Below are 72089 nucleotides of genomic sequence, written 5' to 3'. Positions count from 1 at the left end.
CAGGTATCCGGGCCCTGAGCCATGTGTGGGGAAGAAAAACTTTCGGTCCCCGGGAATAAAGGGACACAGTCGTGTGATGCGTAATTGCACTTTGGACGGGGCTTTCTGCACTCGCGCTCAGGCAGACACACGTCTTCACAATCGAAAATGTTAGCAATTGCAACCATGGAGGAAAAACGGAGAGGGTATCCTACGAGTTTCTTCATAGCTTGAAGTGAGACCAAATGATGCTTAACGTAGGAGAGATAGAGGCCCATTTTCCCTTGGGTTAAAGGGCCCTTTTGGCAGAGTTCTGAAAGTCGTTCGACTGATTACAGTTCACGCTGGCTCCCACCCTAAGTATTTACATCCTCATACTCTCTCTTTAAAAATTTTTTTAACGTTTATTCATTTTTGAGAGACAGAGACACAGTGTGAGTGGTGGAGGGGCAGAGAGAGGGAGGCGCAGAATCCGAAGCAGACTCTAGGCTCTGAGCTGTCAGCACAGAGCCTGATGTGGGGTTCGAACCCACAAACCGTGAGATCATGACCTGAGCCGAAGCCGGACGTTCCATCAACTGAGCCACTCAGGCGCCCCAACATGCCTCATACTCTTTACTCCTTTTTTAAAAAAATTTTTTAGTGTTTATTTATTTTGAGATAGTGAGAGAGGGAGCAAATGAGAATGAGCAGGGGAGGGGCAGAGAGAAAGGGAGACAGAGAATCCTAAGCAGGCTCCCGCTGTCAGTGTAGAGAGCCCGATGTGTGGCTTGAACTCACGAACCATGAGATCACAACCTGAGCTGAAATCAAGCATCAGGCGCTTAGCCAACTGAGCCACCCAGGCACCCCCTATTTACTCCTTTTAATGTTATTACCCAGTTGGAGTCTCGGGCCCCCAGTTTACGCAGCTAGTAAATGGAGTCAGGATTCAAATCCAGGCCTCCACCAAAAGCATTTTGCTGGGTCTGAGTGTGCACTAAAGAAAACGAGTTCTAAGCATCCCCAGACCATTGGTGGAACTTTGACATGTCTGCTGATCTTTGAATCATTTTTTTTCATCAGGAGGATCGTTAAGGGTAAAACCTAGAAGTCCATCTATCTGTAAGACACACACCTGGACAAAGGAAACTTCTGAGCCTTTTCATTTCCAGTGGCTTTTTACGTGGAGCCCAGATTTCCATGGCTTCCTTTGACACAGGTCACATGCATGCCAGTTCGGGTGGGTAGAATCAGGGCAGGTTATACTAAATCAGGGTTGGGTCGGTTAACATGGCCTTTTTCAGTAGAAGCAACAGCTTGGAAAGTGTGCTCCTTTGTGCCATGTTTTCTTTTCCCCATTTCCAACATTTGGATCATTTATTAAAGAAAGGAGTCCTTCTTTTCCTTGCTTTCTCTAGGACGTTATGTTCTGCAAAAATAGAAAACAGTGCAAAACCAAATGTTGATACCCAAAGCCACATCGCCCACAGGATACCCTAGAGGTTCTCTTGCACAGGTACTAAAGATCACACTTGCCTTGTATCTGCACACAGTGCATGAGAAAGAAATCCGCCATTTGAATTAATGGAAACACAGTGGCTTTGATTAATGGGTGATACAAAATTTGGTGAATAATTAATTATGTAAACACACAGTTTTACATGTGGTACCAATTCCAAACATTCAAAAGGACACCTACTGGAAAGGCTCTCCCTTTCACACCATCCGAAAGTCTACTCAATTCTCTTTGTTAGAGGTACACTAATGGGACCAATGTTCGTTTGTTCGTTCATTCGTTCCTTCCTTCCTTCCTTTCCTTCCTTCCTCAAATGTTATTAACCCAGTCTTCCTCTGAGTTATACTAAAATAATTGGGATTGAAATCATCATAGACTCCCCCCACCCCCCATCTAGGTGTGTTGAGGTTGTATGCTAACCTCTAGCAGAGGCATTTCACTTCTGTTAACATTAAGTATCTACTCTTTTTTGGGCTCTGTGTCAAAGCAGCCAACTCATGTTGCCGATCAGGTCAACCTAAACACCTGTCGGTTAGTTTAGAAAACTGGCTGATGGTCAAAAGTTCCAACTGGAAACTAGACAAGTTAATTAGGAAAAATAGATAAATAACAGTTACCCTGAAAAAGAAGAGCAGTGAGAGAGATAAGCCCCACCAGACATCAAAACATGGTAGAAACCGTCTGTGATGGAAATAGGTTGGCATTGATACATGAATAGGCAGACGAAAGGAGCAGGGTAGAAAAATCCAGAAAGTGATCCATTGGCATATAGAAACAGTATGTGAAAAAGGTGGCATTTCACATCGGTGGAGGAATGGCCAGTTTTGCGAGTGGTGTTGGGGGTGGTGAGTAGATAGCCATTGGGAAAAAACAAAATTGGATCCGTTCCTCATGCCATATGCCAAGGTAAATTCCAAGAAGGTAAAATATTTAAATATAAAAACTGAAGCTATAAAACTGTTAGGAAAAATATTGGCAAATCACGACCTAACTTTGGAACGAGTGAAATTTTTGAACTATTAAATCTAGATACAATAAGGGAAAAAACATGATGAATTTGGTTGAATTGACATTAAAAGAAAAATACAAAATGACTTTGTGTTTAAAAAAAAAAAAATCAAAGAACCAAAATGAAAGACTCCATGAGTGAGATAAAAACACAAGTGACAAACTAGGGGAAGAATTGGCAACTTCTGTCAAGGACAAATTTTATAGAAAGAGGCTAGAGAGACAAGCAGACAATTAACAGGAAAAGAAGTACAAGCCTCTCTTCATTGTATGAAAAAAGGCTCAACTGTATTTGAAATAAGATCAACGTAAACTGAAAGCCACATCCAGATACCACTTCTCATCGGTTAGATGCCAAAATCCAAAAGGCTGACAGCAGGCTCTATTGGCAAAGCTGTAGGGACAAAGTCAGTCCCATATGGTGCTGGTGGGAATGTGAAATGGTACCATCCCCGTGGCAGAGGCTTTGGCATCCTTCAGCAAAGTGAGGCACGCCTTTACCATATGCCCCAGCAATTCCATTTCTAGGAATCTCCAAAATGTCCTGGCAAAAATATGAAAAGACATAAGCACGAGGTTGCTCGCTGAAGCACTCTTTATTTATTTTTGTTTTTTTTCTTAAGTGTATTTATTTTGAGAGAGACAGAGACAGCACAGTGGGGGACGGGGAGAGAGAGAGAGACAGAGAGAGGGGGAATCCCAAGCAGGCTCCACACTGCCAGCGCAGAGCCCGATGCAAGACTCGAACTCACAGAGGCAGGAGATCACGACCTGCACCGAAACCAAGAGTTAGAAACTTAATTGACTGGGCCACCCAGGCAACCCCGAAGCGCTATTTATAAGAGCAAATGTCCATCAAAGAGAACCGATTGAATAAACTGTGGGACATCCACATAAGGGAGTACTGCACCACCATGAAAAGGAATGAGTGTGAAAAAAAAAATGAATATGTACATTATATATATTTATATATTTGGTTCTTTTCCAATTGGAAGCCAGATAAGTGTCTTAGGAAAAACAGATAAGTAACAATTGCCAAGACAATCCTGAAAAAGAAGAGGAATGAGGGGGTAAGCCCAACCAGACATCATAACATGGTAGAAACAGGTTTGGATTATAGAGACTTTCCACACACATGCTCACACACACACACATATCCACACTATTTTTAGGTTCCTTGTATTAAAAAAAAAAAAAAAAAAACAAAGAATAAACCATTTAAAAATGATTACTTTGGGGAGAGGGGAGGTCTAGTGCGGAGAGGACAGAGACGAAAGCTAGCCTCATTAAATATGTTTTATAGATTTGACTTTGGAACCACGCAAGTGTTTTACATCATCATGAAACTGAATTTCACAACAAAATTTTAAAAAAACAATCTCTAAAAGGTGAGAAGAGAATGAAACAAAATAAAACTAACTATGTATTGCGCTGACAGCATAAACAGAGAGGGACTCCTCCAGGCGATTTTAAATATGGTAATCTGACTGTGTGTCCCTGGTGAGTATACACTCTAAAGGCAAAAAGAACTGCCAAAAAGAAATCTTAAATTGTTTTCAGTAATCATGTTGTTGGTGCCAGTGCTTCTAGTATTGTTCTGAGACTGTTGCAGTCATGGTATGGCATAAAGCAAATGAATAATCATGTCAGTGTCGTTGAAAAATGGGATTTTGACGAGAGTGTAGATACAATTGTAAGACTGAGGAATTTAAGTAAAATCTTTTGATTTTGATTGTAAATTAGGCGTATGAAATCAAATAGATAGTTTTTTTTTTCAAGCTCTGTCCACTCAAAAGAACTAGAGCCAACCAGCCAACCAGCCAAACAAAAACCCAAAACCCAACGACCTAGAACCAATGACCAAACCAGCAGCAAAGACCGCACCTAGACCCCGATTTTCGTTTTGCTAAAAAGCTCTACCTGCCAAAGCTTCTTGGCAAAGTGGTTGATTCCTGGTTTGGGAGGAAATAAACAAGGCCAGCCCGGGGCAACTTGTCATGACTGAGAGTAAGGAAGCTATCAAAGACTAGAAGGGACATGTCAAAAGAACTCAGGAGCCAACCTGCAAAAACTCCCACAGGGCAAATATTTTAACGTCAAATAACGATGATAACTAATAGGATTGAGACCCATCAAATACGTTTGAATCCATGAGTTCAAAACGGTGCTAGAAAAATCACTGGAGAATTGGATTTGGAGACTACAAGGAAATCACTCATTATTTTGAAAACTGGCAGGTAGAGAATAAAGCATTTATCCTGTTTGTTATTATTATTATTACTTTTTATGTAAACGGTACCTCAGGAAACTAGAGTTGGTAAGAGGAAATGGCTCTTCATAGAAGTGTTACAGATAATGGAGGGGGTGGGTAACAAGTAATTAAGCCAGTGAGGAGAGAACCTCAGCTTCTGATGTTCCTTCCTGGGGACCTAGACCGTAGAAGGGAGGGCCTTTTGCAAACCGTAATGACTTAATGGGTCTGGGCAGTGGTCCTCCCTCAATGGCTGCAAGTGTCACAAAAAGAGAGACAACCCAACTGATGGAAGAACACACTGCTGATCCACGAAGGAGTCTTGCCAAAATCTGAACTTGACTCGAGAGACTAGGATAAAACCTGGAGACTCTAGATCCAACTACAATTAGAGGTACAGAGGCCAGACAGAGGAACATGTGAATTCCATGGGGACGCAGTCATCAAAGTGCAGAGCATAGGGGACTCCCTGGGACAAATGACCCAGTTTCTTCAACAAAACATCTCAAGGATATAAAACGGAGAAATAAGGGGGAACCAATAGATTTAAAAAGACTTTAGAGACTAATAACCCATCACATTGTAAGGACCTAATGAGAATACTTCTGCAAACAAATAATTTTAAAATGTCTAAGATCATTCAAAAAATATCAACACTGGGATATTGACTACATAACTAGGTGGTGATGAGTTATTACTATAGTTCTTTTTGGATGTGGTACCGTTATTGAGGTGTTTTTAAATGTCTTTATCTTTTACAGATATGTGGTGAAACATTTGTAGATGAATCGATATGATCTATTGCTTGAAAACAAATTGTGATTTGAGGAGAGATATATATGGGTTATAGGTAAAATAAGACTGGCTGTAAATTGATAATTTTTGAAGCTGGCAATGGTACTTCCTGTTCATTAAATTAGTCTCTCTCCTTTTAGAGACATCTGAAATTTCGGTAATAAAAATTTGAATCAAAGGTAGAGGATAAGAAAAGGATAAAATGGCCTTTCCCTCATCTCAGAATACCTTTCTCCAGGTATAATTCACAGTCCACACAGAAAATGAATCTGGACTTTCAAATTTCCCAAATGGACCGCTAACTTTAAATGTAACACCAAAAATATCCAGGGATCTTTGTTTCAGTTCACTTCAAGTTTATTGCCATCACAATAATTAAAAAAAAAAAAAAAAAAGGAGCCAAATAAAATGCAAGCTATCTGGGAAATGGTTTCAACACATTCTTAAAATTTCCTTTTCACAAAAGACTTGGAAATGTCAGTGCTAAAAAGAGGCAGCTTTAACCAACCACCACAAAACGATCTATCCCAGATAATTAGAACTCTTCCTTCTTCCCCTCTCTCTTTCCCATCTGTTTCTTTTTTTTGAAGTACTATCTTTTTTAAATTTACAAATCGCCATTGATAAGACTGTAATAATTGTCAGAATCAGAGTTTTGAGGCATGCATAAAATAGTAATGGATTTACCTGTTCCTTAGGTTGAACTCATTTAAAATTTTTTTTTTCAACGTTTATTTATTTTTGCGACAGAGAGAGACAGAGCATGAACGGGGGAGGGGCAGAGAGAGAGGGAGACACAGAATGGGAAACAGGCTCCAGGCTCTGAGCCATCAGCCCAGAGCCTGACGCGGGGCTCGAACTCACGGACCGCGAGATCGTGACCTGGCTGAAGTCGGACGCTTAACCGACTGCGCCACCCAGGCGCCCCTCATTTAAAAATTTTTTAAACGTTTTATTTATTTTTGAGAGAGAGAGGGAGATAGAAGGTGAGCGGGGGAGGAGCAGAGAGAGAGGGAGACACAGAATCTGAAGCAGGCTCCAGGCTCCGAGCTGTCGGCACAGAGCCCGACGCGGGGCTCAATCTCACCAGCCCCGAGATCACAACCTGAGCCGAAGTCGAAGTCGGACGCTTAATTGACTGAGCCACCCAGGTGCCCCGAGGTTGAACTCATTTTAAAATTAAGGTTCACGCGGAGATTCTATTCTAAGTAGAAGTGCATTATTCATGGCAAAATGCCTCGAACTTTGACTTTTGCAAGCTGGTTGTTTTGAAGTTTGAACACAGGGTCTGGTTGCTTTGAAGAGCAACCTCCAAATGGCATTGGGGGAGAGGGGGCCTCACTGAGGGGGGGGGGGAGATGGATTACAGCCCCACCTGCCGCGTCTGCAGGTGGACCCTTGAGTTCCCACGTGGACCACTGGCCACTTGCATTTGGGTGAGAGCCGTGATTAATTTTATGATTAATAATAATCACAATTTCTCTCAGGAAGGTGTCGTGATGACCAAAGAGTGAGAAGCGAACGTTGAGACTCGTCTACACGGTCCGTGTCTTTGTCATGACACCTCAGAAACTTGTGATGAATTGTGACCTGTGATCTGGTGACCTGTTTTGCATTTTAAAGATAACAGTTTGGGGGGCGCCTGGGTGGCTCGGTCGGTTGAGCGTCCAACTTCGGCTCAGGTCATGATCTCACGGCTTGTGAGTTCGAGCCCCGCGTCGGGCTCTGTGCTGACCGCTCAGAGCCTGCAGCCTGTTTCAGATTCTGTGTCTCCCTCTCTCTGCCCCTCCCCCGTTCATGCTCTCTCTCTCTCTCTGTCTCAAAAATAAATAAACGTTAAAAAAAAAAAAAGATAACAGTTTGGGAAACCAAGTAAACCACCGGGGCTGATACCAGCGATGGAGGGTTATTTGAGGGCGAGGCATCTCTGCAATTAATGAGCGAACCAAGATTTAGGAAGCATGAATCGTTTTTCAAAAACTGCACCAGGCGCCATGGGAAACGTCTCAAGTAGTCTGGCCTCTCAACACGGTCGGCACTTAGCGCGAGGAGTTCGACGGAACAGCACTCCGAAGTTTGTGTTCTAATTAAATGTGGCTGAGAGAAAAGGATCTGAGGTTTCAGACGAGTTGGTTTTCGTAATTTCTGGTCTCTAGGGGGACAGTTCAAGGGAGGATTCCTAGAAAAGGTTGTGCTTGAGCTGGGCTTTGAAGGTTGGGAGGACATAGGCAGTGGTGCATGTACACGCTCACACAGGGGCCCCTGCACGTGTTCAGTTGTCTGGGGGAGCGGGGATGAGTCTGGGGAGAGCATTTCTTTTTTTAAAAAAATGCTTATTTATTTATTTCGAAAGAGAGAGAGTGCAAGTGGTGGGGGCTGGGCCCGGGGGTGGGGGCAGAGAGAGTGAGAGAATCCCAAGCAGGCTCCGAGCTGCCAGCACAGAGCCCCACGCGGGGCTCGTTCCCACTCATGGCAAGACCATGACCTGAGCTGAAATCGAGAGTCAGATGCTTAACAGACCGAGCCCCCCAGGCCCCCGGGGAGAGCATTTCTGATGAGAGAAATGGCATACAGAGAAGGCCAGAAGGCAGGAAAGTAGGGCAGTGTCTGAAGAACAGGGACACATTTGTTTACACCTGACTTTCTCCATCCACCCTTTGGATTTTTGGATCACCGTCCTTGCCTCCCAGGCCTGCCTGTGTCTGCAACGTTTCTTCCAAAGACCGCATCAACTCTCTCTGTTGTAATGGAAAAATTCTTTCCCAAGGGCTGATGAGGATAAGTCTTTCAACTCCACTTCTACAGTGACAATGAAATGATCTGATTACAAGTGACCGAGGAACAGGATTTGTTTTCTGAGTCTCTTGGTCGTCGACTTCATTTTAGAGGAGATAGATCGTTTTAAGAAAATTCACTGCAAGAGCTACAAAACCTGCTGAATTCGTATTGAACGAACTTCGCTGCAAAATATTTATCTACTTGACAAAAGGGATGCCAGGTACCCTCGCAGTGTTTACAATGTACTTTCTTTTGCTACAGTTTGGCTTACGTCAAATTTCGAGGTCCAAGTGTGTGGTATGAGGCACGCTGTAATGCAACATGGAGAAGAACAATACGGGTTTGTCTCCATCAGTTAGTATTTATGTCAGGCACTTGCAAGGGAAGGGCTGGGCTCCTGGCTCGAACAGGTGGTCCTCACGTTTGGCGTCCAGGAGTCAACGTTCCAGATCCCTAAAATATTAGAACTTACGTTGGCGTGTGTTTTTATGAGAAAGACTCTTCCTGATGCTTAACATGTAGGTGGACAGAGGTACAGAGCGATAATTTTAAAGCAAGCATACGCAAATTCGGGTTGTGTGTTCACAAAGGTTGTTTTGGCTGGCTTACGTTCTGATTGGTAAGTGGCTGGGGTGTTAGACACTTGGAAAACCGCCTTGCTGGTGGCCTAGTTTAAGCTTCTTGTTCTCAGATTAAGAGCAAAGGGGATCCACTGAAGAATTTTAAGCAAGGGAGGGGCGTGATCAGGGGGACATCTTAGTGAGATGGCAGAATGGGTTGGCGAGGGGTAGGGCGACTAGTTGGGAGGCAACCAGTCTAGTACTCTAAGGACTCTACGGTTGTGAGACAAAAAGCCGGGACCGGGAGGCGTCACGGGCAACGTAGACAGACCTGGTGCTCTCAACTTGATGTCACATGTGGTGCAATTTTTTTTTCTTGTTGTTTGGTTTCCTGTGTTCTCTTGTGCCCTCTGGCTTTAGGGTTCGTCCAGCAGTGTGAGGAGGCCAACATTGTGGCTAAACAACACTTGCCCTAAAAAGATGGCTCATTTTCTGAGAATTTGAATAGAGAAAAATAAAAATCCATTGAATACTAAAATGTCCCTTGTTTGCTGAAAACAGAGACTGTAGAGCCCTTGAGTCGTGACTCCAACTCGGACACCTGTTTGCTCACTGTTGGTCTCCCTCACTCGGATGTGAGGGCAGAGACTGTCGATTGCCAGCCCAGGAACCGACTCTGACACGGGGGAGGAGCTCAATAAATCTTTCAAGCGTGCTCAACTCTGGACTTGCCCACGAACATCAATCATCCTTGTCCCGAAGCTGCCCTGGCCCGTGTTGTGGGAGCGATCCGCCGACTGGATGGCAGAGCTCAGCGTCTGTGCCCCAGGCCCCAAATAGTTCTGGAGAGCTCTCCTGTGTCAAAACAGCCGCCATTTTTTCCACGCGTTCCCCAGCCTATGGAAGAAGAGAAGAAGGGAAAATGAAAGGTAGGGGTGTGGTGCCCAAATGGCCACGGGCTTGACCACGAGCAAGAGGCTGTCGTGGCCCCTCAACACGGCCAGGAAGGACAGGAGAAGGGAAGGTGCCAGCGAGGAAAGAGGTGGTTGCGTTTTTGATCATGGGCCAGTTAACACTTTTCACTTCTGGTAGGGTTGGATTTTATCTTTATTTCATTTCGACTATTTTAATTAAAAAAACTTGTTAATGTTGTATTTGTTTTTGAGAGAGAGAGCGTGAGCGGGAGTCGGGGAAGTACAGAGAGAGAGGGGACCAGAAGATCTGAAGTGGGCTCTGTGCTGGCAGTACAGAGCCTGACACGGGGCTCGAACTCACTAACTGAAATCATGACCTGGGCCGAAGTGGGGCGCTCAACCGCCTGAGCCACCCAGGCGCCCCTGAATTTCTTTTCCTTGATTTTGGCAATGCGTTTGCACTGACCTTGAAAGCTGCTTCAGGACTCCTTTGTATCTTTGGGCGCATCTTAATGAAACCTTATCAGGGGAGTGGGTGGCTCAAGATAGACTCTCCAACAGGGTAAAATTCCACTCTGTGGTGGAACACTTGAAAACCAACTTCCGGCCCAACAGCAAGGGTTTTATCTGTTTTCATGGCAAGTGGGCTACCCTAGCTTTTTTTTTTTTTTTTTTTTAAATTTTTTTTTTTTTTTTTTAATTTGTTTTTGGGAGAGAGAGATAGAGTACGAGCAGGGGAGGAGAAGAGAGAGAGGGAGGAGACAGAATCCCAAGCAGGCTCCGTGCTGTCAGCCCAAAGCCCGATGTGGGCTTTCGAACCCACGAACCGTGAGATCATGACCCGAGCTGAAACCGAGAGTTGGACGCTTAACCGACTGAGCCACCCAGGCGTCCCTTCCTAGCTTTTCCAGCTTGTTCTTCTGTCACTAACCCACCACCCTACTCTGAATTAGGACACAAAGGCTGGTGGATGTGGGCCTTGGTGCTGAGCTGCATAGCTGAGACTCAGCTCACTGATGACGTCTGCTGGACCATTGCACCGGCTCCATCATGCAGTCGGGCTGAATGGCGGGACCGTCTGCTGTCCTGCTTCAAAACTGGTGCCCATATCCGCATTTTAGTCTAGACGGCTTTTAAACTGGGATCCCCCCAGCAGTCATGGGGTGGTATATCTGTTCTCTGTTTTTAAATTTTCTGAACCGATTCCGCAGCCATTTTGACAGAGGAAAATTATATGAAGGACTTATTTGTAACATCAGGATCCTCCTAGGCCTCACCAGCACGTGGCATCAGTTTAATCCACCAGGGTCTGACCTTTGGGACGTCCATGTGGCGGAGAGCATTGGGCAAGAGTGATCCAGTTACAGCCCAAGATATCTTGAGGGATGGAGATCCTGACTTGATGACAAGGGGTGACAAGCAATTGGACCCAAGGCGTGCTTTACATTGCGTTATCGGGGGGAAGGGTTACGTTTTGGTTAAAGCAACAACGACAACAAAAACTGCCCGTTTTCTTGGAACTCCTGTAGCACAGAGTGGAGAACAGCTGCTGGAATAAGAAGTCAAAGCTGGTCTTGACTTCGACAATGACTTGTGTTTTGTGTCTGGTGCCTAGGAGGCACTTAGTGGATTCTCGATGAGGGTTAAATTAAGAAAAGCCTTGGGCTAGGTACTTAATCTTTCTAGATTTCATTTTTGGTACCCATAAAAGAGTAAATGTGGATCACATGGTTTTGAACGTCCATCCCTTCTCCAACGGTCTGTGGCTCTGATTCTCTTTGTAGGAAGGCACACCGAGGAGAGAGAGAGAGATTTAATTAAGCAGAGTTAATTAAATCAGCATATCTTAAATGAGATCAGGCAGCTAAGGCATCCTTTTAATCAGTAACTTTATAAATGGTTAGTTGACGGGTGCCTGGGGAGTTTCAGAAACACCAAAATGACCATCAAGGATTCAGGGGTCACTGTGGTCAGAGGTTGGCTGTAGTGGTTTAGTCCAGTACGGGTGGTATAATTTCATAGTTGAGTACATGGGTCACACCGCCTGAGTCTGAGTCCTGGTTTTGCCACTTGCTAGCCTGGTCCTTGCACAAGTGTCTGCTCCTAGACTTCAGTTTATGTGACATGGTGGTAACAACACACCTTTCCTCATACCATCCCTGAAATGTCACTAAAACTCTTGGCACAGTGCCTGGCGTGGGGTAGAGGCCAAACACATACTTGGGGGACAGATAAAAGACATGTTCACTGTGTACCCAACGTTGTCCAGAAGACTTAGCCAAACAGTTCGAGCAACGGCATTCCGTGGAGTTCCCTAGCATTAAGAACGAGGAAGAAGGGGCGCCTGGGTGGCTCAGTCGGTTGAGCGTTCGACTTCAGCTCATGTCATGATCTCACGGATTGTGAGTTCGAGCCCCATGTTGGGTTCTGTGCTGACAGCTCGGAGCCTGGAGCCTGCTTCGGATTCTGTGTCCCCCTCTCGCTCTGCCCTTCTCCCGTTCATGTTCTGTCTCTTTCTGTCTCTCAAGAATAAATAAAACGTTAAAAAAAAAAAAGATTAAAAAGAACGAGGAAGACTACCTCAAAATATCTTTTGTAAAGAAGATGCATTAAGAACGCCTGTATTCTTCTGTCCTGACTCCATAGTCGTCTGATTAGAATATGATTTTCCTTATTTTGAGGAGGGACTGCATTAACCTGCCAACGTGATCATTCCAATCTGCGAAGAGTTCGCTGGTTTCTCATTACAAACTCACACGTTGGCCTTCTGGTTGTAGACCAATCTTTTGTGAGCTTAGTTAGTAAGAGTTCATTGTCCAGGGTTTGCCAAATCTGCTGACACTGAGTTCCTGGAGGAACACAGTAAGAGTTCTTGACATCTTCAACTGAGGTCCAGACCCCAGGGGGTGGCCTGAAGGACACTTGACACTAATGGAAGACACTGTCACCGTGCACCCATTGACCTTCTGCCTTTCTTTGGGTGAAGCGTCCTCTGTTGGGACTACCGAGGCTATAAAGACTCTGACAGATACAATCTAGGTGTTCGGTCTCTCACCATTAACGCTGAGCCTCTAAATGCAGAACTTACGAAGGTCCAATAGATGAAGAAGGAACTCTTACCTTGGACCATGATTATAATCTCCTTGTGTTGGTTGGTACTAAGCCAAGATAATTGCATTTTACTATAATTATGAAATAAATACAGAAAACACATGAAATATTCAGTAAGATTGCAAACTTTGAAAGAAAATATTGCAAATTCCAGGGCAGTGGTTTGGATGCCACTGCTGGAAGTCATGTCTCCTCTCCCTGCCCTCACTTCATCCTCACATATATCCTGCCACAGGGATTTAAAACAAAGAGAGCCTCATTTTATGATGAGGGATTTGAAGCTCAAAGAGATTGAGAAGCACCCTTCAACTCTTGTTTGTTTCGGGGCAGAACTAGGGCTCACTCCCAGAGAACCTTGACATCACGCCTGGGTATTTTTGTCTTTGCATATATTCCTGGGGTTCTCTTTAGTACAAATGTGGGTTAGAATATGCTGGCCAGAGGTGTTTGTGACTTTTATGCAAATGTCAAAAGCAGAATTGAGAAGATCCCTCGTACTTCTTTAACATAAGGAAGGCTGCAGTTGGACATTCAGAAAGAGGCAGAAGGTCTCTTATGGGATGTCCTCAGCCACGCTGAGTTTCTTGTACTCAATATCCCAAGATGTTTTCAGGTTCACGTGATGGTGGATGGCTAACCATCCTTCCTGTTCTGCTGGGTTCCTCGTGTGAAATTTGCTCAAACTGTTATTTAAAGAAAGAAGGGTAACACAGGCTTACACATTGATTTTGATTCCTTTTGTTGGTTTGTATGAAACAGGAGAAAATTGCCACCAAAGCTCCTCTTATGCACCTCTCAGAATTAGCACGTGCCCACCCTGTGCATTGACAAGTTCCTAATTTCACCTACAAGAATCCAACAAGCGTATTTCCTATAATGGCTTAGATTTGTGTTTCAAAAAACCAGCACTACATTGTCAGAGGGGAACCGTTCTGGGTTTCTAAAAAAAAAAAAAACAAAAAAAAAAACTTCACATCCTACCTCTCACCCCCGTCAGCAGTGAAAATACAAATAAATGTCAAATAATGTGCTGCCTCCATTAAAGCAGACATCACACTTGTGACCAGTTACCTGTGAGAAGGCACAGGCACAGTTCAAGGCTGGGTCATTCAAGCTCTGTGTTTATCATTCCAATTCCACAGAGTGTGTGATGGCCTGGGAGGGGTGGAAGGAGGGGCCTCACAGGCACTGGGAGAAGCCTGATAAGGAACACGGCACTTTCCACTGTCATTACCAGGGTTGATTCCAAATGTGCAAGCTTTGGGTCCAGAAACCGTGTAGGTACAATTCAGGAAGGGTTGGTTCCTCAAACCCCCATGTTGACTTCCAGAGCCTCTACTCACCAGCATGGAATCAAAACAAAAGGGTGTGTCTAGCATACAATAGGGCACGACCCAGCCTTCTCCCTGGATTAGAAAAACTCCCCGGGGGAGTCAAATATTCCAGAGTCGTTCGCGAGCAACGCATTTGGTCAGTGCTCTGGAAACCCAAAAGGCAATTTCGTGTGAACTAACAGTTTTCCCTTGGGAAAGTTTCCGGGGAAGTGTTCTGTGGGCCTCCCTGACGCCACTCTGAATTATTTTCACTCGTGTTGCGTGTAGAAGCCATGTGCAATTTGTGTGCAGGCAGGATTCTTGGATGTCCCTTTGTCTTTCCCCTAATTCAAATCAAGGCCGTGTTTGTAGGGCAGACAAATCACTATTTAATGACATTTGAGACCCGCAGAGAAGGTTTCCTGCTCTGTAGGCACAGAACCTAATAATCTTCGCTGACAGTGATTTCTTTTTGTATTTCACCCAACACGTGTCTATTGAACCAATCAACATTTATTGAGTACTTAATGTATGCCACAGGAAAAATAGTACCAACAACAATGATCATAATAGCACAAGGGTGTCTTGATATTTAGTGTTTTCAAATATTTCAGGCAGATGGCTAAAGCGTTAGACGTGCGTTATTTCATTTAATCTGCATAGCGTTAGCCCGATATCCATCCCGTAGACGGGGCAGGTGATGGCCGAGCACATTAGGTGACACGAATGCTACCTAACTGACTCAGACATAGTTGTCATCCTTCAGGAGACTCAATCATTCCACAAGTCTTTATTGAGCACCTAATATGTGCCGCTGGAGATACAGGGGCCCTCAGGAGGCAGCAAGTTCCCTGACTTCAAGTGTTTTCCTTCTGAAAGAATATGAAACATGCATAAGTAACTCTAGTATTAAATGGATCAAAAACGCCAGATCGTCTTGCATGGAAACCACATCTCAAACAGCATCTGTGAAACCCTCAATGTGTCATTCAGATGCCTGACTGTTTTGTAAGAGGGGCTCAGCGGCTTCCACAGCCTTCCTCCCTGCACCTGCCTATTGTCTTTCTGACTCACTTCCTGTGTTCCTACACCTGATATCTGTACAGCCGTGTGTTACCATGAAGTTATTTGTGAGACAGGCTCCCTTGGAATGGTCTTCTGTTCCCTGGGCCGGAGAGTTCCTTTTCATTTGTTTTAATAGCTCGGTTGAGATACAATTCACATACCATGTAAAGTGGACAATTCAATGGTTTTTAGTGTATTCACAGGTATATGCAACTCTCACTGGGATCCATTTGAAAACATTTTTATCACCTCAAAAGAAACTGTCAGTTCTCATTTCCTCCAATGCCTCTGGTGCCTAGAAACCACTAAACTGCTTCCTGTCTCTAGATTTGCTTGTTCAAGAGATGTCATACAAATGGAATCATACAGTGGCCTCTTGTGAATTACTTCTTTCCCGTGGCCTGCTATTTTCAGGGTTCCTCTTTATTGTACCATGTATCGGTTCCTTTTTATGGATGTTCCTTTTTATGGATGAATAGTATTCTTTTGTATGGACATACCACATCCTGTTTTTCCGTTCATCATTCGATGGACATTTGAGTTGTTGCCACTTTTTGGCTATTATGAATAATGCAGGTGTAAACATTAATTTACAAGTTTTTGTGTAGACGTGTGGTTTTCATTTCTCTTGGGTGCGTACCTGGAACTGACATTGCTGAGTCACGTGGTAATTTTTTGTTTAACCATTGGAGGAACTGCCAGACTGTTCTCTAAAGGGGCTGCACCATTTTGCACTCTTGCCAACTGTGTATGAGGGTTCTGATTCTCCCACATCCTCACCAGCACTTGTTATTATCTGTCTTTTAGATTATAGCCACTCTAGTGGATACGGAATGGCATCTCACTGTGGTTTTGATTTGCATTTCCCTAATAACTCATGGTGCTGGGCATCTTTTCACGCGTTTGTCTCCTTCAAAGGGATATCTGGTCCCATAACTAATCTGTGCATGAGAATTTCTTGGGGGGAATTTTACATTTTTATTTGGGGGGTGGGGCAAAGAAAGAGGGAGACAGAGAATCTGAAGCAGGCTCCCCCCTGAGCATCGAGCCCGCCCCGGGGCTTGATCCCATGACCCTGAGATGATGACCTGAGCCCAAATCAAGAGTCGGACACTTAACCAACTGAGGAACGCAAGTGCTCCATGGGAAACTTTTATAAAATACAAAAAAAAAAAAAAATCATTCTAGACCTTAAGAATCTCTAGAAGTGGAACCCAGGGATCTGTATGTTTTTTAAACAAAAAATCTCCCCAGGTGGTTCTGATGATTGGCTAGGTTTGCACTTTGCTGTTCTGAACATGTCTCAGCACTAGGTGGGCCTTCTCTGTGGAGCTTTTAACACAATGGGTGACCAGTCACTGGTGTCATCTTCTTAGAGCTGTGGTTTACACAGTTGACTCATAGTGTGACACACATTTTATATCCTGACCTAGTACACAAAATGTATGTGTGTATATGTGGGTTGGTATGTTGTGTGTGTGTGTGTGTGTGTGTGTGTGTGTGTGTGTGTGTGTAAAAACTGAAACAAAAATGTTAGGTAATAATACCTATTCTTATTATAGAAAATATATTTGGATTTTTTTTCCATTTGGGTCTGTCCTCATTTGCTCATGAAAACGTTGACCAAAACTTATGAATTAATTAACTTCTTAATTTTGCAATAGCTATGGAAAAGCAGCAGTCTTAGGATGCACCTTGAAAGTCTTGGCATTTCCCCCACCACCTCCGCTCTGGAAGCCTCAGTTTCCCTTTCTGTGAAATGAGGCGGTTATGAGATCAGATGGTCTCTAAACTCTTGGATTGTGTACATTTGTTAGCTAGTAAGGGTCTCTTCAGTTGTCCTTCGCTGCTATGAACTCTCTTCCCCTGGCCAACGTGTTGTGGTTTCCAATCCCTCATTGGTTCAATCTCTGTACCTCCAAGTTCCCTGTGCCCCTCTTGCATCAGGAAGGGCCAGCACGGACTCCAACAGATGCGTCCTGTACCACGTATAACTCAATAAAATCAATCATCTCCTTTCTTACACTGTTGTCTGCTGTTTGTTTTATTGGCAACATGAAAGAAAAGAAAAGGAATCACTGATTAGTCTGTACAAGCAATGTTCTTCTCTTCATCAATCATTCAACAAGTATTTATTGAGTGCCTGCTGTATGTGTAATGATCTGTGTGCACTGGGTAAATAGCAAAGTCTTGAAGAATCCTTTTTTTAATGACTAATTTCTTTTCCATCTCCACGTAGAGATGGAAGAAAGAATGAGGGCGGGTAGAGGTTACTACATGGTGTTCCAGTTGTGTAACACACTCCGAGTCTTTGTGCTGAGGTGGAGGGTGGGGCGAGAATAACACTCTAACTTATATTGTCTATCGGTTGGGAGGGGCAGTCTCAAGTTTTAGGTTAGCTACCAGTAAAGACAGTCTCATGAACATTCCCAGCTCGGGATTCAGGATTCTTCTGGTTGAAAATGACAGAAAACCCAATTCAAACTGGCTTAAGCCATCCAGGGAGGGTTTTGTTTTGTTTTGCTTTGCTTTGTTTTTAATTTACATCCCTGAAAAGTTCAAGGTGCCAGCTAAGTTCCAAGGATAGTTGATGCTGTGAGGACTTGGTTTCCCCCATTTCTCGGCTCCGCCCCTCCCATGGTATTGACTTCATTCCATCTGGTTGTTCTCACTATTTTGGGTTCTCCCCTGAAGGTGCCAACTCCAGACCTAACCTCCTTTTGGTGTTGACACGGAAAACCCTGCTACTACCCCTGTATTTTCATTAGAAGTGATGCTGTATCTCGCTGTGTATCCAGGCTTGGGCCTGGATATATCCACCCCGGAGGTGGATGTGGACTCCCTCCAGACGACGTGGTCTGAGCAAATGGGGAGTATACGCTCAGTGAAGATTGGGGATTGTTTCGAGAGAGAGAGAAATGACTGTCATGGAGAACAGACCTATCAAATCAGAGCCGGAGTGTTGGGGGATGGGAAGAGGCTTATTCCAGTGTCCACAATTTACAATGTGGAGAATGGGCCTCTGAAAGGAGCAGCGAGCTGTATAAGGCCCTGCTGCTAATCACCTGTGTGGCTTTGACTTTGGGCTTCCTCTTAAATCTTTCTGCCATTCATTCATTTAACAAATGTTTTTTTAAAGAACCTATAAAATGCCAGCTATATACTTGGGGTGTATCAGTAAATAACACAAAGGTCCCTCCCTTACGGTGAGTCCAGTTTAGCAGTGGGAAGGGAGCTGGGGAGTCTTTAAGAAGATGCAGTTTTATATGGGGTGGTCTGGACAGCCCTCAGTGGGGCAATGATATTTACACACACATTTGAAAGAGGTGAGGGGAGTTGGGTAGGTAGATATCTTGGCAGGGAGAGAAAATAGCTCAGATGCCCTAAGGAGGGTGTTTGCCTGGCTTATTGGAGAAAAAACAAATAGTGTAGCTGGATGGAATGAGAAGGGGGAGAGAGAAGGTAGAGGACAGAGATATAAGGGAAGGGGACAATTGTATATGACTACTAGGATTTTAGCTTTTACTCTGACAGAAATAGGAAACCAGTGCAGGGTTTGAGTGGGTGAGTACCATAATCTGACACTTAAAAAAGACAACTCTGGCTGTTTCGATGAGAACTTGGGAGCAAAAGTGGAAGTAGAAGGACCACTTAGGCGCCATCACGATCACCAAGGCGATGCTCTAGAGCCTGTGTTGGCCCAGACCAACAGCAGTGCAGGTAGTCAGAAGTTGTCAGGTTCTGGATGTGTTTTTGAAGGTTGAGTCGATAAGCTTTCATGACAGATCAGATCTGGCATAGGAGAGAAAGGGACGAGTCAAGGCCTCCGGCCTGAGCAAATAGAAAAGTGGAATTGCCATCACCTGAAATGAGAAAAGCCGTGTGTGGGGCTGGTTGGGGAAAGAGATTGAGGATTCAGTTTTGGACGTGGCGTGTTTGAGATCGTCTCCCAGACATGCAAGTGAAGATGTTCAGAAGGCAGTGGGAAAATGCAGTCCGTGGTTTGGAAGATGAGTCTTGGGGGTATATTATGGAAATAGTCATAACATATGGTGTTTCAAACCATGAGGCTACATGAGATCACTGATAGAATAGCTATAGATAGAGTAGAAAAGCAGGCTAGTGACTGAGCCCAGGGACCCTCTGACGTTGTCATCATGGTTAATGTTATATGTCAACTTGACCAGGCCACAGGTGCCCAGATTCAATATTATTTCTCGGCGTGTCTGCACGGGTGTTTCTGGATGAGATTAACATTTGAATTGGTGGATTCAGTAAAGTAGATTGTCCTTTCCAATGTTGATGGGTATTATCCAGTCCACTGAGGGCCTGAGTACAACAAAAGGTAGAGGAGGAAGGAACTCAGTTCTTGTTTTCTGCCTCAGCGCTTGAGCTGGAATATCTGATCTCCTCTTCTTTGGGCCTCAGACTGGGGCTCGCACAATCAGCCCCCTGGGTTCTCAGGCCTTTGGACTCAGTATGAGTTATTCCACCAGCTTTCCTGGGTCTCTAGCTTGCAGATAGCAGATCATAGAACTTCTCAGCCCCTATAGTCACATATAGCAGATCATGGAACTTCTCAGCCCCTATAGGCACATGAGCCAATTGCCCTTGGTTCTGTTCCCCTGGAGAACCCTGACTCATACAAACACTAAAGGGTGGGAGAAAGGAGGAACCAGAAAAAGAAGTTGAGATGAGGGAACAACGGGGAAGGAGGAAAATTAAGAGACTGTGGTACCTGGATGCCAAACGAAAACATGTGCCATGGAAGACTAATCAACTGGTTCAAATACTTTTCATGGGTCAAGAAAGGTGAAGACTGAGAATGGAACCATTGGATTTAGCAGTGTGGAGTTAACCTTGACAAGAGAAGTTATTGGAGAAATGGGGAAGTCTAATTGGAATGAGTTTAAGAAAAAGAAGGAAAGGTTTGGAGATAACAAGTTGACTAAAACACCAATCATTTATCTGGTTATGATTTTGCTATTCGGGCAGAGCTTAGCAGACACTGCTGCCCTTGGCTTCCTACAGCAAAAGTTGCTCAGGGATAGCTCATCGGGGGTTAGAAAATCTGCTTCCAAGATGCCTTACTTACATGGCTAGCAAGTTGGTGCTGGCTGTCACCTGGGAGCTTAGGGAAGGCTATTGGCAGGAATCTTGATTCTCCAGTTGAGCCTCTTCACAAGACTACTTGGGCTTCCTCTTATCACAAAGTTGGGGTACAAGAGAGAAAGTGGATTTCTTAATGCCTAGGCATGGAAGTCCAAGAATGTCACTTCTCCTGTATCCTGTTGGTCAAAGCAGTCACAGATCCAGCCTAATTCAAAAGGAGGGAACCTAAGCTCTACCTCTCGACGGAGGGAGAAGCATGTGCACACAGGAGCAGATGTCTGTGGCCATCTTCTGAGATTAACCGCATGCATGTACCTAGAATAGAGATTTTTATTAAAAGTAATACAATTTCTGGGAGGAAAACCCCACCAGGAAAATGGCACAGTGGAAATGTACAAAGGGAACAGAGCTATGGAAGCGTGCCTCACTGTTGCTCTATTGGGCAGACAGTCTAACCCGCTGTCTTTACTTGTGTACTTCCTCATCTGCGTGTTCACCCTTCTTCCCTCCTTCCTCTCCTCCAGGCTGGGACGTTAAGTAAGGGATATACTCTTTTCTCCTGCCACATTGTTTCCCCAGATGGGCTCTTGTCCTTGACGGCAGTAGGGCTGCCCTTACCCTTATGACTTGATCAAAGAAGCGAGAGGCATGGAGGGTAAAAGCTTACAAGTGGCTTGAAGCTTCTCAAGACCATGCTATCATCCAAGAAAAATGAGAGAGGGCTATGCCTGTCATGAACCTGGAATCATCAAGGGCAGGGGCCGGTCAACGGTGGCCTGAGGGCCAAATCCAGCCCGCTGCCTGTTTCTGTATGGCCTGTGGGTAAAGAATGGTGTGTACATTTTTAAATGGTTGGGGAAAGGCAAAGAATAATTAAAAACTCTATGGAGGTTTGGGGCGCCTGGCTGGCTCAGTCGGTAGAGCATGCAACTCTTGATCTCGGGGTCGTGAGTTCAAGCCCCACGATGGGTGTAGAGATTACGTCAAGATAAAATCTTAAAAAGAAAAAAGAAAAAAGAAAAGAAAATTCCATGGAAGTTCATTTTCCATGTCCATAAAGTTTTATCAGAATACAGCCCTATTCTTTCATTTAGGTATCGTCTATGCCTGCTCTCATGGTATAATGACAGCGTTAAATAGTTCTGACAGAGACTGGATGGCTTGCAAAGCCTAAAATATTTCCTATCTGGCCCTTTATAGGAAAAGTCAACCAACTCCTACCCTTGGGGCATTTTGTCTGCAGAAAGTTGACTGAATAATATTACCCACATAACCCCAATTCATTATCACAGTTTTAGAAGATACTGGAGGTGGTATCCGTAAACATATCACCAATAACGCCAGTAAGCCCTGCCGGGGAATTCTTGTATCCATTCTGAAGGCCCTTGAGCTGGACCAAGGCATTTGGTCACTAAGATGTGCAAATGGCCACCCTTCCCATAGATCGCACTGGATTCGAAGAAATCAGTTGTTAAGTCGTTCTCAAATTTCTTTTAAGCCCGTGACACTTGGCATCGATTCTCTGGTAGGGAGCGCTCAGAGGAATTGGTAGCAGGAAAAGGGAAAATGGAGCTCTGTGGAGTGGCTCATCATTCGAAGATGTCTTGTGCTCTTGTGGATGTGCTGCTCATGACAGCGGTTTTCGTGACATCCACACAATGGCGCTGGGTTTTCTGCTAGTAGTTTTGCCCCTGACTTGTCAGCTGGCCTCTGCTCTGACTGGTGTTTCTGAAACCCTGCCACGTGGAAGGATTTGAGCCTCCTTGCCCCACAGACAGCACGACACAGAGAGACTGCAAGTTTGATGGTCAGAGAGATATTGGTTCGAACCCCCAGCTTGAGATCATTGTCCTTCACGAGCTCTGTAATCTTTCTGAACCTCCGTTTCTTCATGTATAAAACAAGGGTGATGATAATTCCATGTACTTCGAGATTGTCCTGTCAACTTCACGAATAATCGAGCTCTTGCCTGTGTTAGTTGTTACTGTAACATCCAACACAGGCACATCTCCTATTTCTATGGGCTGTTTTAACATGTGCACCTGGACACACACACACACACACACACACACACACGCTGCTGGGAATTGAACTAAAAGAGTTTTAACTTTGAACTCTTTCCTTCTTTGTTGAATGAATCACTGCCCATTATCTTTATGATACAATCATGTAAAATGCCGGTGAAAGTTGTTTCCATGGACCATTAACTCTTCAGGTAAGGTTTTCCCTGTCTCGCTACTGAAGTTTGCATTAATGTTAAATTGAAATATTTAGGAGGTAATTACCAAGAGAACAAAAAAATGCTCTGCTGGTACCATGGCAGTCATGGGAACTCTGGAGACACCTGAAAGGGGTGACTTCATAGTTACAAGCTGTGGATCGCTATTTAGAAGGGCTTAGCACATACTTGCCTGTACCTGGCCGTAAGGACAGCTCGGCCCCTTCCCCAGGGGTCTCTGGTCTGCATCTAGGCAGATGTGACTGCAGAGATGAGCTCAGGGATAGTTTCTGAGGTGAAAGTTTCTCGATGCTGGTTTTAAATGTGTTGGACCTTCTGGAATTAGGCTTTAATTTTTTTTCTTTCTCTTAATTTTCTACCTCTCCAGTCTTTTCTTCTTCTTTCTTAACTTTATCTTCCAACATTGTTATTGAACCTTTCATTTCTGCCCACTGCCTTTTAACTTTGAGATTTTTTTTATTGTTCCTCTTTTATGACGACTCCTTTTTTATAACCTCTGATTCTTATTTCATAGGTAAAATAATTTCTGTTCACTTTCTGAGGATAGTAATTATAATGCCCTTTTTTTTTTTCTTTAACATCGCTTTGATTTCCCACATGTTTATTTTTTTAATTTTGTTTGCTTTGATCTCTGGCTTACAGGCTTTCTATAAGTTAATGGTGCTCCTTGATTGTTTATGTTTAAGAGTGGTGTGTGTGTGTGTGTGTGTGTGTGTGTGTGTGTGTGTTATTTATATGTTCACTCACTGTGAGTTGATTCAGCTTCTTTGGGGGGAAACTAAACCTTCAGCACTTCTGGGTTTTTCTGTTGGGGTGGTCAGTTTTCTTTTTTTTTTTTTTTAATTTTTTTTCCACGTTTTTATTTTTTATTTTTGGGACAGAGAGAGACAGAGCATGAACGGGGGAGGGGCAGAGAGAGAGGGAGACACAGAATCGGAAACAGGCTCCAGGCTCCGAGCCATCAGCCCAGAGCCTGACACGGGGCTCAAACTCACGGACCGCGAGATCGTGACTTGGCTGAAGTCGGATGCTTAACCGACTGCGCCACCCAGGCGCCCCAGTTTTCTAGAGAGGTGCCTTTCCATTGGCTGCCTGGGACGTGTGAGCCTGTCAGATTTTCTCATTGTTGAGTGATAGAAAACAGCTGGAGTTTTCATGGTCTTACTATGTGACTTCCAAGTATTGTTTTTTGTAGCCAATAATGCTACTACTCCCCCCCCAACCCGAAACCCCACCCCAGATCTCTTTTTCCCATTTCTGTGTACCCCTCTCTAGATATCAGATGCTTTTGCCTCTGATAGTGAGCACCTGTCGCTTTTCTCTGGAGAATTTTCCATGGGACACTGGAACACTTTGCTGATATGTTCAGAGCGGCACGTGCCTGGGAGTTCACGTCAACTCTCCCCAACCCCAGGATGGCCCCTGGACAACGACTCTCAGGGAGGGAGCACGGAAGCGTAGCAGTCTTGGCTGAGGATGGGGGCAGCTGTGAAGCTTGACTTAGGTTTAGGCTTAGGGTTTGATGGAGCTTTCTCCAAAATTTCCCAATTGTTTGGCTTCCCCCCTCCTTCCTTGTCCTGAACTTCCTTACCTGTCTGCCCCGCAAAACTTAACTATGTCACTTTCCTCCCTATTAGGGGCTCTTCCAGGAACTTGCTCTAAGACATCCCATTTTCAATATGGCATCCATGCCTGAAGTCTTTCTTCCAGGCATCTCATTTCAAGCACCTGAAAGCCAGTTAAGTGGGAGAAAAATTACACTTACAAGGTGTAGCTCCAAAGGACAGATCTTAGATCTTAGATGGGATTTATCAGGAGGAAGCGCTCCGTTTATTAGAGACTTCCCTGATTGGGAGTAAGTTCACTGTCCCCACAGGCATACAAGCTGAGGCTAATGCTCGTTTCATGAAGTGTTTGAAAACGGGGATTCAAACAATTCATGGGAGGCTGCCCTCAGATTCCGTGGCATTTGTATTTCAACATAGGACTTTCTTAATGAAATAATGTAACGCAGCAGCAGAAAAACCTCATCGGGGAAGCAAATTATCAATTTTGAAGGTTTTTTTTTTTCTTCCCAGTACCACATGGTGCTCTTTTGAGATTGTGCGTATAATTAGAGCTTGTGCGATTGTTGAGAGGTGCCCATGTGTGAATTTCCCAACAGCAATTATGGCTTGATTAAAAGAGTACCCAAACAATGGCAGTGCAAATGCATTGACAGTAAGTGCTTTGTATGTTCTTGGCATTTCTCTGCCTCACTTTCATTACCAAGAGTGTAAGTCAAAATTAAATATCCACACGCGTCCAGAATCATGTGCCTGTAGCCCATTGTTCCCGGGGTCTGTTTGTCACCTCTCCAGGGTCGGTGTATGCACACGGGACCAAGCCTGCTGATTCGGCCCGCCTGCTTCACCCACAGCCTCCAACTCAACAACTGGACATCGTTTACAACCGCGAAGACAGTCGGGCTGGGCTCAAAGGCAGAGCTCTGGTGATTTCACTGAGTACAGTTGTAAAGGCTAAAGGCGTGCCTCTGTCAGTGAAGACTGAGCTTTGAAACTGAAGGTCAAGGGTAGGGATACTATTGTCTCAGTCACCCAAGTTGTCCTTCATGGTTGTTGAGAAATTTGGGCAGGAGAAGTAATTCTGTCAGCACACGAAGGTACTTGGGTACTTGGTACTCAAGTCCTTAAAAACTTGGAGGACACACACACACACACACACACACACACACATTTTATCCTTTAAGTGACGAGAAGTTTCTCTTTCAGAAAGTAAATATTACTCTCTCTGCTTCCATTTTCTTTCCGCACTGCAAAACAGTAGTGCAAAACCTCTAAACAAATAAGCAAACCAACAAGTTAGCAAGAAGACATTAAGTGGAGAAGCTATGGGTCCCCTAGTCTTGTCTGACCCTGGAGGCGTCGATGCAATGGGGATTGGCTCCCGTCTCCACACTACATCCTGACTCCGGATACCCAAAGTCACTATGCTCCTAACTTCCCTGTGAAATGGGGAATGAACGGACTAAGGGTTACAGTTCCTTCCTTCCATTCATTCAGCCAGTCCATCAGCAAATAATGGTTGAGTCTCCACCACTGTCAGAGATTTTTCCAGGAGCCAGGGATATATGATGGGCAACAATACAGGTGTGTTCTCTGCCCTCATGATCCTTACATTCTAAATTTTTTTTTCAACGTTTACTTATTTTGGGGACAGAGAGAGACAGAGCATGAACAGGGGAGGGGCAGAGAGAGAGGGAGACACAGAATCGGAAACAGGCTCCAGGCTCTGAGCCATCAACCCAGAGCCCGACGCGGGGCTCGAACTCACAGACCGCGAGATCATGACCTGGCTGAAGTCGGACGCTTAACCGACTGCGCCACCCAGGCGCCCCGTTTTTTTTTTAATTTTTTTTTCAACGTTTATTTATTTTGGGGACAGAGAGAGACAGAGCATGAACAGGGGAGGGGCAGAGAGAGAGAGGGATGATCCTTACATTCTAATGAAGGAGTCAGTCATAATTTGATGAAATGTGCATTGGTAAGGAGAGCTCTGATGACAGGTACGGCAGAGTAAGGGGCAGGTCATGGGGGCTGCTGCTTTGGAAGAGCGGTCAGAGAAGACTCTTTAAGAAGTTGAGCAAAATGGGATAAGGAAGTGACCCAGGTGACTCTTCTGGGTGAGTGTATTCAGGCAGATGGCATGATTAATACAAAGGTCCTGAAGTAGGCTTGACACGTTGAAAGAACAGCAAAGAGACCCATATACAACAGGGCAGAGAGGTGCCAGAAGTGGAGGGGACCAGCCATGCCAGATCTTTGAGTCCGTGGAAATGAGCTTGGTCCTTCTCTGAGTGAGGTGGTGAGCCCCGGGAGAATTTTGAGCAGGCGTGTGATATGATGTGATTTGCATTCCATAGGAACCACCCGGCTGCTCAATTGAGAATGGTCTTAAGGGAGATAATGGAAGTAGGGAGGCAATTTCAAATCTCCTCCGGAGAGAGGTGATGGTAGCATAGACCGAGGGCAGTGGGATGATTCAGGATTGATCTTGGAGATGTAACTGACCTTTTTAGAGTGTAAGAGAGGAGCCATAGATGATGGCACCAGGACTTTCAATCTGTGAGCTACTGTCTGGTGGGGCCATTTACTGAGCCTGGGCATTGTGGCCAGTGCAACGCTACCAATCCTCCAATTTAACTTCACTGGAATTTATAAGGACACTGCCTCGGGGACACTCTGATGGCATCTGGAGATGCATGCATTTTACGTCTTTGATGTCTGGCCCGTAGTCTTCTCAAAGTTTTCGAAGATAGATGGTCTTACCAGATCTTGATGTCCATAAGGATAAGCCCTCCAAGACTGGAGGCTCTCACTTTCCCCAATTCTGTCTTTGGACCTCAAACCCATGGGTAGAGGCAAGTCCTTACCACCCCCGTTTCTGTAAATACAACTTGGGACACCTTACCCTCTGCTTGCAAGCTCCTATTGGCTTCACACTGCCCTTGGCTTCCAATAACCATTCTCTTGACCTCTGCAAGCCCCACTCTCTGTACCCCACCCCCATCTCCTTTCCTTTCTCACCAGGCAGAGACTCAGGGTCAGTGACATCTCTGTAGCATCTTCAGTACTGCATGCAAACACGAATCTCCAGCCCTGGGTGGATCAAATACTCCACTAGCCCTGTTCTTCCTGAGCTATGTTCTCTCAATATTTTTTTATTAAAATTTTTTAAATGTTTTATTTATTTTTGAGAGAGAGACAGAGAGAGAGAGACAGAGTGCAAGTAGGGGAGGGGCACAGAATGGGGGAAAACACAGAATCCAAAGCAGGCTCCTGGATCCGCACTGTCAGCACAGAACCCGAAGAGAGGCTCGAACCCACGAACTGTGAGATGGTGACCTGAGCCGAAGCCAGATGCCCAATGAACTGAGCCACCCAGGCGCCCCTAAGTTCTCCCAATATTGATAGAGCAACTTCCAGGTCTGGTTGATGTGGTTCTGGGTTCAGCTGGGCCTTGCTACTCATCTGCTATCTTTGTCTTCTTCTATGGTGCGCAGACACCTAGATGACTCCCGGATATCCTACTGCTGGTGTTAGTGCCTTGAGTGTGGGCAGGATTTGTGACCTATTCTACCAATAAGATAGAAAAAATGATGGGAGGGGCGCCTGGGTGGCTCAGTCAGTTAAGCATCTGACTTCGGCTCAGGTCGTGATCTCGCGGTCCGTGGGTTCCAGCCCCGCGTCAGGCTCTGTGCTGACAGCTCGGAGCCTGGAGCCTGCTTTGGATTCTGTGTCTCCCTCTCTCTCTCTGCTCCTCCCCCATTCATGCTCTATCTCTCTCTGTCTCTCAAAAAATTAATAAACGTTAAAAAAAATTTTTAAAAAAAAGAAAGAAAGAAAAACTGATGGGATGTCACTCCCGTGAGTGTGTCCCATTGTGTAAGGATCTGGAGTGAGTCACTCACTGTGACTTACATGAAGTAAGTGACTTTTTTGAAAGGCTATGTCTGAAGGAAATCTGGGGACCTGAGGGTGGCCTCTAGCAGACACCCAGCAAAATTGTGAGGCCTTCGGTCCTACAGCTGCAAGGAAATGAGTCAACAACTTGAATGAACTTGGAAGCAGATTCTTCCCCTGTCGGATTTCCAGATGAGAACACAGCCCAGGCAGCACCTCAACTGTAGCTCTGTGAGACCCTGGGCAGAGGACCCAAATAAGCCATGCTCACACACCTAACCCCCAGAACTTCAGGCAATAACTGTATATGGTTTTAAGCTGCTAAGTTTATGATAATTTGTTATATAATGGTAGAAGAGTATATACTGTCTTTGATCCCTTTGTCATTTGCAAGAGATTTTTTTCAACGTTTGATACCTTGTCCTCATTCCCCCCTACTTCATGCCCTTGCTTAGCTGATATTAATATCAATATATTAATTATAACAAATTAATAAATATTAACATATAATATAATTTATTATATTATACATTACATTAATATTAACATAATTCTCTAATATTAAGCTGATCTTAATATTAGAGAAAATGCAAAGATTGGCTATGAAGTCTATTCTCTTTCTTCTCTATCACCTCCAAACTTATTTAGGTGTTCCCCCATCCCTCCTCTTTTTCTCTGTCCCTGGACCATCCTCTCCAGTCACGACTGGATTCAATCTCCCCAGGTCACCCAAATACCTTCTTCCGTCCTCCCCTCCCTATGGATTTCATTGTTACACCTCTACCTGCTTCTTCCTCTCATCCTGTCTGCAAAGCTCCTTCTCTCTTTCCATTAAACAACCAAACAGCAAACACACAGAACAAACAAACAAAACAATTTCCCTTGACCTTGCTGTTCTGTCAAGGTGTAGTTCTTACTGTCTCCTTCTCTTTACTACAAAGTGCTCTGAAAAAGTAGGCTCCGTGTGCCTGAAACATTTTATCCCTCCCATGCTGTATCTTGCCTCTCATCCTCACCACTTCATGGAGGACGCCCTGGGTAAGGGCCGCCATAGACTTCTAGATGCCAAATTTCTCTTCTCCGTCCTTACCCTGGGTGAGAATTGTGAGTCCTTGGACACTACCAACCACTGTCTTCTGGAACACTCCCCTGGCTCATGTGAGACTGTTCCCCGGGGGTGTCCCCCATGTGTCTGTGGGTTTCTTTCCAGTTTCCTTCATGGTTTCACCTTCTGTCCTGCCCCCTTGGGGGATAAAAAAGTTTTTTTGTAATTAATGAACTCCTAAGTTTTATCTGTTGTATTTCTCTGGCATAGTTAATCCCTGTGGGAATTTTTATAGGTGATTCATCAATTCTTAATTATCTACTCTAAATCTTTTGGGGTTATAAAGAGATTTTCTCCATAATATATTGCCTAATTTGTGTCTTCCGCTAATAGGAAACTATGTTAATTAGAATGAGAAAAAAAATTGCAAATTATTCTTCGCATTTTTCTGGTCTCACAAGGAGAGGAGTAACTTGCTGGAGGCAGAGGAGAAGGGCCATGTGTGCAAATGGAGTAGAAAAACGGATTACGTGGACATTCAGTTGTTGGTGGATTGCTTATGTTTAATGGCGCCATTTTATTCAACTGTCCTACTGGTATAAAATTTTTTTCTACAGTTTCAAGGATAATTTGCTTCATGTGTTCATGTTTAGGAATCATAGAAATTTAACCCAAGCATTTAGACCTCTACAGTTTTCCCTACTAACCTGAGTTTATTAAGAAGCAAACATTTACCGATCACTTACGAGGCCTATGACATTCTACCAGTCGTGTCGGTAGGCACTGTTAGGTCCAAGTTATAAATGAAGAAACAGATGCAAAGAGCTCTGAGCCCGTGGGCCAAGACAGGGCTCCGATGAGGATGTCGATCTCGTGGCAGAAATGCTCCTGCTCTGCATTTGCTCCGGGGTCTCCTCTCACTAGTTACAGCAGAAGCTTACATTTCCCAGCATTCCTGAGGAGAGCTACTGTCCCAGTGACTGAGTTCTGGCCAAAGAAATGTGCGTGCAGTCACGTAAGCCACCTTCAGGGATGGTCTTTGAAGCAACCCAGGCAACTTCCAGTCCTGTTTCCACATTCTGCTATGACATGACGAGCGGCAAAACCAAGATGGGGAGGCTGGGATCATGGAGTCACCACACGGAGGGGAGGTAACTGGGGAGCTTCCCGCGCCTCACTCAGCTTCGCATCCTAGAGGTACAGACTTTTATCACGTTAGTTGGCTGAGATTTCCGCTGCAGCGTCTAGCACTGCTCCCTTCGAGAAATTGCTGTGGCATAGGGGTGATGTTAGAATCAATGCTTGCTTAGCAATCAAACAGCAGCTACTGAGGAAATGGATAGGGTTTCCTCTCTTTGGCGAGGTGACATCTGAGCAGAGACCTGAATGACGTGGGGACTCTTCTGATGTGGTGAAGAGAGGACGGGGAGTAGAAGGAGCGGGCTCTCAGGGACAGGGAAGGGTCAAGGAGGCCATGTGACTGGAGCAGGGTGGGCAATGGCAGGGAGGACGGTGAGGGATGAAGGCAGGTAGAACTGATCACGTGGGGGCTTTGAGGCCATGCTAATAACTTGGGACTCATGGAAGGTGATATCTCAAATGACCTGAGACAAAGTCACCGTGACCGCTCTGGAGAAGTCTGTCCCATGACTCAAAAACCTGGCTCTGGTGATAACAAAGAGCCCATTGCCAAAGATGTCCCTGGAGAGCTTGAGTGAAATTATTTAAAAAATGATCTATTGTTTGTATGAGATTTTAGATGTGTACATGTGACTAAATTTATGAATTAAATATTAAAAGTATACATTTGAGTATATCATCTACCTCTCTAATATATACTCACATTTATATATAAAATATACTTTATAATGGCTATCGATCACTACAAGATATATTGTGACATATAATATAGATTATGCATTTATTTCATAGCTCATTTTTTTAAATAGAATTTATTGTCAAATTGGTTTCCATACAACACCCAGTGCTCATCCCAACAGGTGCCCTGTTACCTGCCCATCACTCACTCTCTCCTCTCCTCCACCCGCATCAACCCTGTCTGCTCTCAGTATTTAAGAGTCTCTTATGGTTTGCCTCCCTCCCTCTCTGTAACTTTTTTTTTCCCCTTCCCCTCCCCCATGGTCCTCTTTTAAGTTTCTCGAGAGATGCATAGGGGCATAGCTCATTAAGAAAATGGGAAGCTGCCTTTTATTAATGTTGTCTTCTATGCAGGGACATACACTTCTTATATATTTATATAGGTATGTCTTATGTACTTATGCAAAGCTGAAAATGAACAATTTGGCTTTTAAGCAGCTGAGTAGTATACAACCCAGAAGCCACAGACCTCTGGATCTGGTAGAAACATACGAAACGAACTCCAATGTTCTTATTTTATAGAGAAGGAAATGGAAGTCTGTCCAAGGAAGTTAGGCAGCCTGCTGAAATCACACAGCAGGTCACTTTGCTGCAGGGCCGTGATTTGGGGTCCGCAGTTCTCCCTGTGTGGGGCTCCCTCCTCCAGGGATGTCCAGTGTTGCCGGCAAAGACGTACGAGTCACCCGTGCTGACACTTCGAGCCAGCTTAGCCCCACTCCCGGACTCTACGGATTTGCGTATTCCTCTTGCAGATTCATCTGCAAAGACTAGCTTCTGTTAATTGGGCACCTACTATGTGCGGGAGCTGGAGTGGCCCCCCCCCCCCCCCAGAGCCTGGGCTCCCAACCAATGTGCGTACTGCCCTACCCCTGCCTGGCCCCGGCACTCAGCAAATGGTGGTTTGTATTTTTGAGGTTGTGTGGAACGAAAAATGACTTGGGGGCACAAGGCGAGTGTGTGAGCGTCACTCCAAGCCAGCCTTTTATTCTTGGAAATTAAACCTTCTGGAAGGAGTCCGAGGTGTCGTTCCCGCCAGCATCCACATGAGCCACGCTGTCCTTCCTGCCTCATCTTGCCCAGCAGCGAGCTGGCCCTTCTCGACAAAGCTGTGTTGTCTGTCGTTATCAGCTGACCGCCCGGGAACCCCGTAGCCTCCCTGACTCCAGCCTTATCTCCGAACAGGACACCCTCCCCTGCACATCATCGGGCTGCTGGTGATGCCAGCCCCGCTCCTCAATCGGGCTCTATTCATCTGTGACCTTAGGCGGGAGCAGGGGAGGGACAGGCCAGCTGCCCCCTTTCCACCTGAGCGGCTGTGATATGAAGCCCTGATTCGGAACACTGAGACGCCCCGAGCCTCGCCGCGCTCCCGGGCACCCGCACCCCTGCATGAAAGGCCCTTCTTGTTCTGGGGTGTGCGGCCAACTGTGAGATAGCCCCCAAGATGCTTTTCATGTGGCCGCATCCAGGCGCCCCCGGCTGCATTTTAATAGCCGAGTTAAAGGTAACTTGATAGGCAGATACGCCCGGAGCCTGGACTCGGGCCTATATTCATTTATCCCTGCTTTCTAAATGAAAATTGCCGCCATGGCTAATTTTCCCTACTTTCTTAAATATCTCAGTGTGCCATTTAGCAAGGAGTTACATTTGTTTTGTAGCAAGCAAGAAACGGAAACTCCTAAATATCATTTGATTCATCTTTGTCATACCCACCTATGAGTTCACCGTCGATCTGATAAGTCGTGGGGTGCAGATCACAGGATTCCTGGCTATCATCTCATTGTGCCGTCCGTGCCCTCTGCCACGCTCTATCGACTCCTAGAATCAGGGCTAAACGAGTTCACGAATCTCTTCAGGAGACAGAAGGATATCGTAGGTTATCTTGAATTTGTATTTTACTCTGGGTATCTGTGTTGCCAGTGGGCAACGGCTCTCAGAGAAAAACCCTTGCTGGGCGACCTTGGTAGAGGCACATGCCTCTCTGAGATTTGATCCTCTGATCTACAACTTGGAGGGTCCGTGCACGCTGGGACTGGAGATCAGCTTTTGGGAAGAGGCATGAGGTTCAGATTCAGGTGCCCGGGGTGACCAACCATCTGGGTCTGCCTGGGACTGAGGGATTTTCTGGGTTGCTCACACCTGGAGAGTACTGGGTGACTGTGGACAGCTGGTCACCTTGTCATGGACCATGTTACTCTTTCTAAAAACTTTGATCAGTAAAATCCACAGGATGTGTGTAACATTTGTGTTACAACCACGGGTGTAACCAACCCATGGCCTGGTTACTGATGACTGCCTTTCTCAGTCTGCAGGACACTTTCAGGAGAAATGGGGGTGGCCACTGTAACAAGAGGCTGGAACCTTGGCTCTCCACCGGTGGTGTTTAGTCCTCACAGGGCCCAGGGCATGAGTCAGGCCTGACTGGGGTCTAGAACACCAAGTTTGTAAGAAGAGCGATTTCATTCAAATCGCCAGGAGGATCCCTACGGAGGGGCATTGGATCTGGGCAAGCTCCTTCCCCCGGCCCAGTTTTCTCCTTGATTGGCTGGTGGTCCAGCCGATTGTCACATGCAGCTCTTCCTGGGGGGGTTGGTGAGGAGGCTGCTCTATAAAGGGAAGTGGTACCTCTACATTTATTCGATCCTTTCATTTATTTTTAGGAAATATTTACTGAGCACTCACTATGTGCTCTGGGGGTAAAGTGGGGAATAAGATACGGTCGTGTCCTCAGGATGCTAGGGTCTAACAAGGAACGCAGTACCAGAAAGCTGAGGGTTTCTAGGAGGACGGGAGTCCAGGGTGACGGGAGCCCAAGCAGGGCAGCTCCGCTCATGCAGGGACAGCTAACAAAGGGCAACGTCCCCCCTTCCAAGCCCAGCGCCGTGAGCCTTCCCGCTGCACCTGTAACCCGTGACTGCTGGGTATCCCTTAAATGGGCGACTGCCTAGGGTACGTTGTGATGATCCTCTTATCTTCAAAGACTTCAAAGACGAAAACCTGGGGCGTTTTTCCAACAAGGAAAATGCTTCTTAACACCCACCACATGTGGTAGCAATAACCTCCACTTGCTGAGCACATTTAAAAATTTGACAGATCTCTGGATAATTACCACATCGTTTGGTAAACGAGTATTTCCAACCAGTCTCGGAGGAGTAACTCAACGCCGGCTCCTAGTCAGGGCCCCGACGCCCTCCCCAGCTGAGCTAGGGACAGACCTCTTGGGACACCTGCTTCTGCCACCATCACGCCTGCCACCAAGCAGCCACAGCAGGGACTATCGCTACGCCGCTGGAGTGTAGGCGGGGCAGAGTCTGACTCGGAGTGCCACTGCCCTGAAAGACTTGTCTCTGCAGGTGGCCGTTCCCTCCCTGGAGGTGAGCGCCTCTGTCAGCAGCGGCCCACGGGTTACATCGGCCTCAGGTCCGCTGCCTCAGCGGGTGGTGACAGACACAAGCTCCGGAGAGCTCTCTGCTCCTGCATCCGGCACAGTATGGCCAGAAGGGGCGGGTGTTGGAGTCAGCGGGGGTCGAGCCCCCGGAGGAGAGACTTGAGGCATCTTCTTGACCCTCTCTGAGTCCTGACCTCCTTACCTGAAAAGAGGCAACAAAACCTACGTCGCCGGTTATCGTGAGAATCAATAGATGCCAATCGAAAGGCCAGAGGGTACTATTTTCGGCTCTGGAATCTGTGTGGTCTCTAGGGACCACAGAAGCTGTGGAAACAAATGGTTGTGTTCCAATAAAACTTTATTTACAAAAGCAGGCAGCAGGCTGGATTTGGTGTGTGGGTTGTGCCGCTGATCTAGAGCGTCTATATCAAAATGTAGCGCATGGTGGGTAGTAAGTAGAAGCTGTTACTATTTTCAGCCCTGTTGCTACTCTACTCATTCCGCCAGGGTGGCGGGATGACCGTAGGGCAACCACAGGGCCTTGGTTGAATTGCTTGAATCCAGAAAGACACATATATGATACCAAGAATAAACAATATAGGAAAAAAAAACCAAGAGTTTAGAGAGGCTTCCCAGGCGCCGCTCCCCTGAGCACATTCTGCGCATTCATTCACTTGAGCCTCAGGCACATTTTATCATCATCATCCCCATTTTGCAGATTAAAAAAAACAAAACAAAACAAAAAAAACGGAGACAAAAAGATCTCAGTGACTAGCTCAAAGCATCGGCTAGAATGGAAGCCTAGAGGATATGGCTTCAGAACCCAGATAACGTCTGTCATTACTTGGAAACCACTAGAAGGTGACACTTCATCCCATGATTCCATAGATTGTATCTTTGCCTCTCCCTCAAGCGTGATGCCTTCCCCGGGATTCGGGGACTCTGGCCTTGCTCGGCTTGCTGAAGAGCTGCACCTCTGGCCTCAGCTGGGGTGGATTCTTCTCCAAGGGCGCCTCGCCCCCTGCCCGAGGCTCTAATTGCTGGCCGTCGTCGGAGATGCTTGGGTCGCAGCTAATTGCACAGAGCACCTGGCTGGCTCTCATTTACTGGCGCTGATGAAATGACTTCCGGGCTGGTGGTGCTGTTCCCCCGCCGACTGCTTTCCCTCTGCCCATTAGCAGTGGAATTACTAGAGCCTGGAAAAGGTCTGCTGGGAGAGAAGTAACTCTGACTTCGGCGGGGGAGAGAGGGGGGTGATTATTTCATTTTTACTATATATTACGTCCCTTAAAATAAAACAACCCGTAGACACCATCTCATTTTGGAAACCTCTTTCCCAATCCCCAAATCCAAACCCTGGCAGATTTTGGTGATGGTGAAATTTCCACTTCAAGTGACATGGTAGTTTCGCAGGCGTTGCTGGCCATCTTTCCACTGCTGCGTGTATTCCCCTCTGCACTGAGAGCGCTCCGTCCCTTTGAACTTGCCTCCGGCACCTGGGATACGTGTGTGTGGATCGGAGAAAGGAGGGAACAGGCTTTGCCCCCACCCAGGCAGCTTCACAATGGCAAATGAAATCAGAAAAACAAAACAGTCAGTTCCTTGCTGGAGACGTGGAACATCAGCCCCAGTAAAGGAGAAACAGCCAGTGCCCTTTCGTTGGGCGGCCAGCTGAGCAGGGGGCTCTCATGGGTCTTTTCCACGTTTGGCGCGTGATTCGTCCTGTATAGAGGAGGGTGGCTCTCCAGTGAGCCGGGCCAGGGGCTACCCGGGGAGGACCGGCCTCGCCTTATCTCTGTTTTACTCCTGTCTTTCTAGGCTGGGGGTCCTTGGGTTCTAAACATTCTTTTGTGGAGCATGTGGGGAGAGATTATTTTTCCATGCGTGGTGGGTATTCCCTTTGAGGCCACACAGTCTGCCGTTTCAGAAAACAACGCTGGGCAGCGTGCCTCTGCCGGGTTTTAGTTGGAAATGTCGGCATCCTCGGAGCCACTTACCGAATCAAAGACGGAGAAAGCAGCTAGCCCAAGCCAGGTGGCATCCTCGCCCGCACACAGATGCAGCGAGAAGGGGCGGGGAGACGTGGAAGCAAGGTTTATGGGAGCAGATCAATCCGGGATGCAGGGGGGGGGGGGGCGGGGGAGGGAGTCCTCTGGATAAAAATAGCACGCACATGAACTCCTGCCCCCCACTCCTTAACGATCTCTCTCTCCGCTGACTAGTGTTTGGCTCTCGGAGGAACAGCGGGAGCCGAGACTGTTACTCAGCTAGAGAGACATGGAGGGAGCCCGCCTGCCAGGTGGGCTTTCCAAGCCCGCGCGGCTCTAAACTTCTCCACATGTGAACAAGTGTTTACAGTTTTAAAGATGTGTTGAGTAATTGCACATGCGAGATATCTCCCCCTTTAATGCGCCCAGCATGTTCCCAGGCTTTCCAGAGAACACCCTGGTTGACAATGAAATTGTTTGCCTTCCCTGCGTCGGGCTTAAGGAGGCACTGTTTTGCGTTGAGATGTAATTGGTAGCACTCCTGCCTTCGTAGTTCAGGTTTAGCTACTGAAAATGACTGCCTTAATCCACTCTTTACTTACCCGGATTTCGGCTAGAGGCCCCACGGAACCCCCTTCGCATCACAGCACAGAGTGGCCGTTCTTAAAACTCATTTTGAGGCTCTCACAACATCTCAAAATGCTGGTTAAAAAAACAAACAAACAAACAACAACAACAATACCAGCTCACTTTCGAGCTCCCCCAGTTTTCAAGAGTTTTGAAGCCCCTCAGAATACTGCAATGTGTTCTTTTGCTGCTGAAAAGTCACTGAAAACCCGCCTGTTTTTACGGAGGGGTATCCGACTCTCCTCTCCCCCCTCTCTTAATTATTCCTTGCTGTCTTTATTTTCATGGGAAAGTAGCTGGTGTCACCTCAGGGAGAGAACGCATTCTGCTTTGCTTGTTATTTTTTATAGTGTTCTTTGTCTTCTCTCTGGCTTCCAGCAAAACACAGCCAGAATGGTTTGGCAGGTCACTTTGCATTAGTAAAACTCTGTGTCAGCCACAACTGAGGTCCAGAGTGAAGGACTAACGTCAGCTTGCAAGTCGGAGAAACGTACCGAACCTTACAACTGGCTTCCCGGCGGCCTTCTTTTGGGATTCCGGGGGCTAGCAAGAGCAGCGGGACGGACGGCACCCTCCCTCCATGTGTCACCTGCCTGCTGGTCCTCCGGCCGCCCCAGGATCTCCGCACCTCCGCTGACAAATCACGGAGCTTCATGACCTGGCTGGTGCCTATCAATTAACGTCGGGGCTACAATCGTTCCAACTGGAAAATCGTTTTACTACCGTTTTGCGAATTTCCCAACTGGCCATTTTGGCGTCTGAGACGCGTCTCTGAGAAGTAGGGCCCAGGGGGACTGTATCCTCCCTCCTGGCCGGGTAGCTCTGTCCCTGCTCCAGCCCTGCTGCTTCCACTCTTCCGTCCGGCCCTTCCGTGGCCAAGCGGATCCTCACTCGAGACACGAGTGCCCGTTTGGAGGACAGACCTTCCAGTTTCTCAGGTCTTTGCAACCTCTGCGCCTGAGGCTCGGCTTTGCTGGAATCAGACATTAATTACGTTTCAGTTAGAAGTGAAATCTTGCTGACGCTTCCTGCACGGGATCCCTGCCGCCCCTCCACCCGAGCCAAGGGTAGGGCAGCCTGTCGAGGAGCCCCCTTAGTGGGATGGTCTGGTGGGGAGGCACCTGGAGCCCCCCCCGTCTTCTCTTTCCCCTGCACCCCCCTTCCCGCAGCTCTAGTGGCGGAAGCGGGGCACTTGTCATCTTAGGGTAGTTATTTGTTTCTTTGCCATTTTGTGAGGTGGCTTCTCGAGAGGAGTTTCTGCGGTTGCTCGGTTTTGAGCAACTCCCAAAACAGAAGATCTGGCACAGAGCAGGTGCTCGGGAAACATCCTTTGAACGAATCCTATCTTCTCTCTGGACCTGTGCCTGTTTCTGAGATTGGTATTAATCCCGGAACTGGCATTAGGGATAAAATTCCTACAAAAGGACCGGGCTGGGAACAGGAAGCTGAAATCTAGACATAGCCTTTGGAGGGTCTGGGGTCAGGCGGCAGAGCGGTCAGCCCCGGGGAAGCTCCGGTGTGGAGGGAGTGGTGATCCGTGGGCGGTCCTGGGAGACCCAGACCGGGTGGAATTGTCTGGCATCATTCATTCCAGCACACGAGGACTATCTGGGGCAGAGGCCCAGACACTGGGTGGGGTCCTGTGGATCCAAGAAGGAAAGAAAGAGAAGCAGACACTGTCCTCCCGGTACATGCTGCCCACTGAGGAAGTCAGACGATAATATGTAAAATTAATAATTCTGAGAAGTGCTAGGAAGGAAACGCACCTCCCCCTGCCCCAGCTGGAGTCAAGAGTGGACCCTAATGCAGGGGTCCTGGGAATAGGAGCAGACGGGGCAGGAGGTTCAGGCCAGGGCTTTGGCTCAGCGTATCGGGGGGCACGGGTGGGTCAGCAGTAGGGGCAAGGCAGGGATGGAGTTGCAAAGGAGGCTGGGTATTGAACCCAGAAATCCAGGCTGGAGCTCCTTAAATGCATCCTTCCTCGAGTCGGGATTGATGCTGCGGGAGACAGGGCTGACCTTAAAGTTCAGGCCACGTTCATTCATTTGCTCGTCCATCAGATGTTTACGGTGCGTCTACCACGTGACTGAGACTGTTACAGTTCCCCAGCAAAATCAGCGCAGTTCCTGCTCTCACAGAGCTTGTAGTCTAACGAAGAGAACAAGCAACTCGTAATTTAGACCGATTTATCCGATTATCGACTGCTGGAAGTGCCACCAGGGAAAGAAACAGGAGCCTGGTAGAGTAACCAAGAGGTCTAGCCAACTTAAGGTGCCTTTTAGGGAGGTCTCTCGGAGGATTTGACATTTGCCTGGAGCAACTGGCCTGGGGTAGAGTGCACAGATGAGCATTCTGGGCAAACAACACATGCAAAGGGCCTGTGGTCTGCAGAATGATGATCCCCCTCCCCCACAGATGTTCACACCCTAATTTCCAGAACCTGTGACTGTCTTACCTAACATGTCAAAAGGAACTTTGCAGATTTAGGCTACAGACCTTGAGGTGGGGGAAACAGGCTGAAGATCCAGGTCACCTCAATTTAATCATAAGAATCCTTCAAGGCAGAGAAACGTTCGCAGCCACAGAGAAAGGTGTGACAATAGAAGAAAGGTCAAGGAGATGCGGTGTTTGGAGATGGAGGAGGGGCCATAACCTGAGGAATGCGGGTAGCCTCTAGAAGTTTGAGGGGGCAAAGAAACAGATTCTTCCCAGAACCTCCAGAAAGCCACACAGTCCTACCGAACATGGACTTCAGCCCAGTGAGACCCCTGTGGGGCTTCTGACCCCCAGAACTCCGTGGTGATACATTTGTGGGTTTTTTTTTTTTTTTTTTAGTTTATCGATTTTGAGAGACAGCAAGTGTGAGTGGGCAGAGAGAGGGAGAATGCCAAGCAGGCACTGTTGGTGTGGAGCCGGACGTGGGGCTCGATCCTACAAACCGTGAGGTCATGGCCTGAGCCGAAATCAAGAATCGGATGCTTAACGGACCGAGCCAGCCAGGTGCCCCACGTCTGTGTCGTTTCTAGCTCTCTTATAGGAAACCCATGCAGGCCAGAAGCAGGAGTGAGCTTGGTCCACTGCAGAGACCAATAGGGGGCTGGTGTGGCCAGACCGTGTATGTGAGACACACACACAAACCATTTAGGTGATTTACGCAGGGGAGGGCGGACACAACGGTGTGACTGCACATGTTGCGACTTCACTTGCGTGTTGGGCGGAGAAAGCGTTAGAGGGCAGGTGTCGGTGTTGGGCGGGGGAGACGAGTTAGAGGCTGTTTGAGCAGCCCTCACAAAAGATGGTGGGAGCTCAGACTTGGGGGACTGCAGAGAAGAGGAGAAATAGTGGACGGGTTGGCCAACTCTCCGGAGGTGGAATTAACCACACAGGATGGTTGATTGGATTCGAGGGGCAAGAGAGGAGGGGGATCAGGGATGACCCCAGGTTTCTGGCTTGCACAGAGACTCGGAGCGAAGGTCGAGGGAAGCTGGGAAGGAGACAAGCAGGGCCCCCCACCCCCGGCCACCGCACAGATGGCCCCACCTACCACTAGCAAAGCTGATCATTGGGAAGCATCTGTCATCTCTGAGGCCGACAGAAAATCCTCTGAAAGGCAAGGAGAATGACTGTTAACAAAGCCCACGGGTTGGGACTCTTTTGGAAGATGCGAGTGTTAGAAAGACCAGGTCCCAATATCTTAAGCCTGAAGAGAATTTGCTTATTTTTAAGCTGAAAGTTCAGGGGGTCACATCTGGCTTAATCGTAGCTGGATTCAGGGTTCCATCTCCTGGCCTCACTTCCTCTGTGGGGCTTCATCCTCCACCCCTGTCTGCCAGCAGCCCCTCCCCCAGAAGAGGACAGCAAGTGTACTTGCCCCCGGGATGCCCAGAAAGACTATTCTGGTGATTCTGAGTGGACCAGCCTAAGTCAACCGCCCCCACCCTCCCGCTAAGAAAGCCGTGGGACAGGGGCAGGGGAGGAGCTGAATGGCCTGGCTTGGGTCCTGAGTTCCACTGCTTAGCTGTGGTTAGAGAGAAGGAGGCGTGTAGGTGTAAATACGGGTCAGGAATGCTACAGCAAAAGGGGCGGGTAGGCCCAGCGCAGCTGACCCCACCGCCACCCCATCGACACATCCACAATCCCTGGGTAAATGCTGATTCATAGCAAACATGTGTGTAGCCCCCAAACATAGGGCATGTTGACTGAGAAGTACGTGTAAAACAGAGCACTGAGTCACTAGGATTGGTTGTCTCCTTCCCGGGCTGTTGGTTGCGATTCACATTCACAACAGGCAAAACGGAAATATCGGGTTAGAGGGACCAGGAAAACCGGATGGGGAAAAGCAAGTGGCAGGGGCACCTGGGTGGCTCAGGCGGTTGAGCGTCCAACTCTTGATTTCAGCTCATGTCATGATCTCACGGTTCATGGGTTCGGGATGAGATTCTCTCTCTCTCTCTCTCTCTCTCTCTTTCTCTGCCCTTCCCCTGTTCTCTCTCTCTCTCTCTCAAAATAAATAAACTTAAAAAAAAAAGTGAGACCACTGAGTGTAGGGGCAGCAGAATATTCTGTGGGCATCACCGGGCTTGGCATCCTGAGTGCCGGCCACATCTCACTGGCCCTGTGGCTCCTTCCCTTGTTGCCGAAGAGCAGTGTCCCAATGGATGGGGGTCCTTTCTCCCCCAGGCACTTTGTCCCTCGAGCTTAAGTGGCAACTTCCAACCCCCCCCCCCCCCGCCCCTCTTTTAGGGAGGGCATGGAGAACTTTGATCAGCCTCAGAGGGCTGCATGGTTTGAGCAGACATTGCTTGAGGGGCTAAAATCACAGCGGGACCCATCTTGGCCCTACCAGCTTCGGGTGAGCCCAGTAACTGAGCAACTGACAAAGGCACCGCTTAGGTCTGAAGATTCTCTGCGGAGCGCTGAAGTGTGCGTCCCATCTAAGAGGTTCTAACAAAAACACACTTAAAACCTTGGAGCCTCGGCAAGAGACATTTTAGGCAGGATAGCTCCTGGGTAGTTTGGGCCCATAGCAGATGCTATTACGGCCATGGCCAGAGCCCCTCAGACCTCACCGTTTCCCAACACGCTAAGAGTTTGCTACAGCAAGCCACGGAGGCTCCCGGCTGAGGGCACTCTGTGGCTGGAGTGTCTGTCCCCTGCTAGGGCAGGCTGGAACGTCTGGCAGGTGACTGCCCAAGGGCAGCCATTGGCCAATGACTGGGCTATTGGCGGGGGCGGGGGGGGGGGGGCGGTCTCCACAGTGGCCTCTGCTTCCGGGAGGATATCATCTTGCAGAGTCCCCCCCGGGCAGTGGTGTGCTGGCAGACAGGCTCTGGGGAGGGAACAGAGAAAGCTCCGTGGTTATCCAACCAACCCCCCCACTGCCAGTTAGGAGAGATGTCGCTTTGTGTGTGTCCCTCGCTGGTAGCACCGGGGCTTTGGTCTTATTTGCAACGTCCGTGCTTGAGGGTGTTGGCACATGGGGAGCCAGCACCCCTTCGGATCCCGACTCCCGGAGGCCCCGCTGCATGGTCGCCTCGGCCCCCCTGGAAGCTGTCCGTCCAGCCCCTCCCGGGGAGACCCTTTCCCACGTGGCCTCAGAGCTTCTGGTCAGGCTCTAGGAGCCCTGGGCAGCGGGCTGAAAAGATGGAACAAATGGCCCCCAGTTCGCCACCAGCGTCACCTTCTGCAACGCACCTCCCTTCTGCGCTGCCTTCCCTCCCAGCAGCGGAGCTCGAAGGCTCACCGCGTTTCTATCGTGAAACAACGTCCCTTGTTTGGAAATACGCGGAGCTTTTAAAATATGCTCCTGTGTTTTCCTGGATCGGGGCATATTGTAGAGTCCGGGGATTTATTTACAATGGAGAAATTGTTTTTGCGGATTGTGGTTAAACAAAAAGATTGTTTTTGGAGGGCTGAGTAAAGGAGACATTGTTTATTATATTAGTTATTTGGTCGCACGCTGGAAAAGGATGTTTGGGGGGGGCGGGGCGGCCAGTGAAGGTAATGGTCCATTTCTTTGGGCCAAGGGAGCTAGAAGTGAAACACTGTGACCTCTATCATCGTCCCCTCGACAGGGGCTCCGAGGCACGGACACCCGCCCCCCCCCCCCAAGCCCCACGACAGGAGATGTGCTGCCCGGCCCATCTTATCTTGCTGCAAAGCTTTGCCTCCAAGGAGCTCTCAGCACGCGGGAGACAGAATATCTTCTTCGCCGGCAAAGTCCCCAAGCAGCGGGAGGGAGAACGGAGCCGGTCAGAGTTCACGGGATGAAAACAAGAGGCGAATCTCAAATCTTTACATTGTTACCGTCACCTCTCGGGAGCTTTCCCAAGTGGCAAAACTGGGGCACAGACAAGGAGAGCTTATTAACAAGGCTCGGTTCTCCGGAGGATCCAGGCAGTAGTCTGCTCTTGGGAAGATATGTCCTTACTTATTCGAGGAAGTTGTCATCTGCCAAGCCCTAAGCTTTATGCATTCTGAATTTTTATTTTTGGAGGGGGGAGCAGAGCTAACTTCAGTTATGAGGCATGTGGGCGCGTGGGGCAGGGGTGGGAATGGGGCTTGTTAGCCTAGAATACCTACCCCACAAATGCCATTTTTACACCTTCAGAGGTCTTGAAGGCTTTTCTGTCTTTTTGGAGCCCTGAGTGAAAATATCCCCAGGACGTGCGTGAGCTCCTGAGTGAAGAGTACTCTGTGAACCTGCTAAAGCTGTGGGAATTAGTTGCCTGTCTTCAGGAGAAGGGTCACAGATGTGCATTCGGGGGAAAAGCAAGGGAGCTAGCTGGTGGAGACGGTGCGTGGGTTCCTCTCCTCTTACTTGGCGATTTTTCCCAGGGCAGGGCGGCATCTTATTCGATATAGCCCATGGGCAGTGCAGACCCATAGCCCGTACTGTTAGGGTCCTGGCCATGACCACTCAGCCCTCCCTATTCTCTTACGTGCTAATGGTTTTCTACTGCAAGTGACTCGGGTTCCCAGCCTGCTCCAGACTGATTGAATGTGTCCCCCTGGAATTTACGGGTTGACATTCTAACCCCCAATGTGATGATAGGCGGACGTGAGGACTTTGGAGGGTGATTAGCTCATGAGGGTAGAGCCCTCGTGAATGGGATTAGTGCCTTTATAAAAGAGTCTCCAGAGAGACAGACCCTGGGTGCCCTGTGCCAGTGAGGACACAGCAAGAAGAAAGTCATTTATGACCCAGGAAACGGGCCCAAATCTGCGGGCACCTTTTTTTTTTTTTTAAGTTTATTTATTTATTCAGAGAGAGAGAGTGTGTGTGTGTGAGCAGGGGAGGGGCAGAGAGCAAGGGAGAGAGAGAATCCCAAGCAGGCTCTGAGCTGTCAGCGCACACAGTGATTCATGGCTCAAGCCCATGAACTGTGAGATCACGTCCTGAGCTGAAATCAGGAGCTGGAGGCTTAACTGACTGAGCCACCCAGCTGCCCCCGCAGACACCTTGATCTTGGACTTTCAGCCTCCAGAACGCTGAGAAATAAATGTTTGTTAAAACCGCCCTCTCGATGGTATTTGTATCATGTAGTGTGAGTGGCCCGAGACCCACCTGAGGGCATTCTTCAGCTGGACGTGTGCTTGTCCCATTCTAGGGCCTGCTGAATGCCTGGCAGGTGACCTTCCAGGGGCAGCTCTCAGATAAATACCCCAGCTCCCCAGGGCCCTCCACCCTGGGGGAACATCCTTCAGAGGCCCCAGCAGGCACCTGTATGCTGTTAAGCAGCTCTTGGGAGGGGATTAAGCCCAGAGAAGGCCTTAGTCTGTAGCACCTGCCAATTTCCGTGGTGTAAATTCTCCCACTGTGGAGGAATCCAAGTTACTAACAGATGTCACTGAGCTCAGAGCTGCGGAAAGATGCACACAGTTGGCTCCTATGAGTCAGTCGCAGCCGCTCCAGCACGGTCCTGCCAGCGGGACGGAGGCCCAGCTGCCCCTGGCGCTAACCTGCTCATTAACGTGGCCCGCACTGGCGTCCTTCCCTTCCCTGTCTCCATCCCCCACAGCCTCCCAACGCTTCTTTGGATCACCTCCCGAATAAACAACTTGCACCGAAATGCTTCTTTCGGAATCGGCTCCTGGAGGGATCTAAACTAGAACGAGATAATACTCATCATTTGTTGTTCTTGGAGCCAAGTGGGCAGAATTCTGCACCGAAGGGACAAGGTGCGTGTGCTGGTGGTCTGGTCCCAGCCTCGCTTTCAGCCTCGCTCCCCACCAGAGCCCGGCGCCTTCCTCTGACGTCTTCTCCACCCACCACCACACGGTCCTTCGGCGCCTGGCATCGCCCCACGGGAGCCTCTCAATCTTCCATCATTTCCTTAGTCCTAATTTGTATCCAGCCTCCTCTCCGAAGCAGGTCCTGGTCTCTCTGGGCACAACGAACCTCTTCCTCCCTGTTTCGGTGACTGTTTTGGACCATGGTTATGACATTTGCTGCGATGCAGCCTGTATTCGCTCTTCTTGGGTTTGTGACCCTCCGTCACTGCCCTGGGAGCCTGGAGGGCAAGGGCCGTGCTTGGAGTAAGAAGTTCCCAGCCCACGCAGTGGCTGGGCCATGTCAGTGAATGTTTGCTGAAATACATGGGCCAGGTACTGGCCCGAGTTGTTGACTCTCCAACTTCTGCTTGAACGTCTCCCAAGTCGCAGGCCAGAGCGTTCCCTGTCTAGGAGCAGGTGGGCACCGTGGTGGAGTGAGCCCAAAGAGGGCAGTCTGGAGGGGATGACTGTTCCTTCCTGAAGTGGGAAAATCTACCAAGCTGCAAAGAAAACCTTTCCAGTTCCTCTCAGGGTGTGTTCAGCAGAGCAAGCGGAGGTGAGATAGAATCTCCGTTCCCCAAATTTCCCTCTGATGAGAGAATAAGGTCACCTGGCAGTCACCATAGTGTAGCAAACATTCTGTGCTTGGCAAGATCACAGGGGGTGGGGTGGAGGGAGGAGGGGACACGTTAATTTTTTTTCTTACACCCGTTAGTTCATCAAGTATCAAGTGCCTGGTCGTGTTCAGGGATTAGGAGGCTTTGTCTGAAGAGCCTGGGCCCCGGGCTTGGCTCAGTGTTTGCCACAGGCTGGAAGGCTTTGAACACAGCATTCAACTCCCCCTGTATCTCCATCTCCACTCCTGTAAAAGAGGATAATCTGGTGTCTACCTCTTAGGATTCGGGGGGGAACATTCAAAGCAGGTGACGTATGTGAGGTGTTCAGTGGGTAACACGGGCACAGACAGGCGTCCAATATGTATCGGCCATTATTAGAGTAAAAGCGTGGTCCGAGCCCTGTGCTAAGCTCAACGTGTGATCGTTTGAAGAAGATGCAGCCTTTGCCCTTAGGAAGGTCATGGTCTAGGGAGAGAGGCAACAACGGGCCAGTGACCCCAGTGCAAGGTGCTGAGTGAGAGTGAGGTCTGCAGGGGGCTCAGGGGGGCCCAGGAGAGCAGGCACATGGCAGCGGCTCCCCAGCCACGAGCTTCCTCTGTCTTCTGATAAAAAATGTTTAGTTTGGTGAAAACTCTGTCCCTTCAATCCCTACTGTGGCATGATGGAGGAGGCTGGCTGCGGCAGAGGACCCAGGACACGGGGGGAGCACGCAGGCCATGGGGGAAAGGCAGGGGCTATGGATCATGCCATCTTCCCATCCCCAAGACTGGAAGGTGCGGTGGAGGGGGTCACAGGGTTCCCTGTGCTGGACAGCAAGTCCCCGGAAAGTCAGGAAGGGCTGGCTGACCCCTCCCGAGAGCTCCACTTATTCAGATGGACTCTTGGACTTTCTCCCAAGTCCTTAAACTTTTTGATTTGTTTAATCTCGGAAATAAATCATAAAAAGGGAACGTTCTTACTCAATTGCTAGTATCTCTTGGCTCCGTGAGAAGCTAGAAATGGTGTTCTGTATGCTGCTTTTAGGTCCGAGGCAACAGTGGGGGTCGATTTTGCTCCTTGGGGGCATCTGGAGACATTTGAGGGGTGTGTGTGACACGGGCACCCAGTGTGACAGACACCAGGGACACTGCTGAGCATCCTATAGGGCCCAGGGCAGCCCCCGTCACAAACAATTATCTTCTCATTTCCAAAATGTGAACGGTGCTGAGGTCGAGACTCTGTTCTAAGAGAATGAAAAGTAAGGGGTGTGTTGGGGTGTCCGGGTGGCTCAGTCAGTTAAGCGTCCGACTTCGGCTCAGAGTTTGTGAGTTCGAGACCTGCATCAGGCTCTGCGTTGACAGCGTGGAGCCTAGTTGGGATTCTTTCTCTCCGTCTCTCTCGCTGCCCCTTCCCTCCCTCATGCTCTCTCTCTCAAAATAAATAAAGAAACTTAATGGGGCGCCTGGGTGGCTCAGTCGGTTAAGCGGCCGACTTTGGCTCAGGTCATGATCTCACAGTCCGTGAGTTTGAACCCCGTGTCAGGCTCTGTGCTGACAGCTCAGAGCCTGGAGGCTGTTTCAGATTCTGTGCCTCCTTCTCTCTCTGACCCTTCCCTGTTCATGCTCTGTCTCTGTCTCAAAAATAAATAAACATTAAAAAAATTTTTTTTTTTTTAAAAAAAGGAAAAGAAAAGTAAAGGGGGTGGGTCGGTGGGGGCTGGCAAAGAGCAAGAGAGGTGGGTAGGGTGTGAAGGGAAATGCTCTGCGGTATTTTTGAAGCCTCTAAGGAGGGAATGAAGGAAGATATCACTTTAGACTCCACTCTATTGAAATTTGATTTGCTGGTCAAGTCCATTACCCAGGAAGGACAGTTTTGGATCTAGTTTGTAATAGGAGGCGCCTGGGAAACAGACCCAGGAAGATGCTAGTGAAGCCTGGAGACAGCATCCACGGTGCAGCCGAGGCCCACGCACAAATCACCCTCTGACGGCAGCGGGAGAGATCCCACCGTCAAACGGCCGGACAGGACGGCTCGGGAGCTGTGGCGGGTGGAGCGGAAAAGCGCCTGGCAATTATAAATAGGTCTCCCCCCTCCCAGCAGCAACAAGCAAGCAGAGTTCAAAATAAACAGGATGTCCTCCTCCCGGGAGGCACGGATGACGCTAATTGATTTGGAGGCCTGGCCCCGGACGGCAGGCAGCTCTCTCGGCAGAGGATCTGGGCCGCGGCTGCGGTAAAACACCTGCTCCGCTTCGGGGTCCCGGGCGGTCTGGGCCACTGGTCCCCATGCAGCACTTGCGAAGCAAGTGGCCTGGAAGCCTTTGCCCCTTTGCGGGTACCTGGCAACGCCTCCCTTTTGAGGCGGCTGGGCATTCCGGGGCCATCGGATGCCGTGCAGTCTTCTTGTCGAGACGGGTCTTGCTCGAGTGACTGTTTTAAGTTCTCCTGCTTCCAGACGGCTCCCTTGTGCCCGGCTGTAAGGACTCTTCAATTCCGTCTTCGGCTGCGGGGCATTTCCGACGTAGCTGGTCCAAGAGAAATGCAGTCAGAGTCAGCCACCCTGCACTGATGGTCGCCACACCTCCTGCATGTCAAAGAGGCCCTAAAGCTTGTACAAGGCACCCTGTGCCAGGCAAAGACCTCATGTCACCCACGCATGTGGGTAGAGCCTAGGAAAACCATAGAAGGCCCTATGGGCCAACCTGCAACTTTATCCAGTCTGGTCACTTAGATTAGTAAAAGTGTCAACATTTTTTTTCAATCATTGATTTATTTTAATGTTTCTTTTCTTTTTTTGTTTTTTTAAGAGCGAGAGAGCAAGGGAGAGAGAGAGCAGTAGTGGAAGAAAGAGAGGGGATCTCAACCACGCTCCACACCTAGCATGGAGCCCAATGCGGGGCTCAATCTCACAACCCTGAGATCACGACCTGAGCCAAAGTCAAGAGTAGAATGCTTAACCGACTGAGCCATCCAGGTGCCCCCGTTTTAATGTTTCTTGAATGCCTACCATGTTCTTGACCATGCACTGGATGCTGGAGATGCCCAGGAGGGGTGGCGTTGAGAACAGGAACGAGGTTACAAACACATACACGTGCTCTCACGGAGCCTCCCACGAGGACTGTGCGTAAGACACGCGGGGGCCCCACTCGTTTGTGAAACAAAGGATATGGGGTGTTGGAGGTGGGACGTAAGGTAGAGGTGGGTAGCAGCAAGGTGAGGTCCCCAGGAGGAGTTGGGCACTGTGCTAATTTTCTTGGAATCCCAGCAAGCTATGCGATTCAGTAGAATATGGGCGCGAAATCAACAGTCCATTTAAAATGTCATACATAAGATCTGGCAATCCATTGGCAGACTTGGTTGGGAACATTAGGGAAGGTTTCGTTTGGTTGGTTTGGTGTGTGTGTGTGTGTGTGTGTGTGTGTGTGTGTGTGTGTGTGTGTTTGGGTTTTTGGTTGTTGTTGGTTTGTTTGGTTGGTTGGTTGTTTGTTTTGCCGGAGTCAGTCTGTTCTGCATCTGGGCAAGCTGTCACATTGGTTTCTACTCCCAGGCCAGTTCTGGGCCCTTGGGGCACAGATGGTTTTGAGGAAGAATCCGTACTGGCCAGGAAAGCGTCCCGTCTGATTACCGCTGTCTGCCAAGGTCTCGGGAGAGTGGAGTCTCGAAGTGTGTGGCACGCCTTTGCCATCCAGGGTGAAACCATGACCCTTCAAAGCACCTCCCAGGGTGTGTGAGTCTCTTCTCCTGCCGGTACATGAGCTCTGGTGGGGTTCCCATCCTGTCAAAGTGGTTCTGGAGCAGTAACCACCCCCTTCACCCCAAGGCAGCAATGGGGACGCTCATGGGACAGGAGGTGCCCCCACAGGTACAATGCTTCCTCTGCATGAGACACGAGGCCGCGTCTGGATGCTCCTGCATTTCTCTTCGTTTCCATGGCAAGTGGCGCTTTGCCTGTCCCTTGAAGATCTCTGCAGACGACTCACAGGCTTGCTGAGACCACACGGCTCCTTAAAGAGTCCCCCCCAAAACCCCGATTTCGAGTGTATTGCTTCACTTTCTCTTCTCCTAACTAATCATTATTTAAACATTTATTGAGGGGCGCCTGGTGGCTCAGTCGGTTAGGCGTCCGACTTCGGCTCAGGTCATGATCTCGCGGTCCGTGAGTTCGAGCCCCACGTCGGGCTCTGTGCTGACGGCTCAGAGCCTGGAGCCCGCTTCAGATTCTGTGTCTCCCTCTCTCTCTGCCCCTCCCCTGCTCGCACTCCGTCTCTCTCTCTCTCTCTTTCGAAAATAAGTAAAAGTTAAAAAAATTATTAAAAAATAAAACTGCATTGAATTGTGGCCAGAGTAACCTCATTTGACATATCTAGAGGATCTAAAATAACAGCTTCAAGTGCTTTTGAAATGTGGTTAGAGAAATCTTACCTCAAAGAGGATTTTGAGAGGAATTTGTGGAACATTTCTAAACCTGCAGAGAAATTTCTTACCACCCGTGAGTGACTCTAGATCAAATATTCTCCGCTTTACTTTGAAAAAGTAATGTCCCTTATTTATTTTTCTAAATATGAGAGCAAAACAATATGCATTAAAGAACATTTGGAAAATATAAAGAAGTACACATACGAAAATAAAAATCGTCTTTGTTGCCTCTGCCAGGGCAATAGTCACTGCTAACATTGTGGTGTTTACTTTTCCAGTCTTTTTTTGTAAAACTGATATACATTTGAAAATAAACTTTATGGAAATACACTGTATCGCTATATCCTGTCTTCTCAGAGAGGTTTTCCTGGACAACCCTATTTAAATAGCCTACTAGTCTCTTTCTCTTATTTTCAGCCCCTCATCCTGCTATATTTTTCTTCCTAACACTGACCTTTATCTTAATATCCAGTATATGGTGATATTACGTCATATATCCATTTGTTTATTGGTTGATCTCCGCCATTAGGATGTGAGCTCTAGAGAGACAGAGGTGACGTGCCAGTCATATCTACAACACCGAAGCCGAGCAAGGTGCTTGGAACATAGTAGGTGATCAGTAAAAACATGGTTGAGTAGGTGAAGTAGTGGGTTCTTACTAAAAGTATTTAGTTTGCTGTTGGATTACTTATTGATCTTTTTCACACGAGACCCCGTGTCCTTACCTTGACAGAGAGCACATTGTCTCTCTCGTTTCTGTCCAGACCCTCCTGCCCTCCCCTTCTCTATTGCTCTGGCGATGAGTTCATTGTTGTCTCCTCCTCTGCTCACGGGCACGCCTACATTCAACCGCTGTGCTGCTATTGAAGGTGGGTCCTGGCCTTCCCTCGGGGAACCTTAGCTGTCCGCTGCACCTTCACTGGGGACCAGCACATCCTGGTCCATTGCCTGTCGTGGGCTCATTTTCCGGGGTCTCTGCTGCCTCCTTCACTGACTACCGCCCCCTCTGCCAGCCACCGTGGTCCCTTGACACTGATCATTTCTGTGCCCTCACCGCTTCTGGGAAGCAGGGCCTTGACCTCTCCGATTACCTTGGGATTACAGAGAGACTCCATCATGTTTCATTTTCCCTTTAACCTGTATGTAGCAGTCAAGGGCAAGGGCTTTAGCACCCCTACACTTGGACTTGAGCACTGGTTGCTGAGTGCTAGCCACAGAGCCTGGAGCAAATTATAACCTTTGTGGACCCCTAGCTTCTTCATCTGTAAGATGGAATCAAACTCCAAATGTGATCGTTACTACTTTTAGCACATGATGAAGAGGTCAGTCCATGCTGTGAAATACAACCATTTCGTCTTGCCCTCCCTTCCCTTGAACTTCACACTCCAGCCACGCAAACACCGTCTACCGTTCTGTGCTGTTCCCCGCAGCTGTGCCTTCGCCCGTTCTCTCCCTTTTGCCCAAGGAGGCCCTTTCCTCCCATCTCACCCTGGCCACACTCCTACACATCTTCTAAGAGCCACCTTAGAAGCCACCTCCTCAGGAAGCTCCCCACGATTGCCCTGCCCTCCTTCGGGACCCACGGCCCCACTAAGGCTGTGACAGCTCCTGGTTGGTAATCACTCACAGTCCACAGGGCATGTCTCTACAGGCACGTTGGCCGCTTCGTGGTTGGGTTGTCTGTCTTCCTTGCTAGACGGTGAGCATCTTGAAGGTGAGGGCTGTGTCTTACTCTCTTCCGTTCCCTTGCACCAGTACTGTGCCTGGCCCCTAAAAGCTCAGGATCCATTTGTTGCTCTCCAATGAGTGGCATGGACCGGCTTGGAGGGTATTTCTCTCCTGGGGGATCCTCTTGACGTGGAGTGCTGACGGTGGGAGCACAGAAATGATGAGCAGCTAGGGGAAACAGCAGAACCTGCCCTAGCGATTAAGAGGAAGACACACACAGTAGCCAGACTGCCTTGGCCTTTCGGGGGCAGAATGGAAATGGCTCACCCTCGCAGGGCGGCCCTCCCACGAGAGCTGGCCCCATTTCTCTCTTTCTGCTGAGGATGGCCACACTCAACATGCAGAAGGGATAGAAGCAAAGACACATGTGTCACTCCCAGGCGGCTAAACGCTCCCAGCTCCAAACAAGGCCCGACTCAAAGGATCAAAGCCTGCACATGGCCAGGCAGTGACAAATTTATGAAGTCCCGTCATCCACATGAAAACATTGTGTATTTTAATCTGCCCGGTGGAAATAAATCAATCTCGAGTTTCTGTAGAAGGAATTGCAAGTCAGCTACACTTCTCCGTAAAGAGGGAAGTGATCTGCTTAAAGCAACTTTTCCATCTTTCAAAGAATCAAGGTTTTCTTCCCAGCGGAGGCATCTAAATGCACCTTCGTTTATCCCCTTTTACAAAGAGTCTTGAACATCTAGCTTTCGGTGAGTATACAAGCTTTGTTATTACACTTAGATTTACAAACAAAATTGTTGGCACAGGAAAGCCTGTGGTAGGTAGGACAGACCACCCATAAGTATGCGTATGAAAGCCCAGTTGGAAAATCTCCTTATGTCAGCCAAAAGTGTGACTGCATTTCTAAAAACTTGGCTGTGCTCTTGGTGGTCGAAACAGTGAACCTTTTTGTTCATTGAATGCTGAAAAAACAAGTATGCCAGAGTGCCTTTTCCTAAAGGGTTTCAAAACTCTTAGCTATTTTTGACTCTTTCTCTCAGAGCTTGAGAACATTCAATAAACGTGAATCAGAGATGTTTTATTGTTTTGTGTGCACATCGGAGACTTCAGGTCATGGCCAACAAGCGTTGGCCGATTTGCCAGGCATGTGCCTTACAATGGGGCCTCTTTCTGCCCGTGTCCTCTGGCCACAGCGGGGACAGATGCTCAGTGTGTGCACTTCGCTTCTCGGGGATGTGGGGGAGAGGTCTGGCCGTCGGATGGGAGGGAAAGGAGTGTGATCTTCTATCCTGGAGAGTCCATTGTGCAAGACGGCTGACCGAGTCTTCACACATGGTCCGTGATGATGGGAGGCGGAAGCTGTGTCTCCAAACTGTGGAACTAGTGACTGGAATTTCACGAGCTTGCTTCTTCCAACCAACTGGGCCGACAAATATATACATGGCATGTATATATCTAATACAGTTGACATGTTAATTACATATATACAACGTGTAATACTATATAGGCACACAGATATGTAATACTTTACACAGCAGAGTTGACATAATTTCTCTGGTATATTTTTATGTTTTTGTCATGATCCCTGATAGACTGAAAAACATTTTGGAAACAGTTTTTTTTTTTTTTTATGAAAAAGGAATTGCACCTGTAAAGGTAAACATTCAAAGAGTACAAAAACCTCTGCCGTAAAAAATAACTCTCCCTTTCATCGTGGGTCCCCAAGTCCCTTCCCATGGCAACCACTGCTAACACTTTTCTTTTAAATGAATCTTTCTAGAGTATGTCTATGCACACACACACACACACACACATACACACACACACACACACACACACACACCTTCAAACCATACAGCCAGACCAAATGGGAGCATACTGTATTATTCCCCGCTTTTTCCTCTTAATGATACATTTTGGAGATCCTTCCCCAAGGCACGTGTTCACTCACCTTATTCTTTTTTAATGACAGGGTGGTATTCGAAATCAGATGTCCCACAATTTAATGTACCAGCCCTCATCCAAGGGCACACAGTCCCTTGTTAGCTTTCTGTTATGATAGACAGCAGTGTTATGGATCTTCCACGTACGAACTTATCTCTAGGAGAATCTCCTAGATGTGGTTCATCAGTGTTAATGGGCACATGCTCTGCAATTTATTACGACTGCTATTGTTGCATCACCGCTTTCTATAGACATCCAAAGAGGTTAAGCCAGTTTCCTCACCCATCAGTGGGGCTGAGAGCGCCTGTTTTGCTCTTCCCTTCATAAGCTCGGTGTGTTTCAAACCTTAGTCTTTGCCAGTTTGATGAATGAGAAATGCCAGTCAACGTGAACACTTTTGAAGACAGAAACCCTTTATATAGCTTTGCCATAGATATTACAACATCGTGGGCCTTCAACACTCCTGAGACATCGTTTGGTCCAATTTTCTCAGTTTTTCAGTTGAGGAAGGAATGCCTTCTTCCGGTCCCCGCAGCACCACCCCTGACCTGCCCCCTGCCAGTGCAGAACCAGCAGCCGAGCCCATGTAGGGCCAACACAGGCCTTCACACCTGTGGAGCCACCGCTCCTGATGAGCGACATCAGACCAATTACTTGACTCTTTGGTGAGCAGAAGTAGAGGTACAATACCTGCCTCATCATCCACTGCTCTTGGGAACATAGATCCTCTGTAGGCAGAATTTGCCCGCACACCTCACCTCAGTGATGTTTCCAATACTGGAAACTCTCCCAACGGAGGTAGCAAAACGTCCTTTTTGATCATGTGAGAGAATTTCTGAAATGCTTGTCTCCTGGAGGAGGCAAGGCATCCCTTTATTGTCTCCGAGGGTATGAGTGTGAGATATGAATGATTGATGGCAGATCCTTCCTAAGAGGGAGGGCCTTTGTTTTGGGGTGAGGGAAAGAGAGGGCAGGCAAGGGGAGGGCAAGACGTGAAGGCTAATGGTGTTAGTCTGTTCAGGCTGCTAGAAAAAAAAAAATCATGGACTGCGTGGCTTCAACACCATATAAATATAAACACCATTTCTATCTCACAGTTCTGGATTCTGCAAGCCCAAAATCAAGGTGCTGGCAGATTGGGTGTCTAGCGAGGGCCCATTTCCTGCTTCAGAAATGGCCATCTCTTCACCGGATCCTCACCTGGCAGAAGCAGTGAGGGATCTCTCTGGGGTTCCTTTTATCAGGGCACTAATCCCATTCATGAGGGTGGAGCCCTCATGGCCTAATCACCTCCCAAAGGCCCCACCTCCTAATGCCATCCCACCGGACATTAGGATCCAACACGTGAATCTGGGGGAGAAGCGCAAGCACGAGCACATGGTCTGCAGCGACCAGCTCTGGTCCTCTCCTCCCTAGTGTTGCCACTTTGGACAAACTCCCTGATTCTATCAAGCCTCAGTTTCCTCATCTCTAAAATGGGGATAATTAGACTATCCACCCCTTAGGGTATCCGTGAGGACTCATAAAGTAGTATGTGGAAGGCATTTGGCACAGCGACCGACAAGAGGTTGTTAAGCTCTGGTGTATGAAGACGTCCACATCAGTGTTATTCACTGTTCTCCAGAGTTTGTTTCTATGACCTCTTCATCTCGGCCACCTCTGACCTTTACTTTCCTCACCTGCACTCAGAGATGCTCAGAGACGACTCTCCTGGACAAGGCATCATCTAAAATAAGAGCGTCATCAGAGAAAGTGACTCCCTCCTGGAAGACGTAAGCAGCGTCCCACAGGGAGGAAGGCGAAGACCCCCTCCTGCCCAAGAAAGACCCAGCCTTCTCTCAGTTGTGCTGAATCAACGCTCGAGACTTAGGTGGTGTGGTGATGTTCGGAGCCTTGGTTCATCCAAAGGCGTCTGGGAGAGGGGAGTCGGGATTTATCTCAGCTACCTCAAAGCCAACCACTGGAGTCCTTTGGGTCTGTATTCAACATGGGGTTGTTCTGAACCCGACTGACATTCTCCACTCATGTTTGATTTCAGGAGCTGGCACCCTTGGAGATAAAGCCCATGTGGTGAGACAAAATGGCCGCCTAGGAGGCTGGCTGGGATAAACAGCTTTTTTAGACCATCAAAATATCAAATAGAAACTCTGTCCTCCCAGTATTTTAAATCTAAAATATTCATGTCACTTTCTCTCTTCTCTAGTAATGGGACAGTTTAACTCTTGAGTTTTTGAAGCTGGAGTTTGGTTGTAGTTCTCGGCTTTGGGCGTACAAAGCGTATGAGTGTGAGAGTGTGTGTGTGCGTGGGGAGGGGGTGGTCATTATCATCCCTTCTTATTAGCCATTCTCTTCATACCAGTAGGAAAACTGGCTTCCAGGAGATCTGCTGGTTTCTAGGGACTGTAGAGGACATATTCTGTGTGCCCAGGTTGCAGGTAGGGTTTCTGTAACCTGTGTATTTTTTGGCCTCCTCACAAAAACATCAGGTCTTTTTGATAGAGCTGTAACTGATGCTACATCCGTCCCTTTGCTAGAAAAGATTCAATGTAAAGATTAGTTATAGGAACAATAGCCCCTTTTCACCTCATTTTTATGTTACACATTCTTCCGATTTTGCTAGCCCTGCCTCCCCCCAAACAATCAGGGCTCTGTCAGAAAGCTTTCAACCATGTTCCAAGCACACTTAAAAAAATAACACACACACACACACACACACACACACACACACACCCAAGCACAATGTGGGCACTTCACAGCCAGCTTCATCCATAGGAAGTGTGTAGAAAAATATAATTAACTCTTGTTTTATTAAGAGAATGTAAAGGGCATGAGGCTGGTGGTTAACAGATCAAGGCTCTGAAACCAGCAGTGCCCCCCTTGCCGCAGGGGTTGTTGCCTCTCTGGGTCCTGTTTGCTCAGCTGTGACATTGGACTGAACGATCTGGATCGGGGGTGAATCCCCTCCACCCGTAATACATCTGAATTACAACACCATGCCACTGTTGTCCTTTCCTTATGTTTTCCTTATTGGCTTACTTGCCGCCTTTTTTTTTTTTTTTTCCCATTTGTGGAGATTTATAAAACAAAATAAAAGGAGAAAGTAACAACCATTTTATTTCTGGCACCTTAAATGGATAAGCTGGCATTATGAATCCAGAATTTCTTTCTTTCCTCTTGCCCTCTTTTAAAAATCGTGCTGTTGATATACTAGGTATGATATATGCTCAGATTAAACAAAAACTCATACACTGGATGCAGAATAGTACCAAGAGGAAAGTTTTAAAAAGTGCATGAAATCCTATCCTCAGGAACAAATATTCCGAATATAAAGTGAACATCATTTCTTCCACCCCCCCCCACACACACGTATTGATAGACGTATTAGGTGGATCGATAGATGTCATTGATAAAGATGAATTTAATCTGTACGTATTCTTTCAGTGACAAGTGGTTAGACTGAAGTGTGAGTATAATAAAAGAAATTCTGAACTGAAACAGAAGATTTTGTTGGAACCACATGTGGGGTTTTTTTGTTTTTTGTTTTTGTACCTATGAAAGATTATTTTCTAAAAGAATTCTTTAAGGCTAAAAATGTAATTGTGGTGTTCTGGAAAATGTACTGGCTCGTGTCACTGGGAAGTCCAAGGAGAGGGTGTTATTCTAGATGCAGCCAGATCCAGGAATGGCAGTGAGATAGCTGGGTCTCTAAGTCTCCCTTCACCCATGTCTCTTGCTGTTCCCTTTGGCTTTGCTTCGTGCTCCGACCAGCTTCCTCCACGGGGCCACACATATCACGATGCCGCTCCGCGCTTACATGATGCTGAACCAAGAGACTGGAGTCATTGCAACTTCTTTGTTTAACTATTCGTTTCAATCGTCGTCAATATTCACTGGCTTCCTGCTCGATGAGATAGAACACTAGCATCACACTTCTGCCTCGTCTCTTTCTACTAGACGCCAATTTTGCTAATTACTATGTTTACATCATCCAGGTTTATAGCATTAACCTTTATCATCGTAATTCCTGTAGCTGTTTGGTGTTGCTTTGACACAAAAACAAATTCAGTGTTCACTATGAGTCATTTTAATATGGTTCTCCATTCCTGATGGCATGATTTGGCCTCATCATAATTGGTTGGATTTCGTTGTCAAGCAGCTTTTTCAAAACTGTTCGTTATGACTGTATACCCCATGGTTTTTCATGTTTGAGACTGTCTCCATGTTGCGTTTATACTTGGATGGCATCGTACCTACACAAAATTTTCTTGGGACATACTTTATTTTCTTTGGGTGTTTGCGATTTTGCCAATGTCTTCGAGCTTTAAATTTTGCCAAGAATTCTGAGACCAACTTGGTCCTCTCCCCGCCCCCACCCCAACACTTACAGGCACTTTTTTGCCTGAGGAATTATTTCCTTACCATTTAAGTTGAATAACTTAAAAAGGATATGTCTTAATGTTTAGCATTCTCTTTCACATTTTCCTGGAATACTGTATGCTCTTTCAGTCAGAGGAGTTGGGTCTTTCTTAATAGAGGGATGTCCTCATATGCTATATGTTTAAATGCATCTTATTATGGGGCACCAATTCTTTTTATGTTGGATGGTTTTATTTTTTCTGCCTTCTAACTTATTAGCTTTATTCATTGTTTCCCATCTTTGAATTTTGTAAAACTCTGTATTTAGCTTGATTATTTCAAACCTCTATAACAGTAATCTGAATTCGTATTTTAGTTCATGTTTGCCGTTTCTGGTATTCTTTATCTTGGGGTTCCAAGTTTCCATCTATTGTCTCTTTTTCTTTTAGCTTAAAGAACTTTCTTCAGCATTTCCTGTATTTTCACTTAATATATTGTACTGTACTTTAGATTCTAGGATTTTCGTTTGGTTCCACTTCTCTGCTGAGATTCCTCATCTTTTTTTCATTTTACTAAGACTGTATATATTTTTTAAATCCTTAAACATGCTTTTACTAGATGCTTTAAAGTCTTTGTCTACTAATTCCAACATTTGTGTCAAATTGTGATCAGTTTCAACACCTGTTTGACTCCTGAATATGAGTCACATTTTCCTATGTCTTTTCACATTTAGTTTTGCCTTGTTTTGTTTTTATTCTAGCCTGAACATTGTGAATGATATATTGTAGAGACCCGAGATTCTGCTATCTTCTTCTGAAGAGTGTGGAGGTTTTTTTTTTTTTTTAACTTTGTTTGTTTATTTGTTTGTTTTGAGAAAGAGATAGGGAGAATGCACACAAGCATATGCACACACATGAACAAGACAGGGGCAGAGAGAGAGGGGGAGACAGAAAATCCCAAGCAGGCTGTCAGCATGGAGCCTGATGTGTGGCTTGACCTCATGAGTCATGAGATCATGACCTGACCATAAATCAAGAGTCGGACACTTAACCAACTGAGCCACCCAGGTACCCTGTGGAGTTTTGTTCTAGTAAGGAGTTAAATCACTAGTTAATCATCTTGAACTTGTGGAGGCTCAGTGTTTATACTTTTATACTTTGTTTTGGTTTTGCCTTTTATCTAAGGGTGAATCTTTAGTTCTAGGACATAGTCTTTATTCCTAAGAATGGCCTTTCTGGGATTTCAATGAAAAACCTGAAGTATTTGCCAGGACTCTGTAGTTTGTCAGGATCCAAGCTCAACACTCTGTCTACCCTGCTATGGTCAGCAGCTGAAATCTATGCTCGGCTTTTTCAGTCTTCTAGCTGTTTCTTTCTGCTAACCTTTGAAGTATCTCTCCCCATGTGCAGTTCAGGGGTCAGCCAAAGATTTGGGGAACTAATATATGCATATTTGGGGGCTCTCCATTAAGTTGTTCTCAATTTTTGGATGCTCTGGCAGCTCAAAGTTCCATTTCCAAATACCTCAAGTCAGTAAGTTTGTGGTTTTCTGCTTGAGCTTTAACCACTCTGTGCTCCGTGGCCCGAGAGTTCCATCAAGGAAGAAGTCATACAAGCATAGACCTTACCCAGTGCACCGCCATCTTTCAAGAATTGACTCCCAGTTCTGTCTGATTTGGGTTGCCCTCCAGCATCCTTAAATTGTTGCTTTTTAGGGGTGCCTGGGTGGCTCAATTAGTTAAGCATCCAACTCATGGTTTTGGCTCAGCTCACGATCTCATGGTTTCATGAGTTCAAGCCCCACTTTGGGCTCTGTGCTGTCAGCACCGAGCCTGCTTGGGAATCTTTCTCTCTCCCTCTCTCTCTCTGCCCCTCCCCGACTCGTACTGTCTCTGTCTCTCTCAAAATTAATAAATAAACTTCAAATAAATAGATAGATAGATAGATAGATAGGTAAATTGTTCCTTTTTATATTTTGCCCAGAGTAGGTGCAATACAAGGTGCTCCACCATTACTGGACTTGAAACGCCATCAATAATAAATTGTTACTGTCCTCATTTTGGTTTTTTTTTTTAAGCCTGAACCTCCACTTTTATCTCACTTGGTGGGTTTTCTATTTTTTTTAGGATTATTACTTTTTAAAAAATGCTAGACATTTCATTTATTCGGGAGCACTGCAACACCAAGAGGGTCTGCCACATTAAGATGGCGTTAGCAAGAGAATTAGCCCAACTTGGCAGCATGGCTGGGTTGTTTCCAGTCATTTCCAATGTCATATTCCCCAAAGTTGTGTTATCATCAGTTCCTCCTTCTATACACAATTGTATCAATTAGAACTCCCTTTGTTGCAAATGGCGCAAAATCTATCTCAGATCGGCTTGAGCGTGAAAAGGAAAATGATTGATGTACGTGACTGAAAACTCCAGGAATATGTCATTTCACACGAAATCTGATCCTGGAGCTCAAATGTTGTCCCCAAGACCCAGTCTCTTTCTCTTTTTCTCAACTATGCCTTTGGTACAATGTGAGCTCCATTCTCAGCAGATTGTCACCTCAAGGTGGAAAGATGGGCCACCCATGCCTCATTTTGGTCTGGATTTGAGTCCAGTGGGAGTAGGAGGTACTGAATGCCTCTCAGCAGGAGCCATGAACTCTCACTGGCTCTGACCGCAAAGTCACTTAACCCTGAACCAATCACTGTGCCAGGAAAATGTGATCCTCTCATTGGTAGGCTTGAGTAAGTAGCCTCCTCCGGATGCACAGTTAGAGTTGGCTCCACTGAACCACGTGGACTGATGGTGCAGGAAGTGATTTCCCAAAGGTAAACTATCATAGTGTCAACAAAAGAAAGGTCATTGAACTCTGGAAGACCACGGAACAACAGGTGTTCTCTATGACAGAGTTGTGTGTTGGGTGGTTGATTGGTTCCAAGTATTATTTTAAAATTCAAAGGTCCTGAATGCTAACTTCTATGCTCATCAGTTGATTTAAGGGTGTGTGTCAAGACTTATATAAGAACCACCCTGGAAGAAGCCACATGAGTCTCCCAAGCAGGAAACCTGAGATAATCACAGAAAGGCGAGATGCTCGTATGGCCCAACTTCCATTTATTTTCTGCAAAGATGAACCATTCCAGGATTTAAGTCTTTGAATTTTTTTTTAATTTTTTTTTCAACGTTTATTTATTTTTGGGACAGAGAGAGACAGAGCATGAACAGGGGAGGGGCAGAGAGAGAGGGAGACACAGAATCGGAAACAGGCTCCAGGCTCTGAGCCATCAGCCCAGAGCCTGACGCGGGGCTCGAACTCATGGACCGCGAGATCGCGACCTGGCTGAAGTCGGACGCTTAACCGACTGCGCCACCCAGGAGCCCCTGGTCTTTGAATTTTATAAAATTAAATAGAAAAGTATTTCTTCTGGGCATTGGGATCAAACACGCATTTAAAAATATTTAATATTCTAAGCAGAGATACAGGGTGAGGGCCCATGGAGGCTACAAAGCCCTCTGGTTATCTCAGATCATTCTTTCTTATTTATCTCTGGTTTTTAAAGGAAATGAGACTGTATTCTGATACAGTCTGTTTGTGCAAAACTTTAAATCTTTAGAGAAATATGCAAGAGAAAAGGATCTAGGAACCCTATCTGGAATTTGTTTTTGGTAAACCGGACAGAATTAGAAAGAATAGATTGAACTCTTGCTATGTAGCATGAAAATGAAATTCTCTGTAGGACAGAACAAAGCTGGTTTGGCTGTGTTCTTTCTTCGGGGCACTTCACTTTATGGTCTCTGAGTCTTGTCACTTCTCAGGTTATCTGGGAACTTTTAAAGCAAATGTGTAGACTGGTTAGTTTCTCTTAATCATCCTTTCATCCTTAGCCTGGATTGTACTGTCCTGGTAGATAAAGAGGTTACCATCATGTTATGCTCACATCTAACGTCTAGAAGTTAAAAATAAAATTAAAAAAAAAAAATTCCACATCTGAAGAGTATCCCAATTTAATGTATCGAGGCCAGGCTTAATCTGAGAATTTTAGGATTAAGAACAGGTTGGAGACCTTCAGAAATGCTTTTTCTTCTTGAGCCTCTGACTCATATTTCTGGGATATTTCCATAATATCCTTAACTGGCACACTAGCCTCTGTCCTAGAGGTCAAGAAGAAACCCAATGACTAATTATTATCTTTACAAGCCTTTATAGCAAAAAGTCTTGGGTTTGGGGGTCCCTCACCATAGAGGGAGGGGCATATCTGGGGCTCTCGCTGCATGCTATGAAATTCCCACTGTTTCCTAAATATTATTTGTACTCAGTTTTATTTAAAAGACAAATATTTCACATTTGTAGCAGATAAGGAGACGGGAACCTAAAAATTTAAAAATAACCTCTTGCCAGCTGCCCAAGATTCAATGGTTCACCAGACTTTCGGGGGTGAAAAGGGTTGCCTACCACGATGGGGGGTCTGAAGGTGTCTGGTGAACCTGCTATGGTTTCTGTCCCAGGACGGTGCCATTTTGAGGGTATCCTACCACATGACCCACTTGCTTTCTGGGAAACTAATGATGCCACATGATGAGGAAGCAGGCATTGCAGGATGGCCAGGAGCTTTCACACCAAGAACTTGAGTGAGGCTGCCTTGCTAAGGGCCCTTTCAACCTCTGGGTTTGCTCCCCTCTGATCCAGTCTCTGAACCACAATTCATGTGCTTTTGAAAAAGCACAACCTTGACCTTATCACTCCCCTGATGAGAACTCAGAAGTCACCTTGTACTGCACAATAACAGCACTCCAGTGGTGGTGCCCACTGCCTTCAGGAGGAAGCCCTAAGTTGTGTGCATGCCTCATGAGACCCTGGTGGTCTGGCCCCCTCGGCTTTCCAGCCTCTTCTTGGCCTGGCCCCCTCCAACAGGGGGGCTGGGGATGGGGAATGCACCTTGTGCTCTCCTCTCTTGTGGCTCCACTGGCCCAATGCCTGCCCCGCTCCCCCCGCCTCCCTCTCCCCACCCTCCCACCCATCTTGAAGCTCAGATACTAGCTCTCCAGGGGATCTCCCCTCCCTAAAACTTGAACCAGAGTGCCTCACCCAGCTCTCTCTCTGGACTGACAGCTACTGTACAGAACCATCTTCAGTGCTGCCTCCCTGGGGCCCCTGGAGTAGGCCTGGCATGTGGTAGATGCCCAGGAAACATTTGTTGAACGAATCTGAACATAGTTTACAATCCTTTCACAGGTAGGGCCGGGAGACAGAGCAAAAACAGTTGAGAGCTGTTTCGTTTCCTTTTAAAAGAGTTGTTTCTGAAAGTGTTATCATTTAAGAATCTGTGTGTGTGTGTGCGCGTGTTTAACATCCTTCGATGTCTGCCACTTTAAAAAGGGTCTCTCTTGATCTGTGAATCAAGATCTCAAGATGGAACGTCAGAGAATAAAAAGCCCTGGGAACAGTTCATTCGAATTTGACGTGGTGGAAATGACTGAATGGACTTCTCACCTGTTTATAAATAGTGATGAAGTACTTTCTTCTAGTTTCTTCTTTTTTTTCTTTCTCTTAGAACATCTTGGCTGAGGGCAGTGGAGGAGAACTTGGAAAACGGTCCCTTGAAACAGTCATTAACTGAGAAATGGTGTCAAAGGAAAATATCTGCCTTATAGAAATACGGTGTAGTTATCACCCATATGGGATGCATTTTACTTGAGTCAAAAAGTTTCTGAAGAAAAGAATCCCATAAATATACAAACTGCTTCATTTTGTTATCCAACTCAACTCACAAGTGCCACAGGGAATTTAATATAAGCAGCACTGGCTTTTGAAGACCACACCTACATTTTTATTACTGTTGGCATATTTACTGAAACATGTAGCGTAGATGATTGATTGATTTCCATGCTGTTTTGCTGAGCTCAGGTTTAAGTCTTGGTTTCTGTTCAAAGCTGAGTTTTGTCTTTGGGACTGTATTTGAAAGATGTTTTACCGTATAGGAATAGATCCATTTTGACTTTCATTTCTGTAAGTAGCAGAACTGCTCTCAGAACCTCCCTTTTATGGCTAAGGTGTTAAAATTCAATAGTGCTAGCGAGAGGATCTTCTGAGAGTCTCTGAAGTGCCTCCCAGTTGTCTTTCCCTTGCTGGCTTAGAGCCCCAGGGCAGGACCACCTGGGTCAGGGTCGTGAACTCACAGGACTCTTTGATACGGTAATGGCCATATGACCTGCTACTTACCCAAACATAAAAATAGATCTTGCAGGAGCTTAGTCTGGGTTCAGAATCCTAGGCTTGCATGAAATTCACATGTGGCTCACACTTTTCTGCTCTTTCTTTGCCAATGCTGGAGCACAATGCAGTTAAAGAGAAGATAAGCCCCTGGCCAGTTGAATGGAAAACTTGTAATAAAATGAATATCTCACCACTAAACCTAGATCTCTTTTCACCAACTCTGAGCCACCTCTGACATGACCAGAGGTCCCTGGGGGAAGTGTTCTGGACCTGTATCAAGTGGAGAAACTATTCCAGCAAAGTTAGATTGTGAGAATTCTTCTTATTGAAAGGAGCTCTTTGTGGAAAGGAGGGAGGGAAGGAGGGGGGCAGGCTTGGAGCTCAGCCCAACAACTCCCCTGCTCTTCTTGCAAAACAATCCACCCAGGCTCCAGGATCCAGAGACCACAGTGATCCCAATTCCTCTCCTTGTGGACTCTCAGGAGGGTCCAGGTTTGTCTTACCTGTTGGTCTGATCAGTCCGGTCTTCAAGCTGTTGTGAGCCTGGGAATTTTTAGGCAAAAGCTACCACTAGGCCCTCTTAGACCTTGAGGGAGGGAATGGCCAAAACAAATGTCCTCAGGAGGCTTCCCCAGAGAAGACCATCTCACTCAGACAATAGGTTCAGGAACAGAAGCCCCTCAGACGAAAATCTTCCGTGTTCAACACTGCCTGTGGAGGCGTCTAGGGGAAGCACTGTGATGGAGACTGATATGCATCGACATTTGTCTTCCAAAATGTCCAACACTCCATTTTCCTCCTGATGTGGTAGTTAATCGCTGCTTCCTTGTGTTGAGCACGAAATGAAATAGTTGATGTGCCTCTAGGAGCCATGTTCGAAAATACATCCTAAATATGAGAGGTGTCCATTCTGTGAACCCCACAATAAAAAGGTAGGGAGGGATGGGAAGAGAGAAGCAACGCAGAGAAAGCCAGATGGATGCTTCTCTCCAGTTCACATTGACTCAGGCACTTGTTCACTGAGGGAGAGTAACCCTACTCTTCCTTGTCTCCCATAATCCACTCTGCTTCACTCCCGTGCCCTGCACGTCTCACCAACAACTGAAAGTTTCGGTCTGCTTCAATTACTCCCGTACTGCCCATGCCTACACTATTTTCTGTAGACATTTGTGACGCGAACTAAAACATTTAGGAAGAGATTACATGAGAAATGAAAATGATGAGAGTAATTGTTCTGAATGGCGTTAAATGGGTGAAATCGATTTAGTAGCTGAGGGAGTAAATTCGTCAGCTGAACTTGACTAAGGAGAGCTTCCTGGAGGGCGTGGAATTTGAACTAGCCTCTGACAGTAGGATTGAAGATGGGGCCTGAAGGATACAAAGACTGAACAGCAGAGACAGGAAATTATAAGGAGCGGTCCTAGAATTCTGGGTAGACCAGTTAACTAAGAAAGCTAGTAAAGCAAAAGTAGAAAAAGTACACAATTAACCAAAAAGTTGGACTAAATTGCAGTGAAATCATAAATTTCTAAACTTTTTGGTCTGGTTCTTTGATATTTCTGCTTTTTTTCCCCTCCCCTCCCCTCTCTGCCTTCTCAGTTACGTGTTAGGCTTCCCTTTACAGTATTTTCCATGGGTTAGAAATCTATTGGTTGAATGTTCCTAGGTAGGCACTAAGGAGGGGTGCAGGTGGTATAATTCCTAAAATGGGGGGGGGGCGGTGGTTCTCAGTGACTGAGGTGAACTGAGTCCACCATCTGAAGGAGATGTGATGCAAATGGGTGAAAAAAATGTGCTTCAAAATATATGGAGCAAAACCAAAGTGCATTTGATATGATTTCATGTGACTTCTCCATGTATGTTTTCAAAGGAATATTTACGAGGAAAAAATACACTGCTTTTAAAAAATAGAACTCTCCTGAATGAGGGCTGCCAATGTGGACCGATGGGATAATTCATATCATGAAGATGGCTCAGTTACCAAAAAAAAAGTGTTAACCGGTGGAGAATGCAGTCAAGTTCAGAACGTTTCTCAGGGTTCTAATGATAGAGCAAATGCAATAATCAGCAGCACATTTCCTGCATTACTATGCAAATCGCACTACCACGAAATTAATAGCTGTCATGTGTTGTGTTTCCTGGTTTCTCTTATCCCTTTCATTTTGGTATCAGAGATTAAGAAAAAAGGCATACTTCTATTATCAGTCAACTCTTGACGACATGTATTTTCACTCTTCTTGGCCAACCTCTGGTTCACTGACACAGACTTAATGGAAAGAAATGATAGTACTATTAAAAAATAATTATGGGCTTAAAATAGCAGCACATTCTTAACCACCATGGTTATAATGGAGATGGGTTATGATTAGAACCTTGAGAGTAACTGTGAATTATCTTCCTTCTGCTGTTTGGGGGGCAGGGGGGGAGGGGTACACATTGATTCTGACCTGATCTTTTTCCTTTCTGAAATTATTTTTTTGGCTGGAGACAGAACTTAAAGATAACTTTGCTGTGGCGTGCTCTAAGAAGCCCACTGAATAGCTTATCAGTGATTCCCAAGGTGTGTGGGAGGGTGAACTGCACATCAGAATTAGCAGGGGGACTGGTTCGATGTAAGGTCCCCAGGAGATTCTGATATAGCTTAAGGGGACCGTTCACATCGCTTCTTGCCAGTGTGAACAAGTTCCATTGGGTTCCATGATATTCTTTGGGTATCTTGGGGATATAGAAGAGTTGAGAGCTGCCAGCTTGAATGGATTTTACAGCTAAAAGAACTAGGCCACTGTTATTTAGCATTCATGTCTTATAGGATAAGATTAGTGGTGGTTATTGAATATTGAGTACCTGCCAGGTGCTTTGCTAGGCGCGTGCATCCAGCGTCTAGTCTAAATAGTGTTCTCCCTGTATGGATGAGGAAGTGGAAATTTGGCAAAGTGTATTGTCCAAGATTCCAGCTAAGTGGCACTTTGGTGGTTTGCATCCTAGCTTTTCTGGAGCCAAAGCTAACCAACGTCACTGTCAAGTCCAGCAACTGGGTCATGGCCCTCTAATGGGCATCTGGTTTAACGTGTCACTATCTCTTTCTGCGTCCGGGTAGCAGCACCCTGACTCTCCTTTTGGGGATTCTTCCTCCCTTGTTCTTGGTTTCTGTGGCCCGTTCTCACCCATCAACTCCAGGGGTGAGCACCTTTCCTGGCTAACACCATCTCACAGTAGAACAGTATACCTTGCTCTGGCCCACGACCTCTCCTTCACTGTTTCTTGTTCATTAAAAAGTGTGCTCTGCTTAAACTGCTGTGTACCTGCTATACCTACCCGACGGTTTGATGCATCCTTAGAGCATAGAGACAATACTGCAATCTGGGCTTACAAAACTATAAAGACGCTTCGAACAAGCCCATAGCTCAGATTCTATCATCCATAAAATGGGACAGTCAGTGGATTCTCAGTTTACTTTCTAAGGCAATTTTGAGAATAACCTTACATACAAGATATGAAAAAGTACATGAAAACACTCTCCAGGGTAGTCATTCTGTGTTATTCTTTGCAGCATGGGTTTGGGGAGGCGGTTCTAATGGGGCTGAGTGATGAGGACCTCTTTAATCTAAAACCATTCTAGGCAGGGGGTGGTCTAAAGTCTCCTGGGGCGGGGGTGGGTGGGGTGGGTGGGGTGGGGACCTAGTGCAGGACAGGAGGTCTCCGTCCTTCCCCACCACAGCATGGAGGACGATCACAACCTGTGGCGAAGCCCAGATTCCTAACACCTCCACGCTCCAAATTTTCTAGAATGTGAAGCCTTCCGTGGCTATGTTGCCAAAAGCAGGAATGGGGTATCAGCACCAGTGGCTCCTCTGGCCTGAGGTCTGGCTTGGACAGGAGCAGGTGGAGAGTGATGGAATCTTCTGCCCTCCCCCCCAACACACTCCATGTCTCCACTCCTCTCTCCCTTACAGATGGGTGTGCAAATGGGTACAAATGGGTCATTAGCAACTAACCGGAAATCTGCCATAGTTTTTTTTTAAAGTCTTTAACAACACAACTATTGAAACATAAACTTAAGCAAAAATTACCTGCCATGTAGTTCACACATGAATTTGACCCACCAGTGGGTTGTGACCCTGCAGATGAGGATCACCCGTGTGTGGGGGGTGGGGGAAGATAGAGATATGCAGCAGGAGAGTTGGGGCTACCATGGGTAAAATCATCTGGGAACCTGCTCCTTGCAAAGATCGCAGGTGTCCCTGGAATTTCAGAGTGAGCCTCCATTTGCTCGTCTATGAAATGAGCGTAGTATTAGGACTGGAGACTGTATGAAAACACCTAGCCTGCAGACGCTCAATGAATGGAAGCAAATCTTCCTCTATAGGACACAACAGTGGAGCGCTTTTCCGGCTCTTAGGGACTCAGAAAGCATTATCGAGCAGCAGGTTTTCTGCTATGCGTCCTGCTGGGGTGTCAGAAGAAAAGTGGAAACAAACCCGGCATATGAGGCACGCTCTCCTGGAAGCTCCCCACTAATAGGGAAAAGAGACACAAACCTGAGGAATTCCACTATGGCTAAGTGTGGACAAGACCTACGTAGAAAGGCAGAGAAAGTTCTATGGTGTGGGATTTGCAGGGGAGGGGAACAGGTAGGTGATTGTGTTGAGCCAAAATGGATACTGTTGTGATGCTTAGCAGCTCCCTTCCCTCCCCCCAGAAATTTCTGCCACTCTACCTTAAAACATCTAGGATGGTGCAGGAAAAAAAAACAATTTTTTTTTTTTTTTTTTTTTTTTTTAGCAGGTTTGGCTCCTGGGAACACAAAGCCATTTCTTGGTGCCTTCCCAGGGAGCAAGAGAAATTACAAGGGTGTGCCCGCACTGATTACCAAGAAGTTGAGACATGAGCCTCTACCAAATGCATATGTTCCCTGGCTAGGGATAATTCCAGTTCAGCCTTTCTTGCACAAACAAACACTACCAGGCATCAGCGTCATATACGGGCACGCAAGAGTGCCAGGTTCCTTTCTTCCTTGAAGAACTGTTGCCCTTAAAGAAGAGAACTAGATGCTTTCTTTCCTTATGGTGGGAACAAGGAAGTCAGTGACTAATGGCCTCTGTGCCCAGGTGCTGCCTGCCCTTTGGAGGGCAGCGTTATCTCGCCTCCTTCGTCTGGCAGGGCTGGGCCTCGACCTGGGAGCCCGAGAGCTGGCGGGGAGCACCAGCTTGTCGGGTGGCTGCTGAACGCGCAGGCCAGCCAGCCCTTTGTCTTTCCTGAAGCTGCACCGAGCAGCCTGGTTGGCTAGAGGAGATTTGGCTGCATCCAAGCCCCACGTGGAGGAAAAGGCTGGAACAATGGCTCAGTTGAAGCGATGATCCACGGTGTGGTTGCCAGCGTCTGGTCCAGGGGTAATGACAGTTGGTGTGAGTCTTTCGCTCAGGAGCCCTATAATTAATGCGCCAACACGAACAGAATTGGACCTGGGCAGCCTTTCTCCTAAAACTGGGTCAGGGCAGGGCAGCCCCAAATGGAGACAGGCCTTGTTAAAACACTGGGACAAATAAAAGCCCAAGCCGGTAACAGCCCCACAAGCTTCTCACTCAACCATTAAGGAAAAGGGACTTGCATTGTTTGAGTGCCAGCAGGTTGCCGGCTCTACACGAGACTTTCAGTGAGTTGCCTGATCCAGGCTCCTAACGATGTAGAAAGTGGGTATTATTATTTCCATTATGTAGGTGAAGCAAACGCTCAGAGGTTAAGAAAGTTGCCTGGAGCGGTTGCATTAACAAGCCCGGTAGAAGAGCCTGGTTCCCACTCAAACGTGCCAGACTGACGCCATTTTCATATGCTCTTTTCTAGAATAATCCTCCGTGAGCCCAGAGACCGGGTTTGTTGTTTTCATTGTTGTTCCCTCTGTGCTTAGCCCAGCATCCGTTCTCCTTAGGTATTTGCTGATGATCAAAGACCGGCTCGTAGCCGTGATCTTAGGCCAAGCGTAGCAGAGAAGGAGCCCGGGACCCTCCCATGCAGATGCTACAATCCAGTAGCTGAGATGTCCGCATTTATTGATCTCCTGATGTCGGAAAGTGCCATGTTGGGAGCCACAGTGGGAGACAGATGGGGCATCTGTGGGGCACCGGCTTAGGGGGCACCACTCACAGCAGAAGGGTGTAAAGGTAGAAGGAGGGTCCTACCTGAAGGTCTCCACCACCACACTCTGTGAAAGCCAGATCAGTGCTCCATTTGTCCCTTTCTTCTGTGTCATCTCTTGGTAAGATATCATTTGAAGAGTAGACGCTGTGGTCTAAAATATGATCAGTCTTCTCGGTTTAGGGGACGCGGAAGCGGAGGACCAGGTGATTTGCCAGGACCCGCCCAAGACCACCCAGCGGTTAGTGGCAGGTCCAGAATCGCACCCCGCATCATGGGGGACAAGTCTGGGCTTTCCTGCATTCCACCCTTCCCTTCTAAGCACCAGACTGCGAGGCCTCCTCTTGGTGAGGTATGGCTGCAGAAACACCCAAGCATCCTTCTCATGAGAAAAACTCAAGCTGTCTTTCCTAACAGTAACCACTAATCTATCTGTTGAGGACTTATTGTGTGCCAGGATTGTTCTAGGTGCCTTTCAAGCTTTGTCTCATTTAATCCAGGCAGAAGTTCTTCAGGAGAGGCACTGTTATCATTGTCTTGCAAATGAGGAAGACTGATCCTCAGTGACTCCTTGAGATCCCGGCCGGAGAAACCCGGGATCTCACCAAAAGCTGCTTCTCCCTTAAGACTGCACTGAACACAGTAATAATCAAGCCATGTTTTCTGCACACTTTGCCTTTTTCTTTCCTGGTTATTATGTGTGTGTGTGTGTGTGTGTGTGTGTGTGTGTGTGTGTGTATATATATATATATATATATATATATACATATTTAATCTAGTGAGGCATGCTTGAAAGAGCATAGGCCAAGAGATCCTGTTTATTATTCAGCCAACAGTTTCAGTGCTGACTTTCATATGAACCTTATCAGTGTCAAACCAGAGTTTACTAACACTTTGCTAACTTATAAACAGGCTCCCACACGCTCACTTTCATGCTTATACAAAGAAACACATGTAAACATTTCAAAACATTTCTGGTGGGCAATTAATTTTTTTTCCCTTTGGGAAAATATCCAATTGATGATGATAATGAGGCAATGCATATTTTGGAGATAAATAATATCAAAATGGGTAGCTTTGGTCTCTTTCAGGGGATTTTGGATGCGTCGAAATTGTCATTAAACATCTGTATCCTTAGAGATCCATTTTTCGGCATGCTCTGAGGCATGCACTCAGGAATTCGAGATGGAAGACGGGGACCAGTCATGAAATTTTTTGGTTTATTTGGAAACCGTGTGCCTTCTGGAAAAGTGAGAACTTCTGGCAAGGGGCGTTCTTTGTTTTTTCTAAGCCCAGTGCTGCACTTCCAGATTTCTTCCCTGTTGTTTCTGTTCTCCTTTTCCTTTTCCCTTTCGCTCTCTTCTCTGCGTGGGAAAGGTAGATTGAGAGGCTGGTTGAGGGAAAGGAGGAGCATGTTTTTCATGGTTTATGACCCCAGTGCTTTCAGAGGGAGAAACAGTCCTATCTGGGCATCC

General features: G+C 46.9%; 1 long non-coding RNA gene across 1 annotated transcript; it reads left to right on the top strand.

The window, feature by feature from the left end:
• Window positions 1–40899: 40899 nt before the first annotated feature.
• Window positions 40900–50934, top strand: LOC121037565 (uncharacterized). The gene is made up of 3 exons (XR_005793842.1): window positions 40900–40910; window positions 48617–48621; window positions 50891–50934. It is a non-coding gene; the product is annotated as an uncharacterized LOC121037565 (long non-coding RNA).
• Window positions 50935–72089: the final 21155 nt, after the last annotated feature.

The sequence above is a fragment of the Herpailurus yagouaroundi genome, unplaced genomic scaffold (genome assembly GCF_014898765.1).
Source record: "Herpailurus yagouaroundi ecotype Mexico unplaced genomic scaffold, PumYag 163, whole genome shotgun sequence".
NCBI classification, from domain to species: Eukaryota; Metazoa; Chordata; class Mammalia; order Carnivora; family Felidae; genus Herpailurus; species Herpailurus yagouaroundi.
Note: the sequence above shows the minus strand (reverse complement) of the source record. Positions and strands in the feature narration are given on the sequence as shown.